The sequence below is a fragment of the Artemia sp. Qi Xiang Cuo genome, chromosome 16, assembly GCF_049724085.1.
Source record: "Artemia sp. Qi Xiang Cuo chromosome 16, ASM4972408v1, whole genome shotgun sequence".
Taxonomy (NCBI): Eukaryota; Metazoa; Arthropoda; class Branchiopoda; order Anostraca; family Artemiidae; genus Artemia; species Artemia sp. Qi Xiang Cuo.
In genome coordinates, this window is record NC_142809.1 from 12308545 (window position 1) to 12380633 (window position 72089).

The 72089-nt window shown below is 36.8% G+C and overlaps 1 protein-coding gene across 1 annotated transcript; it reads left to right on the top strand.

Moving 5' to 3' along the window:
* The first annotated feature begins 4954 nt into the window (after positions 1 to 4954).
* LOC148942575 (uncharacterized) lies at positions 4955 to 39966 on the top strand. Its single transcript, XM_089102063.1, is given in 4 exon segments — positions 4955 to 5026; positions 33892 to 36722; positions 36725 to 39492; positions 39494 to 39966. Coding segments are annotated over 3 exon segments (5868 nt in total). The 5' UTR covers positions 4955 to 5026; positions 33892 to 33907; the 3' UTR covers positions 39779 to 39966.
* Positions 39967 to 72089: the final 32123 nt, after the last annotated feature.

The window sequence follows — 72089 nt, forward strand, 5'->3', positions numbered from 1 at the left end:
TCTTTTGGGAGCCCTGTGGGCCTTTGGAGGTCCGGGGGGGCAGTTGGGGGCCGGGGGGACATTTGGGGACCGGTGAAGGGTCTTTGGGACCCCGTTGGTCCTTTGGGAGCTCGTTGGGGCTTTGGGGGGCCCGGGGTGGGCCTTTGTGGGACAGGGAGGGCGTGTGGGGGTCGGGTGGACCTTTGGGGACCGGGGAGGGCCTTTGGGGCTCGGGTCTGGCCTGTTTGGGGTCGGGGGGCCCTTGGGGACCCGGTTGGTCCTTGGGGAGACCGGTGGCCCTGTGGGGGCGGGGGGACGGCCCTTGGGGGTCCGGGGGGCCAGTTGGGAGCCTGGGGGACCTTTGGGGGCCGACGGAGGGCCTTTGGAAGCCTGGGGAGGGCCTTTGGGTGGCCCGGGGATTGCCTTTGGGGGTCGGGTTGGGCCTTTGGGGGCGCCGGAGGCCCTTTGAGCCGGGGGGGGGCCTTGGGGGGGCCGGGGGAGGGCCTTAGGGGCACAGGGAGGGCCGTTGATGCCCAGGGAGGGACGTTGGGGCCCAGGGAGGGCCTGTGGGGAACCGGGAGGGCAGTTGAGGTTTTGGGGGACATTTGGGGACCGGTGGAGGGCCTTTGGGAGCCCGTGGGTCCTGCGGGAGCTCGTGGGGCCGGTGGGGGGCCCGGGGAGGGCGTGTTGGGGTCTGGGGGGGCCTTGGGGGGCTCCGGTGGCCCTTTGAGAGCTTTGGGGGCCTTTGAGGACCGGTGGGCTTCCTTCGGGGCACAGGGAGGGCAGTTGAGGGCTTGGGGGATATTTGGGGACCGGTGGAGGGCCTTTGGGATCCCGTTGGTCCTTCGGGAGCTCGATGGGCCTTTGGGGGGCCCGGGGATGGCCTTTGGGGGTCTGGGTGGGCCTTTGTGGGCTCCGGTGGCCCTTTGAGAGCTTGGGGGCCTTTGCGGACCGGGGGCTTCGTTCGGGGTTGGGGTGGGGTTTGAGAAGCCTTTGGGGTTGGGGTAGAGGACCTCACAGCACTGTTAAAATACAACTTGTGTATTATAACGACCACACTCAAAACCTCTTCCAAAATCTCTTCAAAAATCACCGTTTAAAATGTCTCTAGCTGTTTCGCCGAAATAGTTCCATAAAATAGCTAAAACGGTTTCGCCAAAATTATCCCTAAACGGAATTTCGCCATGTTCCTTTTGTTTGGCATCTCTGCGGTAATGCATTTCAAATTATTTGGAAACATTTACGTGCGCTAAGATCAAAATGTTTGCTTAGAATCAATTTTCTTGTTAGAAACAACAAATGAATGTTCCTGTCGTGAATACAATCTCTTTAGAACAACAAATTAATTCACCGTCCCTGTCAATCAATCAATCATGACATCATGTGTGATCTAAACCGTGTCTCGGAGACAATTCTGGTCGAACTCCAAAGACATTAATGAACTTGACGTCATCTGTCAGACACTCCCTGGAAACAATTTGATTAATGACTGCCAACTCTAGACTGACAAGAAAGTTGGCTCGGAAACGACAACAACATTGATCCCATTAACCACGTGGTCTCCCAAATGACTGTTCAAAACAACATTGATCTTGATATTTTGCCTTTGAAACAATAACAACATTGGCAGTCGCTAAGAGCGTGCCAAAAACACACCGGATGAAAGAGGTCATTTACCGATTACACAATCAATCTCACTAATGACTCTATGCCCATATAAGGAGTCCTGTCAGGACTGGCACCCCCTCCTCTACTCCATTAAAGAATAAATGAAACCCAGAACGAACAAAAATTAAATAAACAATCATAGCAAAAAAACTCAAGTAATAATATAAATGAATAAATAAATCTTAAAGCGAGTAATGCTTAAATTGAACATTCAAATCAAGCTTAAAACGAAAAACAAATATTATGCTTTTGAAGCATAAATGAAACTCAAAACAAACAGAAATCAAATAAAGAATCAATGCAAACAAGCATACAATAGATACTAATGTAAATGAATAAATAAATCTTAAAACGAGTGAAACATAAATTAAATATGCAAATAAAGCTTGAAACGAAAAAAAATCACTTCAAACAAGAGTTTGATATCGCCTCCTTCTCTCACTGTAATAGTTTAAAACCTACTGCGTCATGGTGCTTTAGTGAAAACTAAATGTGTCTTGAACAGTCTTGGAAAGTATAAACAAAATCAAATTTAATATTTGATATATAATGATATTGGTTGTTGAAAAATCCATCAGTTGAAGAATTTATTTCACTGTAATTGTATTTTCATTTTCAATGCTGTAAGAACTGGAAAAGAAAATATTTGGAAAATAATTCGTTTTCAGTTAAGCGCCAATGACGTAGTAGGCTTTTGGTTTTTATTTTCAGTTAAGGAAGGGGACAATTTTAGGGGTCTTGAACAATTTTATAAAGAACTAATAAATTAAACTGGACATTTGATATATAATGATATTAATTGCTGAAAGCTCATCACTTCAAAATTTAACTGTAGTTTTAATGTTTATTTTCAATATTAAGTACAAAAGAAAATATTTGTAATGTAATTCGTTTTCAGTTAAGCGTCATGACGCAGTAGGCTTTAAACTTTTACAGTGAGAGAAGGGGGCGATACCCAAACTCTTGTTTGTAGTTATTTTTTCATAAATTTAGAAGGGCCTTTACTTTTCTTTGAAAAACTTCTTTTCGGAAAGTTTTTTTTAACTAATTTCGAAAAAAACTTATCACCCTAAAAATTGGCGTCAAATTTAAATGAAAAGTACACCTTTGGGATAAGTATGGTAAAAACCGTGTATACGGGAATTACAATCCCCCACCTTTAAAAACAAGGAAAATCACTTTTTTGCATGGCTAGCACTGATCTGTCTAACGTTTTTTTTTTGCTTTTTCCAAGGATAGCGGCTTACCAAAACATCACAGAGAGAGGTTTTATCGCTGATTTAAAATCTTTTTCACATATATAAGTGTCTTTCTTATAAATTTAATCATCTGCAAGTGCCATATGGTGCTAAAAACGGCACCTTTCGTCATTTCTCAAGGGGTGAGGCTATCGGGCTCTCAGAACATCTTAGACAGATGTGTAATAGCTCTTATAAAAGCTATTACTCATATCTCCGTTCTTCCTACTTCTTAGAAAAGTGTTTAATGGCTCATTTGAAAGCTATTGTTCATACTTTTGTGTGTTTTTTTTTTATCAGTTATCCCACCCGTAAGTGCTATACAGTGTTAAAACGGCACTTTTGGTGTTAATTCTTAAGTGGAAAAGCTTGGAAGTATAAAAGGGTACCATTGTAATAAATACGGTCCCAAACCCTTAACTGGAGGTTCACAAGACCCCTCTCGAATACTCTCCCTCCCAATCCCCTTAGTTAGTTTCTTAAATCGTCAGCTCACCAGCAGGCTACTGCAACATTAGCAGGGCTAGCAGGCTACAACACCATCATAGAAAGATGTTAAATGGCTAATTTAAAAGCTATTGCTCAAATTTACGTGGTCTTTCTATATCGTTAGTTGGGTTTTAAAGGACGTATCTCCATAATTGTAAATTTTCACAACCTTTTTTCAGAAATTTTTAGACAACTTTTTTATTTCCCATCCGATAACCGTAAGCAAAAACGGATTGAAACTAAAATAAATATTAATCGGTTATCAAAGGGGAAACAAAAAAAGTGTGACGATTAAATTTGTACTTTCCTTTTATTCTCTCTATCCTGTATCGAGCTTACTACCCATTCAACGTGTGATAAGCAGGTATACCACTCCCTGAACTGAAACTAACCTCTGAATACAAGTCAAGGTAGCTCCTGAATTTTGTCTACTGACGACTCTGAAATAATTCAAGCAAAGGACTGAATGGTAAAGAAAAATAAAAAAGCGTTACTATATTCAATTAAAATTAAAAGTGTTCTTCATTTATGATTTCCAACCTTTTAAAACTGATTTTGAAAACTTTTCCCTCCCTTTTTTCCCACAGAACAATCGAGCTCCCAAAAAGATTGCAGTAAAATTCAAATAAGAAAAGAAAAAAAAATATTAACTCGCTTTTTCCTTTAAGGTATCCCAGATTACTTTGACTTCATCAAATATCCAAGCAAAAATCAAATCACTAGCACTTAGTTCAGAGGGAAAAATCCTTTTCCACAGGGGCGGAATTTACTATGGGCTAATTGCCCCTCTCAAACTATGGGTTGCCCCTTCCGACTGTATTTCAACCCCTCAGCTCGTCAGATGAAATTTAGTTTCTTCAAAAATTTCTCATAACTAAGGTAATCCTGCATAATTAAAGAATCCACAGAAATGGGTCAGTTTTCACTGTCATTTTCACTTAATTTGGTGAAAGAAATCAAGAATTTCGCCCCAGAATTTTGCCCATGTTACGCTACTGCTTTTACACTAGCCACTGCTCATTTATAACCGCCCCCTGCAAGATTTTTTCTGGCGCCCACTTTCCCTGTTTTTTTTTCTGGTTTGTTCAATATTTTTTAGAATAAATTTGTCAACTTGATCAATTATTGACACCTTTGTCACATTCCCCCCAGATTTTTCATTATTGGCGCCCTTGTCACACTGCCTTCCCCCGAGATTTCACTCTAGATCCACCCCTGACTACTAAAACAAAATCAAAACTATTAATTATGAGCATTTCAATTGCCATAGCTTCAATAAGTAGGTCTGTTATACATAATAATACTAATTCAGTTGGTTTCCCTAGCTTGGGAAAAAGTTCCTCCTCCGTTTTTACTCAAATTGATTTTAATCAATTTCTAATCGTATCACGGACCAATATTTCTCTTTTATTCAAATAATTGTTTATCTAATGATGAACTTATGACCTCTTTGAATAATTTTAGGAGTAATCTTTGCACTATGAATCTTGATTTATTTTTTTTTTTCTACTTGATAAGATAATTTTCACTCAGTATTTCCGTATTACTTCTACGAACATTAGTTGCAAAGAAGCATGGAGTCGGCTAGGTTGCAACATACGTTATTTCATTTTGTTGCAAGTCATCATAATTTATAACTCAATCACTAAAAGGTAGGTCACATTATTTCATCTCTATCATAGGCAGCGCGCTAGCGCTGCCTAAGTAAAGAACGATGTAGGCACAATGTGTTTTCGTTTTTTCTCCATACCCGGGCAATTCCTGAGTTTTCAAAGAAACTTCAAAAAGGGCTCATTCGATTGGAAATTGGAGTGGCTAGTGCCCTTTTTAATAGTCGAAAGTGACTGGAGGGAAACTAGCCCCCCCTCCTCCACGCCCAACATTCCACCAAACACAGTCAATCAAATTTTGAGATAGCCATTTTGTTCAGCGTAGTTGATTTCCGGATAGAAAATATCTTTTTGAGAAGGACACTCCCCCACAACCCTCAGGGCAAGGGTTTTAAGTTATGCCTTGGGGGTATATAAGGTTTCTATAGAAAGCACTGTCGTAGAAACTTTAAAGCAGATTCATTGTATTGGAAATTCAAAGGGCTAGTAACCTTTTTAATAGTCGAAAGTGATTGGAGGGCAACTAGCCCCCCCCCCCCCGCACATCATTCCCCCAAACACATCCAATCAAAATTTTGAGATAGCTATTTGTTCAGCTTAGTTGATTTCCAGATAGAAAATAGGTTTTAGAGGAGGACACTCCCCCACAACCCTCAGGGCAAGGGTTTTAAGTTATGCCCTGGGGGCATATAAGGTTTTTATAGAATGCGTTGTCGTAGAAACTTCAAAAAAGGCTCTTTTGATTAGAAATTCAAAGGGATAGTGCCCTTTTAATAGTCAAAAGGGATTGGAGGGCAACTAGACACCCCCCCCCGCCAATCATTTCCCCAAACACATCCAATCAAAATTTTGAGATAGCCATTTTGTTAAGCGTAGTTGATTACCAGATAGAAAATATGTTTTCAAGGAGGACACTCCCCCAGAGCCCTCAAGGCAAGGGTTTTAAGTTATGCCCTAGGGGCATATAAGGTTTTTAAAGAAGGCGTTGTCGTAGAAACTTCAAAAAAGCTCATTCGATTGGAAATTCAAAGGGCTAGTGCCCTTCTTAATAGTAGAAAGTGATTGGAGGGCAACCCCCCTCTCACGCCCACCTTTTCCCCGAACACTCCCAATCAAAATTTTAAGATGGCCATTTTGTTCAACGTAGTCGAAAATTTTGGAAATTAGGTCTTTGAGGATGACAACCCCCACAGCCACAGAGAAAGTACAGGGCAACTAGCCCCCTGCCCCCACACCCATCATTGCTCCAAACACATCCAATAAAAATTCTGAGATAGCCATTTTGTTCAGCGTAGTTAATTTCCTGATAGAAAACACATTTTTGAGGAGGACACTCCCGCACAACCCTCAGGGCAAGGATTATAAGTTATGCCCTGGGGGTATATAAAGTTTTTATTGAAAGCGTTGTCGTAGAAACTTCAAAAGGGCTCATTCAATTGGAAATTGAAAGGGCTAGTGCCTTTTTTAATAGTTGAAAGTGATTGGATTGCGACTAACACCGCTCTCACGCCAACCATTTTCCCAAACATATCGAATTAAAATTTTGAGATATCCATTTTGTTGAAGATAGTTGAAAGTTCTAGAAATTAGGTCTTTTAGGATGATAACCCCCTCAGAGCCCTCAGTGCAAGGAATGTAAGTTATGCCCTGTGGCATATAAAGTTTTTATTGAAACCGCTGTCGTAGAAACTTCAAAAGAACTCATTCAATTGGAAATTGAAAGGGCTAGTGCCTTTTTTAATAGTTGAAAGTGATTAGATAGGGACTAAAGCCTCTCTTATGCCCACTATTTTCCAAAACACATCAAATAAAGATTTTGAGATATCCATTTTGTTCAACATAGTTGAACGTTATGGAAATTAGGTCTTTTAGCATAATAACTCCCTCAGAGCCTCAGTGCAAGGGTTGTAAGTTATGCCCTGGGGGCATATAAGGTTTATATAGAAAGTTGTTGCATAAGTCATAGGCAGCGCGATCGTGCTACCTAAGTAAAGAACAGGGACTCTCAAGAACGAGACAAGAAACGGGGACTACGTAAAGAGGAGGGCACTCCCTCATATTTCTCAGGGCAAGGCTTTTAAGTTATGGCTTAGGGGCATATAAGAACGATGTTGGCACAATGTAGTATTTATTAATTTTTTCCTTTAGAGCAGGGCCCTTCGTATCGAAGAAATTGTCGTAGAATCCAATCATCCAATCAAAATTTTGAGATAGCCATTTTGTTCAGCGTAGTTGATTTCCAGATAGAAAAATATGTTCTTGAGGACAGTCCACCACAGTCCTCAGGGCACGGATTTTAAGTTATGCCCTGGGGGCATATAAGGTTTTTTATAGAAGGCGTTGTCGTAGAAACTTTAAAAAAGACTCATTTGATTGGAAATTCAAAGGGATTAGTGTCCTTTTAAATAGTTGAAAGTGATTAGAGGGCAACTAACCCGCCTCTCACGCCCATCTTTTCCCCTAACACATCTAATCAAAACTTTGAGATAGCCATTTTATTCAACTTAGTTTTAAGTTCTGGAAATTTGGTCTTTGAGGATGACAACCCCCTCACAGCCTTTTGAAATAGAAATTTTGTTCCAAGCAGCTCAAAGTTTAGTAAATTATACCTTTGGGCAGGACACTCCCCCACAGTCTTCAAGGCACGAGTTATAAGTTATGCCCCGGGGGCATATAAGGTTTCTATTGAAATCTTTGTCGTAGAAACTTGAAAAAGGGCTCATTCGATTGAAAATTCAAAGGGCTAGTGCCCTTTTTAATATTCGAAAGTGATTTGAAGGCAATTAAATCCATCTCACGCCCATCTTTTCTCCAAACACATCCAGTCAATATTTTAGATAGCCATTTTATTCAACGTAGTTGAAAGTTTTGGAAATTAGGTCTTTAAGGATGAAACCCCCTCCCAGCCCCCCCCAGCCCTCAGGGCAAGGGTTGTAAGTTATGCCCCGGGGGCGTATAAGGTTTTTATTGAATGTGTAAAACTTCAAAAGGGCTCATTCAATTGGAAATTGAAAGGGCTAGTGCCTTTTTTATTAGTTGAAAGTGATGGAAGAGCGACTGACAACCCTCAAACGCCCACCATTTTCCCAAACACATCCAATAAAAATTTTGAGATATCTATTTTGTTCAACGTAGTTGAAAGTTCTTGAAATTATGTCTTTTAGGATGATAACGCCTCAGAGCCCTCAGTGCAAGGGTTGTAAGTTATGCCCTGGGGGCATATAAAGTTTATATAGACAGTTGTTATAGAAATTTCAAAAAGGGCTCATTTGATTGGAAATTGAAATTGCCCTTTTTAATAGTCAAAAGTGAATGGAGAGTAATTAATCCCCCTATTATGCCGACAATTTCCCCAAAAACCTTCAATGAAAGTTTAGAGATAGCCACTTTGCTGTACGTAGTTGAAAGTTCTGGAAATTATGTATTTAAGGATTACAAACCCCCCGGAGCCCCAAGGGCGAAGGTTGTAAGTTCTGCCATGGGGGCATAAAAGGTTTTTATAGATCGAGTCGTCGTAAGACTTCAAAAGGGGCTCATTCAATTCGAAATTGAGAGGGCTAGTGCCCTTTGTAATAGTCGAAAGTGATTGGAGGGTAAATAACCCCCCTATAACGCCCACCATCCCTCCAAACACATCCAATCAAAATTTTCAGATAGCCATTTTCTTCAACGTAGTAGAAAGTTCTGGAAATTAGGTCTTTGAGATTGACAACCGCCCCCCCCCCCCATCATTCAGGGCAAGCGTTGTAAGTTATGCCCTGGGGACATATAAGATTTTTATTGAAAGTTTTGTCGTAGAAACTTTAAAAGGGCTCATTTGATTGGAAATTGAAAGGGCTAGGGCCATTTTTAACAGTTGAAAGTGATTGGAGACCACCCCTCTCATGCCCACCATTTCTCCAAACCCATTCAATCAAAATTTTGAGATAACCATGTTCTTTAGCGTAGTTGAAAGTTCTGGAAATTCGGACTTAGAGGATGACAACCATCCTAACAGACCTTAGGGTAAGGGTTGTAATTTATACCCTGGCGGCATATAAGGTGTTTATAGAAAGCGTTGTCGTTTCCAAAAGGGCTCATTCGATTGGAAATCGAAACACCAAGTGCCCTTTTTAAAAGTCAAAAGTGATTGGAAGGCTTGACATTTTTATAGTAAAGATCGAAGTGGGTATAATGTATTATTTTTTGTTGTTATTGTTGTTTAGACCAGGGCGCTTCGTATCGAAGGAGTTGTCGTAGGAACTTCGAAAACGGCTCATTCGATTGAAAATAGAAAGGCCTGATGCCCTTTTTAATAGTCGAAAGTGATTTGAGGGCAACTAATCCCCCTTCCACTCCCACCCGCCTACGCCAACCCTCCCATTTGTGCTCTTAAAATGTAACCAAATCAAAATAGCGTAAGTGTATCCAATCTATCAAAGACAGTAAACAGATTTCTTTGCGAATGGTATCAAGTTTTTCATTTTGAGGTCAACTAGAGGAATTATGAAACTAAATTAAACAGCACTATTTGTGTCCAGATTTTTTAAACGGTGTATGTTGTTAAAAATTGCTGAAAATTTTTCTCCAGCATACAAATAGCAGGCCAAACTATAAAGTCTAAAAAAATGAAAAGATTTAAAGTAATATTTTCTTTTTCCCTGAAAAGACTATGTCAATATAAAACGAACAGAAATTAATTAAAAAAACTTGTTCCACAAAATAAGTTTGTCAAAAAAAAGTGAAGAACTCAAAAGGAAAAGGAAAAAGGAACGTAAAGGAAAGAAAAAGTAAAGAAAGAAACAAAAACTAAGCAAAAATAAAATAAAATAATCTACCACTACCACAAATCAGCATCGAAAAATAAATGAAAAGCAAAACGAACAGAAATTACAATAATTAACCAAGTCAAACTCAAAACGAGCACAAATTAACATAAGTTGGGTCAAAAATTAACATAAGTTGGGTGCAAAACCCCTTTGCCTTCCCAAGACCAGAACAAAATTTCCACTTTACTGAAAAAGTACAAATGAATTTGCATTGTCAGTTTAATATACATATACTGATATTTAGTAATCAAAATTTTAATATAATTTGATTTATTAAAGTTATAAAAGTAAAAACATTTTTATTTTTTCAGTAAAGTGCAAATTTTGTTCTGATCTTGGGAAGGCATAGGGGTTTTGCATCCAACTTATGTTAATTTTTGCTTGTTTTGAGTTTGACTCGGTTAATTATTGTAATTTCTGTTCGTTTTGCTTTTCATTTATTTTTCGATGCTGATTTGTGGTAGTTCACGCTTGGTAGATTATTTTATTTTATTTTTGCTCATTTTTGTTTAACGGAGTTCTTTACTTTTCTTTGAAAAACTTATTTTGTGTAAATTTTTTTTTAATTAATCAAAATGAAAACCACAGATGAAAGCTTTAAACAGTGAAAATCTCAGAGGAGCCGCATGATTTGCTGTGAAACACATACTACAACTATTTTTCAGACTCCCAGTGACATTTTTATGGTGAGAGAGCTCAAAAGTTTTAGATCATTTTAAAATATCTTTACAACAGGGACAAATCCTTTTTTTTTTACAGTGAAAAGACCAAAAAAAATATCTCTGGATATATCGGCCACATATTCAGTCCCTGTCTTCAGAAGATAAGGTGGTTACTTTGGGTTCCGAAGATTTCCCCCCAATAATTTCCTCCGTAGGGGATCCTCCCTAATTTCTCCCCCCCTGATTTCCCCCCTAGGAGATTCCCCCGTCATTCCCCCCGCTGAAAATTCTCCCCTCCCCCCTCTCAGAAACAATCGCCACCGGAGACTACCCTTGCCTCAGAGTTATTTGCATCGGATGACGCTCATGGCTCGAAAATTTTTTCAAAATTCTTCTGTTTCTCGTCGGCCTAAAATATAAGAGTGAGTGGAGTACACTTTTTAGTAGTCCAGTAAATAGCTGGTTATACACTTTTAAAACGCTACACTTTAAAACTAATATCTCTTGCAATAAGCCTCAAGTACTCCAGCGTCCCGACGTTCCCGGTTCCCGTAGTTTCCCATCTGTCGTAGAATTCTGGCATTTAAATCCACATACTTTTCTTAATTGGTTCACTGGATTGTCCCGCATTTGCTTCAATCAAAACCGCCATGTTAAGTGCTTATTCGCGCTTGAGGATGTCCAAGAACTTCAAAAAGCTAGGGTGATGAGCCGAAACTAAAGACTGCAATCTTCTATTATAACCCTCAACATTGTTGTTTGTCCTGGGGAGTTCATCTTTCGCTCTGTCGAACATATTCCAGGCACGGGGCGGAAAGTTGCAAGGTACTCTCCTACTTCCACGTATTCTACCGATGTAGTTATCTTCAAAGTAGGTGACGATCGGCCCAAACAGATTGTCGATTTGAAGTATTCCATTATTTTACTAAACTTTACGTACTTCTGATGTGACATGAAAAAAATGAACTGACCCAGTATGGCACAGCTCGGGAACCCAAATAGCTTTCGAATGGAATAATCCGGGGTGGTTAACCGTTAGGACATATTAATTATGGGATTTCATTAAGAAGACTAAGGGATTAAATTAAGTGATTTCAATTTCAGTCTTAAGGTCTCACGAACCTTGTTGAGCTAGAAGGGTTGGAATCTCCTACGGGAGGAAATTTCCAGGGAGGGGGGAATGTCCTACGGGGGAAATTTCCGGGGGAATCTCCTACGGGAGGGGGGATTTCTGGGAGGGGAAATCTCCTACGGGGAGAAATTTTCGAGGGGGAGGGATCTCCTACGGGGAGAAATTTCCAGGGGGGATTTTCTCGGGGGATAAATCTCCTAGACCCAGCTACTGTATATGTGACCAAAATATTCTCGATTTTGTTGTTGTTGTTTCACTATCAAATACAAAAATTTGTCCCTGTTTAGCTGTTATTTGTGTGCCATGGAAAGGCAGTGTGGTCTTCGAAAATACCTAGATGTCTTTTGTTTGCTATACTGTTATTTTAACCCTTTCGGTCACTGTGCCCTCACTGAGGACATACTCTAAATGCCTCATTTTTAAAAATCCGTTAGATGGTGCCACTATATATTTAGGCTCCATACTCACCGATGTTCAAAACATAAGTGGTACAGTTTTCATCAAAATTACGTCAAATTTCAATTTGTTGTGGTTTTTGAAGTTGAATTTCAATTTTGTGCCAGGAAGTGGACGTATCAGGTATGATTATTCCTGTTCTATTGCAGTTAAGTGAAAATAATCATGTAAACAATTACTCATTTTTTTGTTCTTTACATCCAGAATCATCTATTGGTACTTATTCTTGGCCATAAAATCTACATACAGAGGTCACTGTATTTTTCAAAGTCTTATGTTCTTGTCAGAGGACAGTGACTTGTGCTTCACTTTTCATCTGATTTTGTCTGTTTTTGGTAATATTATTGCTGGAAGATTCTTCCTTTTATTTTGTTGTTTTCTTTGTTCGTTTTTAGTGGTTTATTTTTCTGTGTTTGTACATACTTTCTAGACTTTTTCCTGGTTCATCTGGTATGCGTTCAACAAGAATAGTCCGGTATAAGGATATTGTAAAGGTGTTGAACGAGATAGATTCTGATTTGTCTGAGCTTTCTGACTTGCCAAACTTGGATGATAAATAGGAGGATTAGACTCCAACAAACGTGCGAAACCAGAGTGATGATGCTGAAACGTTATGAAAGTGCTTATGCAAGTGCTTATCAAAGTGCTTATCAAAGTGCTTATGAAAGTGCTTATCAGAAAGTGCTTATGAAAAAGATGCTGTACCCAATGGCACGGCAGCATCAAATCTAAAGACACCTCGACTGATCTGGAAAAGCACTTCTTTCAGAAAAGATATCCTAGATTGTGGAGTAAGTCTACAGCTAATTGGACGAGAAGAGCCTTTGGAATCCTTCAATGAGTATTTTGATTCGAACTTTCATGAATTTGCGGCAGAACAAACTAACTCACACTCTGTTTAAGAAACAGGAACGAGTATCAGTACTACTGCTACAAAAAATAAAAAAAAATCATTAGAATTCACATTGCTATGAATTCCTTCACGTATCCCAGATATCGCTTATATTGGAGCAGCCAAACTTGCGTGTTGCTTATAGCTGACGCCTTAAATTTCAACGGATTTTACGACTTCAAAACTTCTTTCACTTGGTCGATACAAGTGTCAATTATCCCCTAATTGGTTGTAGAAGGTGCGACCTATCCTTGACCAAGTTCTGCAAAAAAATAAGAATATCAGGTCTTCTGAATACATTTCACTTGAGGAGCAAATGGTTCCTTACACTTGAGCCTTCAACATAAAGCAGCATATATGTGGCACACCAGCCCCACGGGGTAAAAGGATCTTCATACTCTGCTAAAGTAACAGCGTAATCCTGACCGTCGATGTCTATTAGGGAAAGAAGAGTATCCTTACTGACGAACAGAAGGGGCTTGGATTAGGCCCAGGTATGGTTCTAGCCTTGGCAAATTGTGTGGATCTCATTCCTTATATGAAACTTTTTTTTAATGAAACTTCTATGAAAATTATATGAAACTTCTTTACAAGTATACCTCTGCTACAAGAACTGGAAAAGAAGGATTCTCACTGAACAGGCACCATTTGAGATCAAAAGTACCAAAGGGTACATGGTGCAAAGCTCGACTCTGATACAAATCCCAAGATAGGAGGAGAGGATTTTGCCATTAATTAGCAAGTGACGTTTTGTGTCTGGTGAAGTTGATGAACAACAGATCAGTCATAATTGCCGTACATATTATAGGAAGTAGGAAAGTAAAGATATGGTGCAAAATCAACGAGACTGAAGTACCGGTAAGGCAACCGAACGCTATTGCAGTGTATAACCAGTCTATGGGCAGAGTCCATAAACTTGACCAAATGGTTTCGTATTATCGAATCTTCATTTAGTCCAGGAAGTGGATACTGCGGCTTGTGTTCCACATGATCGACCGGGGGGTAGTTAAAAGCTGGCTTGAATACACCCAACTTAAAAAGGTTACAGGTCCAAGAACTCTAAGGACTCCCTCAGTTTATGTCTAGAAGTGGCCGAGTCTCTAAAAATGAGTAAAAAGGTGATCCTATAAGAAGTGAGAGCCACGTCCGTTCTACTTGACCAGCCTCGTCCGGATGAGTAAATCAATGACCCTTCTGTTGCTGTGCCGTCCCAAAAGAGGAAGACAAAATTTCGAAGTCTATTCTTTGTCGTAAAAGGTGACATTTTTGCCCATTGACCTGAAAAAAAAAACAACTTCAAAATAGGTACAAAAATGTCCCCCACTTCATGAAAACCCACTTCAGCCACACCAAATGCAAGGTCCCGTTATGCCTGGAGGAAGCCATATACTGCTTTGTAAAATTTCCCACTCCTAAACAAAAACAGTAAAATGATATAAGAATGTATTAAGATGAGATAAGAACGCATTTTGTAGTCTTAATTTTTCAGTCTTGTAGTCTTGGTTCACTTATTTTTGTAGATATAGTATATGAATACATAAATAGTGTCATTTTGTCCTCAGACAAGTACATTCAAAATCGGGCACAACGACAGATGTAAACATTCTGAGAAAAATACAGTATCATCTTGGGGTGTCAGAAGTCATAAAACAGTAGGCTAGTTGTATAATTTTCACCCTTTCCAACTAAGTTTGTGACTGAAAGGGTTAACATTCCATATTTTTACATCCTATTGGGTTATTTTTTTGATTCCTCCTTTTCAGATGATTTGGGTGAGCTTAAAGATGAGCTCAGATGATTGGGTGAGCTTAATTCAATACATTGAATTGAAAGCTTAAAGAAACCTTATGCAAAAATTTAAACATGAAGTTTTTTTTTAAAGTACCTTAACAATTCCGAAAATATAGCAGTAGAATAACATCTTTTATATTAGTCAGTAAAAAAGTAAAAGTAAAAAAGTAAAAGATAAAGTAAATAAAAATTAAAAATTAAAAAGTTGTGATTAAAGTAAAAAGTAAAGTTGAAACTTAAAACGAACAATAAGTGCTGTTTTACGGTTTATCGAAATATTTTCGAAAAACTGTTGTGAATACACAGGCTCGGGATATCTCCTTTTGTTTGTAGAATTATGAAAGCTTGTGCTTAAATGAAAAAAAAAGAGTATAAAGAGGAAAAAAACCCTTAAAAGGCTCACAGAAAATAGAGGACTAATTTATAAAGCTATTAATAGTCTTTTACTAGTCAAAAATTAAAAAAATTCTACTATGCAACTTTAAATATTTTAGAAAATATAAGTATGCTTAGTTTTCAGTGAAGTGCAATTTTTTTCAAAATTCTAAAAACCGAGGGATGTATAACAAGAAAGTTGCTTTAATTAGCTTCTCCAAAACATGTTCAAGTTTCAATTTTGCTATTTATTTTCATTAAAAAAAATTGTTTTCTTAGCGATAATTTTGCTTCTTCTTAAATTTCAAAAATATTGAAAATGAAGCTTATAGAAAAATGTTTCTTCAAACTTAGGCAAAGACAGTCGCATTCACCTTCTGTATTCTAAAATAGTAGCGGCACATAGCCACAGTTTCAGCTACAACTAGCTACTGCTGTGAGCAGGTGATGTTGCAGTTAGAAGTAGTTAAAGTTGCTTGCAGTGGCAGTGGCAGTTTCAGGTTGTTCCAATAGCAGTTTCTAGTAGTTGCAATTGCAAGTAGTCAATATAACTTCATCAAGTGTTTGTAGTCGCAGCCATTATTAGCTGTAGGTAGTTGCAGACCCAAATAGCTGTTGCAGTCAAAGTTGCAAACACCTTCTCTATTCTAAAGTAGAAGTAGAAAATAGACACATATACAGTTAAAAGATGTCACTGTTGGAAGCAGCTAATATCACAATTACGATAAGCCACAATCGCATATAGCCAAAGTCGCAGTTCTAAGTTATGGCAGAAGCAGTTACAAGTAGTCGCAGTCGTAAGCAGTCAAAGTCAGTGCGTCATATCTTCGTAGTTACCGTCGCTAGTAGTTTCAGATGCAGTCGTAAGTGGCTGCTGACCTAAGTAGTTGTTGCAGTCGAAGTCACATGTAGTCACGTTCAAGGTTTCCAGTAGTCATAGTCGCACCGACAGGCAGTTGGAGTGACAAACAGTCGCCGTTTCTCGCAGTCAAAAGTGGGCACAAGTGTTAGTAGAGGTAGGACTTTTTGTTAGAAGTGCCATTCACTCAGATTAAATTCCTTGTAGTCCAGTAAAACTACGAAAAGGCCAAGTAAAAAAAGGCCAAACCTCCACATTTGAGCAACAGAAATGTTTTTGGCATCAAAATATTCAAAAGAATTTGCTAAATAAGTTATTCAAAATCGGTCAAAAGCAGCCCCGCAGAAATACCCTTTTTCAGGGAAAAGAGCTGGAAAAAAAGGAGGGGGGATTCTTGAATAAAAAATTGTGGCATATTTTCTTAATTGGAAAGTCATTTCCTATTCATTCAAGCTCGATGAGACTGAAAATGAAATTGGAAATAAAAAATAGTTTTACTTTGTACCCTATTTCCACCTTAGAAGATGTCAAAAGGAGTAAAAATACCATTTTGACATTATAGAATATAATTCATAATTGTAAAAATATTTAATTAGAAGGTCGTTTTCTATTAATTCAAGTCCAGGGAGAAAGAAAATGACATCAGAATTGGAAAATTTCATCATTTAGTACCCTATTTCCACCCTAAGCAAGATCAGAGGGGGATGAAATCAAATAAAAATTCTGACTTTCTTCCCCTTCTGACCTTGCTTTGATGGGGTATGAAAAAATTGGGTACTAAGGGGTGAAATTTTCTAATTATGATGTCATTTTAGATATCCCTCCCCCAGGAGACGACGAAGTAATAGGAGACAAGAGAATATTGTAGAAATTTTAGTTCGAGATCTCCTCCCCCTTTCCCCTCTTTTCCTTGAAAAAATGGATATTTTTGCATAGCCGATTTTGGATATATTTCTAAGCAAATTTTTCTGAATAGTTTGGTGACAAAAAAAAAAATTTGTTTCCCAAATGCCAGGTCAAAACTGTATTTTTACTCAACTACTGTTATTTATCGTGATTAATTTAAAAAAAACTTTCCAAAATAAACAGTTTTTCAAAGAAAAGTTAAGGCCATTTTAAACTTAAGCTCAGCAAATACAATTACCTTTTAAAATTCAAACTTAAAATGACCAGAAATTACTATTAAAGAATAAATGAAACTCAAAACGAACAGAAATTAAATAAACAATCATAGCAAAAAAATACAACAAGTAATGATATAAATGAATAAATAAATCTTAAAGCGAGTAATGCTTAGATTGAATATGAAAATCAAGCTTAAGACGAAAAAAATATTTTCCTATTGACGTACAAATGAAACTTAAAACGAACAGAAATTAAATCTTAAAACGAGTGAAACTTAAATTGAATATGCAAATTAAGCTTGAAACAATCAAAAATCACCACAAACAAGAGTTTGGGTATGACCTCCCTCTCTCACTGTAAAATTCTAAAACCTACTGCGTCTTAGCGCTTTACTGAAAAGCAATTTTGTGACAAATATTTTCTTTTGTACTTATCTCTGAAATTGAACATTAAAATTATAGTAACATTTTGAACTGATGAGCTTTCAGCAATTAATATCATTATACATCAAATATCCAGTTTAATTTATTAGCCCTTTTAAAGTTGTTAAAGACGAATATAGTTTCCCTATAAACAAGTGATTGGATACTGCCTCCTTTCCTAACTGTAAATAAAAACCAAAAGCCTACTTCGTCTTTGGGGATTAAATGAAAACGGATTGTATTACAAATACTTTATTGTCCAGTTCTTACAGCATTGAAAATAAAAATACAATTACAGCGAAATAAATTCTTGAACTGATGGATCTTTCAACAATTATTATCATTATACATCAAATATTCAATTTGATGTTGTTAATACTTTCCAAGACTGTTCAAGACACATATAGTTTTCAGTAAAGCGCCAATGACGCAGTAGGTTTTAGACTTTTACAGTGAGAGAAGGAGGTCATATCCAAACTCTTGTTTGTGGTGGTGATATTTGATTGTTTCAAGCTTAATTTGCATATTCAATTTAAGTTTCAGTCGTTTTAAGATTTTTTTTATTAATTTACATTAATATCTATTGTATATTTGTTTGCGTTGATTGTTTATTTAATTTCTGTTCGTTTTAAGTTTCATTTGTGCGTCAATAGGAAAATATTTTTTTCGTATTAAGCTTGATTTTCATATTCAATCTAAGCATTACTCGCTTTAAAGTCTATTTATTCATTTATATCATTACTTGTTGTATGTTTTTGCTATGATTGTTTATTTAATTACTGTTCGTTTTGGGTTTCATTTATTTTTTAATAGTAATTTCTGGTCGTTTTGATTTTGAATTTTAAAACGTATTTGTATTTGCTGAGCTGAAGTTTAAAACAGCCTTAACTTTTCGTTGAAAAACTTATTTTTTCGGAAAGTTTTTTTTAATTAATTTTTGTTCGTTTTTTATTTCAAAAAATTTCAAGTGTTTAAAAATTTCTCATTTCAAAATCAAACTTAAAAAAAAACAAATATTTATCAAAGTATCAAAACTGGTATCAAAGTAACAATATCAAATTAAGAAATGGGTTTGTGTCAACCTCGGAGTTTTTATTATCTGATGTTTGAACTATTTCTAACAAAATTGCTATCTCAAAATTTTTATTGGATGTGTTTGGGGAAAAAGGGCGTGGGGGGACTAATTAGTCTTCGGTCTCTTTTGACTCTTTAAAAGTGAACTAGAACTTTCTATTTTCAATCAAATGAGCCCTCTCTGAAGTTTATACGAGTATCCCTTCTATAAAAACCCTATAAATCCCCAGAGCATAACTTACAACGCCTGTCCCTAGGCCCTGGGAGATTGTGTCGACCCTGGAGTTTCAATATCTGATGGTTGAACTATTTTTAACAAAATGGTCACCTGAAATTCTTATAGGATGGGCTTATCCATCCAATACGTCCAAAGGCGTGGAGGGTGGGAGGGGCTAGTTGCCCTCTAACCTTTTTCACTCCGAGAAGATGAACTATATCTTTTAATTTCCATCCAATTGAGCCTTCTTTGAGGTTTACACGAGTATATCTTCGGTAAGAATCATATATGCCCCCAGAGCAAAACTTACAACACCTTCCCGATCCCTGGGGGCGGGGGTTGTGTCGTCACAGGAGTTTTTCTTATCCGACATTTGAACTATTTTTAACGAAATGAACAAACATAAAGCAGTTTTGTTATATGATCTTTGAACTATTTTTAACAAAATGGCTACCTCAAATTTTTTATCAGATGTATTTTGGGGAAAAGGGCTTGGGGGGCCAGTTGCCCTCTGATCACTTTTGACTCCTAAAAAGGGTTGGATTTCAATATCCAATCAAATGAGCCCTCTTGGAAGTTTATACGAGCATCCCTTTCATACGAACAATATATGCCCCAGGGCATAGCTTACAACGCCTGCCCCCGGGCCCTGGGGTGTTGTGACGAAACCTGAGTTTTGTAATCTGGCTTTTGAGAAATTTTTAACTTAATGCCTAACTCAAAATTTTTACTGGATACATTTGGGGAAAGGGGCGTGGGAGGCTAGTTGCCTTCCAATATCTTTTGACTCGAAAACACTTAACTAGAACTTTCAATTTCCAATCAAATTGGCCATCTCTGAGTTTTTTACGAGCATCCCTTCAATAAGAACCATATATTCCCCAAGGGCATAACTTACAACACCTGCCCTCGGGCCCTGGGGGCTGTGTTGACCCCCGATCTTTCGTTATACGGTCTTTGAACTATTAAAAAACAAGATATCTCAAAGTTCTTACCGGATGGGTTTGGGGAAAAAAGGGCGTGGAGGGGCGGGCTAAGTGCCCTCCTATCTCTTTGACTCTTAAAAAGTGAACTACAACTTTCAAATTCCAATCAAATGATACCTCTCTAAAGTTAATACGAGCATCCCTTCCATAAGAACCCATTTATGCCCCCAGGGTATTACTTATAACGCCTGCCCCCGGGCCCTGGTGGGTTGTGTCAACACCGAAATTTTTATTATGTGATCTTTGAACTATTTTTAACAAAATATCTATCTTAAAATTTTTATTTGATGCATTTGAAACAATAGGGTCTAGGGGTGAGGGAAGCTTGCTACCCTCCAACATCTTTTGAAGCTTAAAAAGTTAATTAGAACTTTCAATTTCCAATCAAATGAGCCCTCTCTGAAGTTTATACGACAATGTTGTCTATAAAAAAACCTTATATGCCCCCAGGGCATAACTTACAACCCTTGCCCTGAGGGCTGTGGGGGAGTTGTCATCATGAAAGACCTAATTTCCAGAACTTAAAACTACGTTTAAGAAAACGGCTGTCTCAAAATTTTTATTTGATATGCTTGGGGAAAAGGTGCGCGTGAGGAGGGGGTTAGTTAACCTCAAATCACTTTCGACTATCAAAAAGGGACTAGCCCTTTCAATTTTCAATCGAATGAGCCTTTTTTGAAGTTTCTACGACACCACCTTCTATAAAAACCTTATATACCCCCAGAGTATAACTTAGAACCCTTGCCTTGAGGGTTGTGGGGGAGTTTCCTCCTCAAAAACATATTTTCTATCTGAAAATCAACTACGCTGAACAAAATTACTATCTCACAATTTGATTGGATGTGCTTAGGGGAATGATGGGCGTGGGGGGGGCTAGTTGCCCTCCAATCACTTTTGACTATTAAAAAGGGCAGTACCCCTTTGAATTTCCAATCGAATGAGCCATTCTTGAAGTTTCTACGACAACACCTTTTATAGAAACCTTACATGCCCCCAGGGCATAACTTAAAACCCTTACCCTAAGGGTTGTGGGGGAGTATCCTCCTCAAAAACATATTTTCTATGTGGAAATCAACTACGCTGAGCAAAATGAATATCTCAAAATGTTGATTGGATGTGTTTGGGGGAATGATGGGCGGGGGGGAGGGGGGCTAGTTGCCCTCCAATCACTTTCGACTATTAAAAAGGGCACTAGCCCTTTGAATTTCTAATCGAATAAGCCTTTTTTGAAGTTCCTACAACAACGCCTTCTATAAAACCTTATATGCCCACAGAGCATAACTTAAAATCCGTGCCCTGAGTGTCGTGGTGGAGTTTCCTTATCAAAAATATATATGCTATCGGGAAATCCATCAAGTGGATCTAAATGGTTATCTACAAATTTTGATTGGATGTGTCTGGGGGGAATGATGGGCGCTGGGGGGCTATATGCCCTCCAATTAATTTTGATTATCAAAAAGAGCACTAGCCCTTTGAATTTCCAATCGAATGAGCCTTTTTTGAAGTTACTACGACAACGCCTTCTATAAAAACCATATATGTCCCCGGGGCAAAACTTAAAACCCTTGCCCTGAGGGTTGTGGGGAAGTGTCCTAATTAAAAACATATTTTCTACCTGGAAATCAACTACGCTGAACAAAATGGCTATCTCAAAATTTTGATTGGATGTGTTCAGAGAAATGATGGGCTGGGGGGGCCTAGTTGCCCTCCAATCACTTTTGACTATTAAAAAGAGCACTAGCCCTTTGAATTTCCAGTCAAATGACCCTGTTTTGAAGTTTCTACGACAAAGCCTTCTATAAAAACCTTATATGCCCCCAGGGCATAACTTAAAACTCTTGCCCTGAGGGTTGTGGGGGAGTGTCCTCCTAAAAAATATATTTTCTATCTGGAAATCAACTACGCTGAACAAAATGGCTATATAAAAATTTTGATTGGATGTGTTTGGGGGAATGATGGGCGTGGGTGGGCTAGCTGCCCTCCAATCATTTTCGACTATAAAAAAGGGCACTAGAACTTCCGATTTCCAATCGAATGAGCCCCCTTTGAAGTTTCAACGACGACCCCTTCCGTATGAAGTGCCTCTGGGGAAAAAATAAATAAATAATAATAAAACATTAGAGCCGTATGTCCTTTGCTATAGGCAACGCTACAGCATTGCCTCTGATATTAACTGAAAATCACGATATATGATGCTTCCACGAGTTCTTCAAAGCCCTTCGGGAATAAAATTATAGGGGTTTGAGGAGTCTTACGAGTCTTTGAGATCGATATCATAGCGGCTACAACTCAGTTCGTAATTGAAGTAAAAATAGTGTAGGTTAGTTTAACTACGTTTCCATAGTTAAAGTCTGACAGGGGGGGGGGGGGTATTGATATGCTTTGTTTTTGGTCTTAGTTTTAGAGGATTTTTGAAGGATTTACCTTGGGAAGAATTTTCTATGGAGGGGGAATTTCAGGTGAATAAAATTTCCTATGAGGGAGCGCGGGATTTTCAGACGTCATTTGCAAAAACAATCTTATATCAAATCTAAGAAAAGTTTTGTTTGTTTTTTCAACTGAAAGTAAGGAGCAACATTAAACCTTAAAACGGATGGAAGTTATTTCACATGAGAGAGGCTGGCTCATACTCTGCCTGTCACCCGTTACACTTAAATTTTCTAATCCAATGAACAAAATTCTTATTTCAATTCACCGGGATTTTTATTTCAGCAGTCGTGTTGCAATAGAAGAGGGGGTTGAAAACATAATTTTTATGATATTTGATAATCAATCTAACCAACTGGCGTATCTGAAAAACAATCCCTCTTAAAGAATTGGGGAAAAAAGTCAAACTTTAGCGTAATGATCAATGAATTGAAGGGAGACCCCCCCCCCTCACTCACGAAGTAATTTGTGTTCGTTTTAAGTATTAATATTAATCCTTAATTTCAGTTGAAAAAACTTGTTTTTTAAAATTAATTAACGCATTTTTACGTCTAAATTTTCAGAAAATTCTTAAATGGATAGTACCAAAAATATTTGGTATAAAATATAGAATGATATAGAATATAGAATACCTATTGTCATTAAAATATAGAATATTTCTATGTTATACAATGACTTTCATTCTATATTTTATACACAATATTTTTGGTACTATCCATTTAAGAATTTTCCAAAATATACCAAAAATATTTGGTATAAAATATAGAAGGAAATTCATTGTAAAATATTTCTATGTTATACAATGAATTTCATTCTATATTTTATACCAAATATTTTTGGTACCTTTTTTATCGTGTTGAGTTTAATGTCTATAAAAACATAAAACACAAAATTTTACAGAGCTAAAATACCAGCGGTATGAAAAAGAAAAAATTCTTTCGTTTTTCGTTTCTTGCAAAGAGTTTTTTTTTTCTTATCTTAGCGTACCACATCCCTAAATTTAGTGCATCAGAGAATCCAACTTTAAGGGTTTCTTGCTCCTATTTGCAAAAATATGGAATTATAGTTTTTTTTCTCAGATGAAGGATTGCAAAAAAATTCTAATGATTGTGCATTGTCAGTTAAATATACATATGCTGATATTTATTCCTTAAAATCTAAATAAATTTTTGATTTTAAAAATTATAGAAGTGAAAACATTTAAAAGAATTTTTTCCAGTATAGTTCAGTTCAGTTCATTTTATTTAACATCAAAATACATTTAACAAATATGCCAATACCCACCCCAAGAAAGATACCAAAAAGCACTTGCGACTGGGCTGGTACATACAACTCATTTACTAATTAATGATTAACTATAAAAAAAAACAAAAAAACACTAAAAAACACCAAAAAAAAAAATCAATCTCTCATCAATTCATTTAATAATAATAATAATAATAATAATAAAGATAAAAAAAAAAAAAAAAAAAAAAAAAAAAAAAAAAAAACTATAAACCTTGACCTAACAAATATTTTTCAATTTATTTTTAAATAACCCCAGGTGCTCAGCCACCCGAATACTCTCCGGAATAGAGTTCCAAATATTAAGTCCTGAAAATGTAGTATGGAAGCCGGCCCTGGTTCCACTTCTATTCGGAACAATGAAAGCACTAGCATGACGAGTTTCATAATGGTGCAAAGAACTATTATCATTAAAATACTCAAGAAACACCTCTGAACCAACATCATTCCAGCATTGATAAGCAAAAATTCCTATTTGGTAGTCTCGTAGCTGTCCTACATTCAGCACTTGCAACTTGTTGAAGCAAGCTGAAGTGTTATTTACACCTTCAACATACCCACCAATAAGACGCATCGCTCTATTTTGAAGAGTCTGAACACGTTTAAAATCCACATAAAAATTACTTGCCCATAACATACAGCCTTACGAAGCATATGGGTGGATCAAAGCATGGTATAACAGCAATAAAACTCTCTGAGGTAAGAAATTTTTAAAACGACGAATCACTCCAAGGCCACGGGCAACCTTTGTGGCAACAACATCACTGTGGCGTTTCCACGAAAAATTACAATCAATGTAAAAACCTAAGTACCGGATTTCTTGAAGTTGAACTACAGGCTTAATATTAAACAGAATTCTACCATCAATATCACTGGAATTGCCTACTCTAGAATATACAATAAAATTAGTCTTTGTAACATTAACTGATAACAATCTCAAACTAGTAAAAACATGGAAATTTCTCAGAACACAATTCACTTTCAACACAAGACTATCCAAACAACGACAGAAAACGTAAATGCAGTGTCATCAGCGAATGACGTTAAGCAACAATCTGGAATACAAAACCTCCTGCTATCCACATAAACCAGATACAGAAGTGGACCAAGGACCGAGCCCTGTGGCACACCACACGACACTTGATAAGGGGAAGAAAAAGCATCATCAATCATCACTTTAATAGACATACCACACAAATAACTTTCAAACCACTTCAAACTCACTTTTTTGACACCTAAGCATTCTAATCAATGCAATAAAATTTTAAAATCCACCGTATCAAAGGCTTTCCTAAAATCAAAAAAATACTGTTAGGGGGATTTCACCATTTAAAAAATAATTATTTAAAAAATATACAAGATAAATGGCAGCATGACTAGTGGAATAACCTTTTCGAAACCCGAATTGGGTATCACTGAGTAGGCTATGTTTCGTGACATGGTCATATAGACGGCGATGAATCACTTTTTCCAAAATTTTTGACAATAAAGGCAGTATCGATATTGGTCTCCAGTTACCGGCATCTGACCTGGCACCCCCTTTATAAAGTGGGATAACTTTAGCTTGCTTCAACGCTTCTGGACAGGTCCCCGTTTCCATAGATAAATTATTAATATGGAGAATACATGGTAGTATATACATTAACACAGCTTTAAAAGTTCTCAGATTCACGCCATCTATCCCAGCAGAATTCGATTTTATATTTTTCACTATTTTAATCACTTCATCACTTGTGCACTTTTCAAACTGGAACTCAACAGTATCTCCACGAGAGTCCACGAATTCCTCGCTAAGAAAATTTTCCCTGTCACACCTTACACTCTCTTGAACAGACGAGCCAACCTGAGAATAAAACTGGCCAAAATGATTCGCGACTACATTTTTATCACTCACATAACTTCCGTTTATATCAATGCAAGGCGACTGACTACTTTTCTGATTTCCCATAAACTCATTAATAACCTGCCATGTGGCTTTGGTATCTCTTTTACTATCAGAAAACTTTTCTTCATAATACTTCTTCTTTGCTTGCCTTCTCATACTGTTCACCTTATTTCTCACTCGCTTGAACTCTGCAAAATCTGCGTCATCCTGACTTTTAAGATATTGCTCATATAACAAGTTCCTTTTTTTATCATGTCTATTATTGCCTCCGTAATCCACGCCTTGCGGGGATCGTCCCTCTTTTGTTTGGTCAAGCGCAAGGGGCATGTTTTCTCATAAATCGGTTGGAAAATATACATGAACTGATGGTACGCTAGAGAAGATTCACCAGGAATCCTCAGAACTGAGTCCCACATGATACAGCTCAACTCCTCGGCAAAGCTATTCCGATTTTGTTTTTTCAGCTCACGTGTCAGTATTTTTTTTAGCTGGATACTTCGTTTTCTAAGACACGTCACATGAGCAATTACCGGAAGATGATCTGAGCCTGGATGTACTATCACATCTGAATAGCTTTGACTCAAAGAATTAAGTCCCACGAAGACGTTATCAATTAAGTTCGCAGAGTGAGTAGAGATTCGGGTAGGTACAAAAGTTAAAGGGTCAAGTTCACTTGAAACCATATAATTAAAAAAATCAAAATTATCAACTGAAAGGTCTAAAAGATTATAGTTAAAATCACCCATACAAAAAAAATTCATGCTTGTAGACGAAACCAACCTCATAAACTCATCAAAACCTGCTACAAACTCATCCAGCCGAGCACTGGGCGGCTTATATACCACACTAATTAAAACTTTCCTTTTTTCAATTTCTAATTCCAAACAAAAACTTTCAATCTTACCTTCTATCCATACAACCAAATCCTCCCTCACCATATACTTCATATTTTTCTTAATCAAAAATCCCAGGCCTCCTCGGTTCATAGTTGATCGGTTCCTTACCTCAAAATCATATCCTGGAAAAGAAAAAGCCGAAAGAGAATGGTCAGAACTCAAAAAAGTTTCACAAATAGCCATTATATCAAATTGTGAAGAAGATATCTCAATCATCTGCAGAACATCAAAATACCCCTTCGTAAGGTGGCAATTCCTCGTGCAAAGACACAGTGACATGTCTCCACCAATTTGCGACGGCAATATATAAGAACTCTCACGAAGAGGCTTTGAATTAATAATAGGCAAATCATCACTTCCAATTTGAGCCTCTAAATGATCTTCAATACGGAGCGGATTACGTATAAATCTATTCAATAAAGAAAAATCATTCAACATAAATAAGGAAATAAAATAATTTATCTTAATCTAAAAAAAAAAAAGAGAAAAAAAGAAAGAAAAAAACAAATAAAACAAACAAAAAACACAAATAATCAACATTTACTAAAACACTAAAGAGTGTCAACAAGTGAGCAGATTCGTGTTGGGTAGCTATCACCCTGCTCACGTTTGTAAACACGGCCACGATCAGACCACACGTTTTTTACACCATATCTGTTTCTCGCACCTTCAAAAATCGCTTTTTTCATTTTTGTAAGATATTCAGTGACGAATTCACCTGATTTTTCCAGCTTTGATTTCGCTCTGAAAACATTATACGCCGTATCTTTAGTTGCAAATTTAACGAGAACTGGCGCAACAGTCGTAAGTGTCTGGATATTCCAGGCAGCGTTCGGAAGTCTAATACGGTTCACAGACAACAACTGTTCTTTCTGCACATTTACACCCATTCCCTTCACTATATCAAGAACATTAGCACCCAGGTCGTTTCTGGGGTCGTGCTTCACCCTGAAAAAAAACAAAGAATCAAGCAAACGCTCGTGTTCGTAATAGTCCAGCTTTTCCTCAATAGTAGCCACTCAAAGCTCTAATGACTGAATCTGGCTATTCAGCGATGAAAACAGTTTTTCTATTTTCTCAAACTTTACGTTGTATTCTAGCGTGATCGAACCATATATGTCCGAAACAATCAGTTCAGGGTTCAGAGCGGCTTGTTGCGATGAGCCTGCTACTCCTGTCACGGAAACAACTTTTTCCTGAACTTTTTTCTCTATTTCTTTAACTAGGCCAAATTTAAGCTTTGTAACTTCATCTTATGCTAAAGTAAGCTGATTTCGGATTGCAGATGTTTCGCTCGAAGCAGTTAAATCAGCACCCGTGCCTTTTGCAGTTTTTTTTTTCAGAAACTGATAGTAAAGATCAGGAGAAGATTCACACTCACGGAAAGCATGATTTACGCCCTTAGCCGTTTTTTTCGAAGCTTCCACATAATTTCCACTATATGAAAGAAGATTCGCTTCTACCACGGTCTGAAAGTCATGGGACCCGTAGCAAAAAACAATGAATTTGGGCGCAGACTCTTTTTGGTTAGTTATGCTAAAAATCCGGACTGGCCAGAGGGGATATCCCTTGAACTGAGCTACCGCCAAATCTCCCTTCTGAAACTGTACCATGATGACAATAATTATTCAAAAGCTCGAAAGTTGACTTATCTTTAGTAAACAGGATCTTCCAAAACTAATATGTTAAAAATTAAGCAGTAAAGGAAAACTTACTCGCAAGGGGGGCAATTAAATCCCCCCGCTTTCCAACCATATCTTGCAAAAATCACGTCCGCCAATGCTATAATTATGAAGTGATATCCAATTAAAAAGTCACTTGTAACTTTAATCCTTTACAGCATTGTGACACTTCCGTAATCACTGAGTTAATTAAAGTACAAATCATTTTTCTAAATTTAAAGTAAAGTACAAATCATATTTTTGCTTTTAGAAAGCGTAGGGGCATTGAACCCTACTCATATAAATTTCTGCTCGTTTTGAGTTTGACTCTTTCATTTATTTTAATTTTTGTTCGTTTTGGGTTTCATTTATCTATTGATACTAATTTGTGGTAGTTGTATGCTTGGTAGATTATTTGATTCTATTTTTGTTCATTTTTGGTTTAGTAAAATTCTTTACTTTTTTTAAAAACCTTATTTTGTGAAAAAAGTGTTTTTTAATTATTTTCTGTTCGTTTTATATTGACATAGTCTTTTTCAAGGAAAAAGAAAATCTTTCCGGTTTTCCTTTAAGAATTTATAGTTTGGTCTCTTATTTATATGCTGGTGAAACCTTTTCAACAATTTTTACCAGCATAAACTCTTTTGAAAATCCTGACAGAAATAGTAGTTTTTAATTTAGTCATAAAGATCCTCTAGGTGACCTGATTAATGAAATTCAATACGATTCCCAAGAAATTATATCTATGCTCTTTCAAAGCCCGGATACAATTAAATTCTTTTGATTTAGTAAAATTAGTTAAGAGCAGAAGTAGTAATAGAAGTAGCCCCAAAAATCTGACCTTAATACCCTCAGTCGCTCTTGGTATATTGCTGAGATGTGTTATTGGCAACAAGCATACAAACAGTGTGTTTTGATTTAATTTTAAATCAACATTTGGTTTTTAAGCATAATGGGCAAATTACATAACTGTGGGGGGTTGACCTACCCAATAACTCTAGAGATATAGCTACTAGACCATTCGGATATGCTGAACAAAATGGCTGTCTTAAAATTTCGATTGTTAGTGTCTGGAAAATTAGACCTAAAGAGGAGGGCTGATTGCCCTCCAATCATTTTTGACTCTTAAGATGGCACTACAACTTCTAATTTTCATTCAAATTAGCTTCTTTAAAATACAAATGGTATTACTAACTACGATAGAGCATTGCTGCCTATGTTCTTATATGCCCTTTTAACACCTAAATGCATATGGTTTTTTCGTTTAATTGAAACTCCTCCTAAACGTTCCTTAAAAGTTTCGACTTAATGCCATTAGTATCGTTAGTTACAGTAACCGTAGAAGCAGCATTAAATGAATACACACATTGTTTTCTGGCTAGCTCCAAATCCACAACCTATGAAGGTATGAAGGTAAAATTTTCAGAGAGCATTTCTTTTGTACGGATTACAACCTGCCATCTGTATGCAGATTGCCACAAGGGCATGTCAAAAATGTCTTACGAACAGTGTTGTGTGCGGAATCAAAACATACGATCCCTTTTTCGGGAAATCTTGAACTAGCTAAAAGAAAACACTTGTATTACGATGCTACTGCTTATGCGGCCGCCGCTACTGCTACTATTGCTGAAGATATTACTACTGCTGATGCTACTAAAGTTAAGACTACTACTACTAACTGTACTCCTAGTACTACAACTAATTTTACTGGTGCTACTACTACAACTAATAAACCTAAGGGCATTAAAACCAAAATCTTGGGCAATATTGTAACTGTATTGAAATAAATCGAAACACAATATGCCCATATAGGTTGTCAAGGGGGCGTATCAGCAATGCTTCAGGATTGGTTGATGGTATTAGTGTTAAAAGTTTTATCATGTGTTGAAGGGGATGTCGAAAAAAGGTGCTATTTGCATACTGCTACTAATGCTTCTACTGCTACTACAACTATAGCTACACATAATTACTGAATCTTTCAACAATTCTGAAAAGATTGATGTCTCAAAACTTTTTTTTAGATGTTTATTCTGGGAAATGACGGGCGAGAGGAGGGGGAGGTTTCTCTCAAATCACTTTGACTCTTAAAAAGGGCACTATAACTTTCAATTTAAAATTAAATGGGACCCATCTGAATTTAATACAACTACTCATTCCATAAAAAAAATTATATACCCCCAGGGCATAGCTTAAAGCCCTTACCCCAGGGCTTTAGGAGGTTGTGCCAACCCTGGAAGCATTGGTACATGTTCTTTGGACTATTTAAACAAAATTGCCATTGCACAATTTCAATCAGATGCATTCGGTGAAAAGAGGGGTAGTTGGGGGGGGGGGTGCTACTTGATCCCCAGCAATATTGACTCTTAAAACGGAAGTACAACTTCCAATTTCGACCAAATGAGTCACCTCTAAAGCTTATACAACCATCCCTTGCATAAGAACCTTAAATGCCACAGGGGCAAAACTTACAGTTCTCGTCCTCAAGCTCTGGTGGTTTGTATCAAGCTCAAAAACCTTGTTATATCATGTTTGGACTAATTTGGATAAAAGGACTGTCTCAAAATATCTATTGGATACAAAAACAATAAGGGAATTTTTTCAAATTTTTTTTGAAACAATAAGGGAATTTTTTTTATACAAGACAGTGGTACCAGAACTGGTACACCAAGCTACGTGGAAAAAGAAGAGGAAAGTAATGAACTTAGTAAAAAGTGAAAAGTAAAAAAAGAAGTGGAAAGTAATAACTTGAATGATGGGGAAAATGAACTTTGGGGACTTTCTAGATCGCCATAATACATATGACCGAAATTTACAGTTTACCTTTGAAATCGAAAATGCAAATAAATCACTGTTTCTGAATTTATTAATTATTCGTAGCATTGATAAACTAGATTTTACAATTTACAGAAAACCCACACAAAATAACAGATACCTACATTTTAAATCCAATCACCCCCCCCCCCATAAGTTAAAAGAGCTGTTGTTACATCTCTTGTCGATCGTGCCCTAAACATTTGCTCGGAATCTCATATCACAGAGGAACTAAATTTTATTAGGGACATACTTTTTGGAAACAGTTATCCTATTGTCTCTATTAACAATAAAATTAGCCGAAGATTGGCAAGACACTCCCATAAAATCAAGGGTCTTTTACCATGTGAAGTTCCCGCCAAGCCCTCAAATATAATTTACCGTCCATATATTCCAAAAGTCACTACAAGTTTAAAAAAAATTGCACACAAAATAATTTTTATGTAGTATTTACCAATAATTTTAAAATTATGAATCTCCTAAACTCTGGTAAAGATAATAAACCCAGTTACTCACCAAAGAGGGGTTTGTCAAATACATAGTGACTGTGGCCATTTTTATGTTGGTAGAACCCATCAAAATTTAGAAAAGCGCCTACAACAACACAAAGACGACAAAACTAAAGCTTTAAATTCTAATACTTCAAATATTTTTATTGATTCTGCTTTAAGCGGTCATATCTATGACAATCCTAGCCATAAAATGCTTTTTGAAGAAACTTGGCTTATTAGCAATGATTTTGGCATAAAACAGGTTGCTCGAGAGGCAATTGAAATTAAAATCAAAATAAATATTAATACTTCTTTAAATAGAGATTTGGGGGAATATTCGCCTAATGCCTTATATACAAATTTAATTAGAAATGATTTAAATAATTATATTAAATAACTAGTAAACAGTTCCACTCAACCTCTTATGGATAGACCTTCTAGGCGGGCTGACAAGAAGGCATGATTAGCTTTAAGAGCTTGTCTTTAAGTGTTTTTTATTTCATTGGAATGAATTGTCTTTTTCCACTTCCCTTGGTGTACCAGTCCTGGTTGAATTTCCTTGAAGTAATGATGCTAGGGCTGTTTTGAAAATTAAAAAAGAAAAAATTCTGTTTTAATGCTCGAATTTTAATGTGATTTTCTTTTATATTGTTTTTTTCTTCTTTTGTTTTACTGAGGACGGCTATTGAATATATGGTCAAAATATTCATTTAAAGATGCGTTCCACTGTCTTGTGGGAAAATTTCCCTGTTGTTCTACTTATTGTTTATGATAGAAAGGCAGTGAGTTCTTCGTCGCTATTTATTGGATACATCTCAGGAAAACACGACGTGTTTCTGTCTGTGTGTGTTTGGGTGTGAGTGGGGGTTTACTCTTAGAAAGGGCACTAGTACTTATCATTACCAACTCAATGAGTCCCCTCCAAAGCATATTACGACCACCCATTTTATAAGAGCCTTTATATGACCAAAGGACATTACTTACAACCCTTTCCCTGTGAGCTGTAAGGGGGGGGGGTTGTTTCGCTCACAGACAGGATTTCCGAAACCTTCAACTACGATGAATAAAATTGTTATCTCCAATTTTGATTAGAGGTGTTATGGCAAATTGCAAGCGTAGAGGGCGAGGGGACTGTTTGCTCTCAAATCACTTTGACTCTTAAAAAGGGCACTATAACATCCAATTTCATATCAAATAAGCCCCATCGGATGTTTTTACGACCACCCATTCAATAAAAACTTTATATACCCTCATAAATAACTTACAACCCTATCCCCAGGGTGTTAGGGTGTTTTGTCACCTCAAGAGACTTTATTATATGTTCTTTGGACTATTTTGTCCAAAAAAAAATTGCTATCTCATAATTTCAATCTGACGTGTTTGGTGAATTTAGTGGTCGTAGAAGAGGGCGGGAGTTAAATGCCGTCCATCACTTTTGAAACTTAAAAAGGAACTAGAACTTCCAATTTTCAACCAAATGAGCCTCTTCTAAAGTGAAGACAACCATACCTTCCATAAAAACCTTAAATACCCCTTGGGCATAACTTAAAACGTTGTCCCTATTTTCTGGGGTTTGTTTGAACCCCAAAAGCCGTGTTATATGATATTTATGCTATTTGAATAGAATGGCTATTACAAAATTTCTATTAGATGCATTTTGAGACAATACGACTCGTGTAAGGGGAGAGGAAGAGGTAGCTGCCCTCTGATCCCTTTGGCTCTTAAAAAGATCACTAGAACGTATGATTACCAATCCAATGAGCCCCAACCGAGGCTTATATGACCACGCTTTCTATAAAGAACCTTATATGCCTCCAGGGCATAACTTGCAACCCTTGCCCTAAGGGTTGGGGGGATTATTTAGCCTCAAAGACATAATTTCTAGACTTTTTCAAATACGGTGAAAAAAATGGCTATCTCAAAATTTTGATTGAAAGTGTTTGAGGAAATGATGGGTGGCAGGGGTCATTCACCTTCTGATCATTTTTGACTAAAACAAAAGGCACTAGTCCTCTCAATTTCCAATCGAATGAGCCCTTTTTGAAGCTTTTACGACAAAACTTTATTCGTGCCCTGGTCTAAAAAAAAAAAATTAATAATAATAATACATTGTGCCAACATCGTTCTTTACTTAGGCAGCGCTATTTTTCTGCCTAAGTACTGCGTATTTTTGTGTAATTCTACACATGAATCCGTAGAGTAAAAAAAAATCGACAAAAATGTATATCAGAATTCTAGCCAGTTACCAAACACTATTACCTAAATAGCCTTCGGTTGGCCTTCAAAGCGATTAAAATCAAATGAAGGCTTATTCGATGCATAAGGGGGACTGCCCCTCCATAGCCTCTCACTCTCTAAGCTAATTGGGCGGGTATGCTCATTCCTAAAGATGAACCTGCTTCCACAAGTTGAACGGTTAATGTAAACTTTTCGCTTTAAGCTTCATCTTGCTATGTTTATTTATGATAGGCCTTAGAATTTATGCAGTGTGGGGTATAATAGTTAATCAGCCATCATTGAGGGATGCCAGTGGAAGATTCTGTAGGTGGAAGTAGTGTGCCTAAGACATCAAAAATACGGGCTGCATCCATACCCAAATTTCCTAGATTGACTCCCAGACTGTGATTTGTTGAATATGTGTTTTATTTTACAGGTCCTTTAAGAAGAAAATGAATGACTATAATACTTTCGAAAGAGAAGCAACAGTTCTTCTTCATGGAAGTCCAATCAACCGTTTATCTGTGGTGGATTTTTTGAATCGTTTTTCAAGAGATATTGAACTCATATCTGGTCCTCAATCTGCAACACAAGATGCGCTATCGAATATGTCTGAAGACGAAATAAAACAGATACTGGAAGAAGTTGTTTCAGAGCTAAGAGAAACATCAACAGTTGTCAATGCAAAAACCAGTTTAACAGATCATTCTTTTGTCTCGCGTCTTAGTTCTGGTCTTGCTCGATACGGTGTATTATATGGTGTTGATGACTCCAATCTGTTGCCAAAAGCAAAAGCTCCTTTGATAGATATTCCAATGGAGATTGAAATTCTTGGAAAATCAAAACCAACTTTATCGAAATCTTTCCTTTCTAGAAATCTTGAACAGTCAAAAAATCAAGTAACTAAATCTATAGAGAATGGATGGGTTAGCGACATTGGCATTAATTTACCCTTTTTTTCCACCGATATTCAGTTTGTCGACAAAATATCCAAGAGTGAATTTTCCTCAAGCAGAGCTACACTAGAAAGCAGTCATTTTAATGAGCTTCGAATTTATCCAGTAGGAGCATTCAGAATTCCTTCTAATCAGATAATACTAAGCAGTGAGACCACTGCTGTATTAAAGAGAATGACAACAGTCTCGGAAGCAGAAAGCTTTCTTCGCACTTTTGGGTCCCATTATCCCAATGATGTTCATCATTATGGAGGTATAGTGCATTTTTCATGTGAATTAAGAGCTAGCGGTTGTGAGACTATTTCTGAAGTAATATCCAATGCCAAAAAAGACTTTGAAGCATCTTTATCATTTTGGTCGGGATTTGGAAAGAAATCTAAAGCAAAAGTCAGCTACCAAAAACAAAATTTATATCAACAAAAAAGTAGCTCATCACATTTTCGATCCAGTAGAGAGATGTATTTAGTTGTTTATGGACCACAAGCCGTTCATAGCGTTCCATTGTTTTGTGGGTTGATGAGGAAATTCCCTGAGGATGCAGTCATTATAGATAGAGGAGACTTGAAAAACCTTGCTCCGGTGTGGACTCTTCTCGGCAGTGAATTTCAGAGTCAAGCTGAGCTGATTAGAAATACTTGGATGAATATGACTAAAGATGCAAAATCCAAAGAAATACAAGACCTTCGTTGTCATTATGATGCTATATATAGTGAAGTACTAAGAAGAAATATGCTGCCGCTTCGGGAACTCAGGAGGCTACAAGACAGAAACCCTTCACTTAAACAAAGTATTGCACAAGGCCAACAAGATGCAGACCAGAAGAGCAAATTTGAACCTGTGACTCTTATTACAGGTATTGAAACAGAATCAACGAAGTACCTTAATCTAGGTGGACCCAGTAGAGAACATACGCAAGTAATACCAAAGCCAATGCTTACAGAAGACGAAGTGGTGAGTGCCTTCATCGTGGACTCTCCCCCTGATATGACTACTGCTTCTTACAGACTACTTCACCGTCTGGGATTAAGTTATTATGATTCATCTGAAGAAAGATCAGAAGATTGTTCGGAGTCTGAGGAAGACTTCTACTTTGAAATAAAACCAACAGTAAAAAAGAAAAAGTATGATATTCCCAAGCTTCTTACAATGTTTTCTCTCCGAGATACTGTAAATGTTATGCAACTGCTTCTTGAATCAAGATTTGCAATTCCAATATGTTGTAAAGACACAATAGAATTAATTAGGATAACCCAAAGGTTGGAAGAGGGTATATTCCTCGGAGAAGACAAAAAGCTTCCACGAGTCGCCATAGTAAGTCAAGTGAAAAGCTTTGACAGTTTCACTGTAAAGATTATGGAAGATCTTTTCAGTTTAAAAACCTCTTTTGATGATTTCAAAACATCAAGTATAGAGGTTGGGCAAGGCTTTGTTTGCTTTGAAAACCAGAAACTAAAAAAAAAGAAAGAAAACTCTGAACAAGAAGGCAAAAAGAATTCTTGTGTCGTGATACACATTCGAGGTGAATTTGAACCATACTGGAAATTCTTGACCGATTTTATTGATTATTTAGTGGTTGAGGATGAATTTATCTCTGAAACAAATAAGCTTTCTCATTTTATGAGCAAATATTCTCATGAAACACGCTTGCCCCAATTCATTACAGTATGGATTCCTAACTTACCAAATTCTAGTTCTAATCACAGTCCCTTTTTTCTTATTGAAGGTTCCTTACATTATTTCGTTGAAATACAGCGAGGTCGCCAATTAGGATGTGTATTTCGTAAAGTTGGAAGCCATGAACACTCAATGCATTCAATATTCCCTCTTGAGGGCTCTATAAGCCATAGTATCAAAAATTTACGAAAGATGTTTGTCGCTGTTTCAACTATGGATGACTTGGAAACCTATAGGACAAACGTCCTGTTATTGCAAAAAAGTTTTGCTAAGGAAGGTAAATTACAGGAAAAACTAAATGACATCCAGCATTCAGAGGACAATGATAACTATAAACAAATCCAGGAACAGATAATTGAAGAAAAAAGGATTCGTTCTAGCTTTGGTATTAAAAATGATCCCCTAATTAGATGTTTCTTAAAAAGTTTTGAAATAAATAATATTGACCATATTCTGCTTCGTATTCGAGTCCTTAGTGATGCCATTGCCATAAATATAAAAAATTCTAAAATTGTTACTCATCTAAATGAAGTAGTGAATCAAAAAACAGAAAACTTCAGTGAAATTACAAAAGAATCAAAAAATGAAATGGATCCAAGAATCCAATCTGCTAAGAAAGAGCTGTCGAGTGCAAAAAAAAACGAAATCTAGCTTTTCTTTCGATCCGTCACTTATGGAGAGAAACCTCATTATTTTATTCATCTGGAACAAATAGAGATTTTGAGCATTTACCACAAATGGCAGCTTCTTGCTTGATAGCTGGTGAAACCTTAGAGCTATATGATGGAGATGCAAATATGATAAATTTTGATTGGATTACTGCTATTTTTAAAAATTTGACGTCTTTGCTTCCAAACAAAAAGATTTTCGTATTATCTGTACTTGGAGAGCAAAGCAGTGGAAAATCAACATTGTTGAATACAATGTTTGGTATTCAACTCGCAACCAGTATTGGTCAGTGTACCAGGGGTCTTACCATGACCCTAGTAAAGACAGTAAACAGGCCAGAATATGATTATGTTTTTATATTTGATTCTGAGGGTGTCCGCTCTCCAGAACATACAGGTATTTATGGCTGTGTAAAACGGGATAATAAAATTGCAACTCTTTCTGTTTTGCCATCAGATGCAGTGATTTTAGTTATTAAAGGTGAAAATGACAATGCTTTGAAAGACATTTTGCCTCTTGTTGCATTGGCCTATAAAGGCTCTAAGTTAGCAGAAGAAAGAGGGGGTATGCTTAGCTGCAAAATTTTTGCTGCTTATAATCAGATAAAGTGTGATGAAGAAAACGAGCATATGCTCCAGAATATTTTTTCCCAACTATCAACAACGGTCATTGAATCTTTTAAAACAATTGACTCTCTAAAGGATTTGAATGTTCATACATCAATTAGCTTCCCAAAGATGTTTTCTTGTAAAGAGGATATACAGGTGTTTGGATGCAATACAAAAGGAGACCAACCAAGCGATGTACCAAATGAGGGCTTCAGTTTGCAGATTGTTAATTTTCGGGAGCATATTCATAAGCAAGTTGTCAGTCAGGTAGGATGGAGTGCCCGAAATATCGAAAGCCTTGAGAGATATCTATCTTTAGTTTGGAATTGCTTGAACGAGTCTAATTTTGAATTATCTTTCCAATCAGTTATTGAAAGACACAATTTCACTGAACTAGAAAGTAAGTTTGAAAAACTAAGAGATCTATATTATGAAACATACGAGAAGGAATATGAGAAAATAAAAGACAAATGTAAGGAAGAGCATTCTTGCAATGAAGACAGACACGACATCGACACTAAAATCAACAAGATTCTAGAAGATCTAAAAGTGAAGATGAGGCCACATGCCGAGAATTTTAAGGAAGAAATGATAAAACTGTTTGAGGGGAAACAACAGGGGAAACAAAAGTGGAAACATGAATATTTACAATTAGTTGAAAACACAATTGATAATATAACAAAAGAATGGGATCAAAAGCTGAATGTGGTCCTCAACAATCAGCTTAATTTTGATAAAATGGTGAAAGAATACCGAGAAAAAATGAAAGACAAAATAATAGGACATTTTAAAGCGAAGAGTATAAATGAAAACTCAAAGAAAGAGTTAACCGCTATTTTTGACAAATTCTTTTTTAATACCCTAGATGAAATTAAAGAAAAAAACCCACCCATAGACGTCAAAGAATCAGTTAAGAAGGAGTATTTCAATATTCAAAAGATTCAAATTTTAGGAATTGATCTTTTGGATGAAAATCAGCCTTCACTCTGGCATCCACTGTTGAATATAGCCAAGGACCCAGAAAATGAAATTGTTAAATGGATATCTCAGAGCAACAATGATGAAAACGAAATCAAGAAGATTGTTGCTTCTGAAATTACAAAGATCACAAGAGGAACAAAATACTTCTCTAAAAATGCTGTTCATGACACGGTGGAGGCGATAGAGCAGTCTCTTAGGGAGCATAACAGAAAATTTAGCAAGAGCGAAACAAGAAAAATTCATAGAACTGCTTATGATCTACTCATATATATACTTGTAAGTATTCAAAGCAAATGGGAGCAAGAAAATTCTGTCTATCAGCGATTCTGTTCAAAGAAAGAAGAAATGCAAGAATATTGTCTTGACATTGCAAGTGGCTTAGAGGAAGTGGATATAATGGCATCAAGGCTTAACGACTTTTTTAAGAAACAAACTATTAAGGGTTTCCAAAGTGAAGTCAAAGAGAGGGTCATGGCTGACTTAAAAAAGCAATGGTGGCCGAAATCACCGGAAAATGTACAAGGTCATATGGACTTGTATTTGATTGAAGAGGTGGAGCCCAAAGGTATTAAAGAAGTATTGAACCTTTTAGGATCCCCTCATAAATTAAAAACGCTTACAACTAGCAGACTAATCCACTTTGAAATTGATAAGATTCTTAAAGACTTTAAGCTTAACACCTTCCAGAATGACCTTGAACAATATTGGAGAGATACGTATCAAAAAGCCGAAAAATGTCCAGAATCGGGACTTAAGTTATTTAAGTTCAAAGACCTCTATAGGTGTTTTAAAGACTTTAAGAGTACATACATTGCTGACGAGTTAAAAAAAGAAATGTACACGTTTGGCTGGACAAATTTGGAAGAAATGATTACTAAATTTGAAGTGAGACACATTAACGCCATCATGGAGGCGTTATCTGTCTCTAAAATCTTTAACAAAGAATCTATCAATAAGGAAATTTTGTCACAACTTCAAAATTCTTATAAGTTTAAAGCGGCATTTTGCATATCATGTCAAACGCCGTGTCCTCTGTGTCGAAGTCCCTGCTTTGATGAATTCTCTCACACGGGCCGTCATGACACCTCTCATCAACCAATTGGTCTAACTGGTTGGCGTGACCTCAACACAAAGAAACTTCGAGCCTACGGCGTGCAACACAGTTCCCATTGATCGTTATTATATTCTTCCGAGTAAAGAAAAAGTGAAATATGTTGATTTCTCCAAACACTTCAATACATGGCATCAGCCTAACAGGAATAAGCCGGTTTCTGAATATCGTGAATATTTAATCCGAAGGTACAACAAAGAGATTGCCAAGCACTATTCAGTATATCCTACTGACCAGCTACATAAACATGAAAGTCTTAATATTGTTAAATACAATATCAAAAGAAATGTTGATTTCCACAAAGATTTTCCCGACAAGACCTGACTCGAAAGCTGATTTTGTGTTTTTGAAAAGATAAAATATCAGTTTATTCCTGCTTGTTTACTTAATTTAATTAAAAATAAATGTGATCAATAGTTAAAAAGTTTGTAGTAAAATTTGAAAAGTTTGAAATAACGGACACAATTGTAATAATATTTGTTATTTGTCACAATAAACATCTCGGTTAGTTCTTGTTCAAAACTAAAACTCTTAATTTGTATTAAAACAAATCAAGTTGATTTTGAGAGAAAACAATTTACTTTCTATAGCCTGGAGCTGCCAAAAATTGTGTGTGGCAGCCTTGAATGTAACTTGTAACTGCAAAATTCCGATGATGTGGAAAGTTCTCGACGTAATGGCAGAGAAAAAAGAAAGCTCAGAAAGACTAAATTGTATATTTGACGATAGGAAAGAAACTGCATTTTCTTAGATATTTTTTAAATCCAATTTTTAAGCGACATGATCGTTGAGATACTGGATATAAGGGATAAGTATGAGATTAACAGTGCTAAAGGATCCTATATCAATCTCTAGACTCTTTTCCCAGTGGCACTTAATTTCAAAATTTTGGTTTTATAAACTTCGGACTGGGCTAATTCAGTTGAAAATCAAAATTTCTGGTGTCCTTTTTAAGAGTCAAAAGTGATTGAAGGAGAACCATGCTGGGTTTGTGCTGGGTTTCATTGTTGGGTTTTCAAATATATAATTCTGGGTGTGTTCAAAAAGGCTAAGGGTAAAACCTTGTAGTTTCAGGGAATGTTGAGGGGGGATATTTAGCTAAATCAAAAGATACTATGTGCACCAAGTTAATCAAAAAGGTAGGTCTGCAATATCTCAAGAACTGGTAGGGGCATTAAGTTGAAAACTCTCGAGGCATGTTGAGGGAATTGTTGGAAAGAGGTTAAACAGAAATCAGTCTCCATCCAATACTCTTTTTAGTTACACTCCCCCTGAAGAATTTTAATTAAGATTTTGAAATAGTCTTTTGGGTTCAGAGTTATAATGTCAAATAATTATTCCTCCGGGGAGGACATAGCCCCAAGTTCCTGGGGAAAGTGTTGTAAGCCTTATATTTAGCCCGTTCCTTATTGATAAGGTTTGGTTATTGGAAAAACGGGGCAAGTTTGATCCTGAGTCTCCGAAAACACTAAGAATATAAATAAGATGTATATAATATAGATTTCGAGCAAAATCAATGCACATTATAGCCTATGTAGGAAGGTTGTCAAAAGGGAACAACCGAAATATTGAAAAAACGGCTAAAGGCATTAAGTTGAAACTTTAAAGGTATGTTGAGAAAAATGTTGAAAAAGGAACAGCTGGCAAATAGCCTCCCTTCCTCCCCTTGCCCTCTTAGAGGCCCCTCTTAATATTAATATAAATCTTAAAAAAAAAATATATTCAAAATAGTCAAAGGTCTAACAATTACGCCTCTAGAGATGATATGCCCCCACGGCCCCTGAGGCTAAGAATGTAAATTATGCAGTTTTTCCTTTTTTTACATACAGAATTTATCATTTGGAAAGAGGAGAATGTTAGATCCTGAATTTGCCCGGAAAAGCTAAGGATATTGAATTGAAACTTTGGGGAATTTTGAGGGGTAAGTTGAGCTAAATCAAAAGAAGCAATTTTAATCCATGTTCTGGAAACAGCGTATGTGCAATATATTCGAAAATTTTAAGGGCATTACCTTAAAACTTTGAGGGCCACTACTACTACTACTAATACTAGTACTACTGCATAAACCCCCTTAGTACTTGTTGAAATTAATAAATAGCTATTGTTAAAAATATTCAAAAACTCGAACAATTATGCCTCCAGGGATGCCATGCTCCCATTGCCCCTGGGACAACAAATGTAAATTATGCAGATTGTCAATTTTTACATGCATCATTGGGAAAGGGGAAATTGTTAGATCCTAGGTTTGTCCGAAAAAGCTATGAATATTCAGGTGAAATTTTATGGAATGTTCAGGGGTAAGTTGAACTAAATCCAAAAGAAACTATTTCAATCCAAGTTATGAAAAAGTGTATCTGCAATATTTTAGGAACTGGTAAGGGTATTAACTTGAAACTTTGAAGGTGACTACTACAACAAACCACTACTATTATTACTACTGCTAATACTAATTCTACTGCAGATACAAATGTGACTGGCTGCAACAGAGACTATGACTACTTCTAATGGTGACAACTTGTAGCTGTGACTGTGACTGCTTCCAACTGCTGCTACATCTACTTATGAATACTTACAAGGAATGCTGAGGGGTGTTGAACAAATCAAAACACACTATGTGCATGCTGATTTCGAAAGAGCGAATCAGCAACATCTCAAGGACAGCTGAAGTCACTAATTTAAAATTTCAGGGTATGCTGAAAAGTCCTTGGAGGAAAAAGTGCCCCCTTGTCCTTTTTAGAACCCTCTTAACACTCGTCGAAACTAAGAAATAGCCACTATTTGCATTAGTCAAAAGTTCTAATAACTATGGATCTAGTAATTGTTAAGTCCACCAGAATCCGGAAGAAAAGTTTGTAAATTATGTACTTTGCTGATTGTCAAACAGTTCGTCGTAACGAACTATAAGTAAGGAGCGACTAGGCTCAATAGTAACCGAAACTCTAAAAATAGAACTTTTATATCACTAGATATATTTACAAAAATCAGCTTATTATGCTGATTCCAAATACATAAAATTCATCAAGTTTAGTTTTACCCATCAAAGGTTACGAGCCGGAAAAATGTGCCTGATTTTCGAAACAGAAGGGGAAACAGCCCCTAGAATTCAAGCAATCTTCATAAGAATCACGCCATCATATTCAGAGTACTAGAGGACACATATTTAGAAGCCTCAATCTCCTATATACAAAAATCTGGAATTTTGCAATTTTTCCCAGAAGACAGATCACGGATGTGTGTTTATTTGTTTTCGGTTGTTTTTTTTTCCAGGGATGATCGTATTTAAATAATGGTCCTAGAAGATCTAGAGAGGTTGCCTTCGAATGAAAATTAAAAATTTTGGTGCCCTTTTTAAGTGACCAAAAAGATTCAAGAGCAACTGGCCCCTCTCCTACGCCCATTTGTTCCTAAAGTTATCTGATCAACATTTTAAGATGGTGATTTTGTTCAGTATAGTTGAAAGATCAAATATCTATATCATTAGGTGTAAAACAACCCCCCAAAGTCCGTGGGCAGAGACCTTTGAGTCATAAAATTTGCCCATTGTTTACGTATAGTATTTGTTATTGGGTAGTTTAGAGACATTTTTCGCGGGGGGAGGATTTTATGTTTGGTGTGGATTTCTATAAGGAGAATCTTCCGTCGGGATGAAAATCTCACGGGGGTGAATTTTGCAGGAGAAATGCTACACTGGGAGGATTTGACAGTATTACTATACGAAATTCTTAATGATTTTTTTGAATGAATAAAGGTTTATTTATTCATCTATGTTTGTACCTGTTGTATTTATACTTACTATGATTTTTTAGTTTAATTTCTGATCATTTACAGTTTCATCTATTATTTAATTGTAATTTCTGGTCGTTTTGAGTTTGGATTATACAGAAATGCATTTCTGCTGGTATTAAATTTAATATGGCTCTTTGCTTTTTATTGACAAACTTATTTTTCAGAAAGTTTTTTATTAATAGTAGAAAAAACAGACGCTTGTGCTGAGACCTGGTAGCAGTTATTGCTCTCTTTTTCTCGCTTTTCAGATTCACATATTCGTAGGCTATTTCTGGAAGACATAAATATAAATAGAAAACATAAACTGAAAACATAAATGAAAACTACTAACCTACTTATGAATGAACTTATGACTGATACTTATGAAAACTACTTATGACTGAAAATTACCTCTCCGAGTCGAAAAACTTACAAAATGGCATTCATAGTTTTGCTTCAAAAAGCACAATTATATTCGAAACAAAATTTGAACTATTGCCACAAAACTCAATAAAGTCTAGCATGTGCTACATGTTACTGGATCACCATGCAATTTAACCTATTACTGGGAGAGAGAAGTTTTGTAACTCACAGGACGCGTAGACACGCGAGTGGGCCCTGTTAAGCGTACATTTGAGGGGCCTTCTTCCTCTTCCACCTGCATTTATGGCCCCATGTGAGGGTGCAAGAGTTTCTATTAGGGACCCCCAGGGGCAAGCTCACCCTTGGTCCATGCCTCCTGTGGAGGTGCCCTACATATCTGTAGGGCGTTACCCTATCGCAACCTGGAGACATGCTGAGTGGCCTAGGGGAGGCCCCTAAAGAGCAGTAGACTCATAAAGCCTAATTTTTTATTCACAGAAAAATTTCTATGGCAATTTCATATTGGCTCAAATTAGCACTCGCTAAATCTCAGCATTAGCACAATCTTATTTACTGGGCCTTTTGCAAAAGCAGTGGTCAAATGTATTCTTTGACCCACACCTGCCAGTGTGTCATAGTTGATTAATAACTTTAATCTATTGACAGAAAAAAAAATTAAGCTTTTGAATAGTCAAATTAAATTTTGTAGCGTTATTGAAACTATTTAGAGTTCAAACAAAAAACACTGGATTTGTCAAATTGAAGCTTAGCGGTTTTACAGTTATAAGATTTATCCAGCCTCTTCCGGCTCACTGGAATGTGGCAAAAAATGGGTGATCTGGCAAAAGTAGGCTATGGTGGTTTCTAAAATTAACATGTACATTCCCAAAGTTTATTTGATCATGTTGATCTTTACTAAGTAAGCTGAATCATATTCCAAAGTTACCCTGCCTCCCTTTCTGGTCCCAGTTCCTTTGATGGGATGAATCCTAAACAAAATTTTTATACAACCGTTTAAAATCAAAACATTTAAAGAGCTCAAAAATGCACCTCACGGACTGCCTGACTCGTACAGCCACAAGAGCACCAAATCTTGCAAATAGTTCATTTCAAGAAAGAGGGTTCAGCGATACATCAGAGGCAGCACAATAGCGCTGCCTAAGAAAAAGAGGGATAAAGTTTCAGTGCATAATCTCTTTTACTCCTCAGGCCAATTCGTAAGGAAGGATTTGTCACAGAAACTCTGGAGGGCCTCGTTCAATAAGCAATTTAAAGTTTTATTGCCACTTTTAAGAGCCAAAAGCTATTGCATGATAACAAACCCCTTTCACACTCCTATTAGCTGCCACAAAAAAACACCCAGTAAAAAATTTTAGATAGGCATCTCGTCCAAAAGAGTTAAGGGCCTAATAATTATATCTCCGGGGATTAAAAGGACACCTTTTGAGGCAAGAGTTGTATGTTATATAAGTTGCCTGTTGTTTAAATATAGGTTTTGTTATTATGAGAGAAGGGGGAGGGGCATTTTTCCTCCTGAGTCTTCAAAAATGTTAAGAGTGTTAGGGCAAAACTTTCAGGTCATGTTAAGGGGGATGTTAAACCAAATCAACAGAGACTATGTGTATCCAGTTTGTGAAAAGGGCCAATCGGCAACATCTCAGGAATGGTTAATAGTATTAAATTGAAACTTTCAGGAAATATTAAGGAAGATGTTGAACTAAATCAAAAGACAATATTTGGATCCAGATGGCGAAAATGACGTATTTGCAATATCTCAGAAATTGTCAAGGGTAATAGGTTATACCTTTTAGGACATGTTGAAGGGGGTGTTGAACCAAAGACTATGTACATCCAAGGTTGTCTAAAAGGTGTATCTGTGATATTCTAGGTACGGCAAAGGAAATTAAACCCAAGACGCGCAGAAATAATATCAAATCGTAATTCAAGCGTAAAACGAACACAAATCACTATCAATAAATGTATGAAACCAAAACCAACAGAACTTACAATAAATAATCAAATCCGACTTAAAACGAACAAATTCTACCACAAATGAGTAGCGAACGACCCCTATTAATTTTAGAAAAAAAGTTGTCATGTAACGCTTTGTCGAAATCAAGTTCATACATAGATTCTTAGTCCGTCTATGACAATGAAACTGGAAGGTTTCATTTCCAACCAAAATTACGGCAATAAAATGTATCTCTTAAGCCATTTATCACAGTCATTTAAGAAGTGTCTCATTTTATTGATATCTTTGCATAATTCTTTTGTTTTACTGAACAGTGTCTGCACTGACATAACTACCACGATAGCACTGACACATCTTCCAGACTGATATAACTAACATAAATGACCGAAAAACAATCCTAACTGACTGACCCATATAACTGACATTCTGATATAATTGACAGCACTGACTTTATTACTTACTGAACAGTTTCTGGAGTGACATAAATATTTTATTAGCAGTGCTACTAGCACTGACAGAACGACCTCGTTATGTCACTGCTACCAAAATGTCTGCAGATTTTCGTTCGTCAACATTCAATAAGACCCACCTAGCTTGTCGTGATTCTCCGCGTCACTGAATCATTACGTCATATAATTGAATCATTACGTCACTGAATCATTACGTCAGATGTGCCTTTATGTTACATCTTTCGTGACCTATTTGGGAATTATTATATCAGATTCTTAACAATAGCTAATCTATTTATGAGTTATTTTCTTCTCTGCTTGTTGTTTGTTTATTTTCCCTTTGTTTGGGATTATGCTCTTTTGGCCGAAATAATATACTGAACTGAGCTAATGGTCGATTTCATTCTGTTTTTACAAGATGCACCTAATTTCTATACGAGTTGCAGTCCAACGGTGGAGAGCTTTTTGGAACTCACGTTTCGTTGACTGAACAATTATGAAAATAAAACCCGAGCGAGGACGATCAAAATTGGCCCAAATCCAAAACTTATAACGGCGCTTGGTATCTTGCAATTCATCACCCTCTTTCCAACAATGTTTCAGTGTCCCAATTTTTACCCTACTTGATAATACAGATACAGCAGAGTCGACCTTTAGAGCAAGTGGCACCTCATCTGGAAAACAATCAGAATATAGGAGGTTCTCTTTCAGTGAAGTAGATAGAATGTGGAAAGGGATTTTAATTTTCATCAGCAAAGGATCAAGCGTTTACCGAAAGGACAAAATATTTATGTGATCCCAGATACTGTTGTAAATCAACAGGGTTCTGTTTCATTTTGTGAAGGGAAGATGTAAATGTTGAACTGGGGGTTTAGATGATCATTTGACAGGATGTCATCTGAAACGGTAATAGTGGTAGATTGAAGTTCTGGATGATCAGCCAGGACAAAATCGAGGTTTGAGGTTGACCAGGAATTATCATAGGCAGCGCAATAGCGCTGCCTAAGTAAACAACTATATTGGCACAATTTATAAATTTTTTTCTCCATACCCGGGTACTTCGTATCGAAGGAGTTGTCGTAGAAACTTCGAAAAGGGCTCATTCGATTGGAAATTGAAATGGCTAGTGCCTTTTTTAATAGTTGAAAATTATTGGAGGGCAACTGGCCCCCCCCCACGCCCATCATTCCCCTAAACACCGCCAATCAAAATTTTGAGACAGCCATTTTGTTCAGCGTAGTTGATTTCCAGATAGAAAATATGTTTTTGAGGAGGGTACTCCCCAACAACCCTCTGGGCAAAGGTTTTAAGTTATGCCCTGAGCTCATATAAGAATGATGTTGGCAAAATGTATTATTTATTATTTTTTTCCTTTAGAGCAGGGCACTTCGTACCCAAGAAGTTGTCGTAGAAACTTCGAAAAGGGCTCATTCAATTGAAAATTGGAATGTCTTGTGCCATTTTAAATATTAAAAAATTATTGGAAGGCGTTCGGGTATTTACAGCTGGCACCAAATGTTAGGTTATTTAGCCACCAGTGTTATACCGGTAAGCTACAATGCCACAATATTGGCGTGGTAATGTACGGGTATCACCACTTATTGGAGGGGAAAGCCCCGGCCCCAAATTATAATGTGATGCCCGCGTCTACCACACCGGTTCTGCAAATATCGGGTTTGGTACTACCCTATTTACAGTATACCCTGTCCCAGGGTATGATAACGCGATCAAGTGGTCAAATAGCCACTTTCTAAAGTCAAATATACCCGCCTTTGGGTTACCACTGGAATTCGCTCACTCTCTCCTTGGAGGTAAAAAACCCCCCTGTCAATATATAAATGAGGGTATCTCTTAACTCTATTCCTACTCTGCCTGAGTTCCGGGAAAATTAGTAGACAGTCTTTAGAAAATAACTTACTTGTATTTTTCCAACGGTCATTTATAATTAACACAAAAATATGTTCCCCCGAGCGGGGTATAAATGTAGACTAACTAAAAAGTAATATTCTGTAAAGCAACTGTTCATAAGGGTGGACCTTCGCTTGGCCCAGCCAATCCTCCCAATCCCCATTCAAAACCAATTCTACTTTCTTAGCTTTATGATTCAATGACTCAAACCAGGAAGTCCAAAATATAATTTAGTTCAAAGCTTACTTATTGTAAACAACTATAGCTTAGCAACGAGACTTTTAAATGGTCATTGAAAATTATACTATAGGCAAATCTAAGCAAATGTAATTACGGGACGAAAACAGGTCATTTATCTGACAAGAAAAGAAACAGGGGGTGGAACCCCAACACCTCCACCCGTAAGATAAATGACCGCCCACGCGCTACCTTGGTCCACCCTTACGAACATAAACCCATAACTTCAACTTTACAAAATCCATTTGCCTTCTCTCTTCCACCAGTGTCTGTGCTACTACTTCCACCACTTGGCTCTGGATCGGTCGTCATCAACACGTCTCTACTGTAGGACCACCATGGTCTAAATCGTATAGCATCTGCATTAGGTTTTGAAAGTTGAAGTCCCCAAGATTCGTAGACAATGATTGTGCGCAGCACAATCAAAAACAAAAAAAAATTCTCTCTCTCACGAATTTACATTTGAGAGGAGCAGAGAATCAGTTTCTGGCGCATGTGATGATGCCAGCCATCATGAAAAATTGGCTGCACTAGCCTCTTAAGTTCCATCTGTGGAAATAACCCCACATCTCAATAAAAAAGTAAATTGCCCCTTGGCATAATTTCGAATAATCTAAGGCCGAAAATGCAAAGGCCTGTGAAAACGATAAGGGTACTGGGAATGAAGTAAAATTTTGAGCGAGCCATGAATTGCCTTTTTTCTGGGTTCCCTCTCCAGGGATAATCAAATGCAGAATATGCGCTAATGCTAATTGAAGATAAAATTTGGATACATCTCCCACTGAATAAAATTTGCCAAAAATAATTGTCGGTTCCCATGAAGAGTAAAAACTATGAATAGGGCTACTGGACAAAGGTTTGGGTGAAATGTAAAGTGACTGGGAGAGAGTAGCCCCCAAGGACTCCAGATCAGAGATGCAAAATCTCGGTAAAGGGATCACAACTTGTCCGCCAGTTGAGCATTGAGGAAAAAGGCTATCTTTTGCGACTTCCCGCAGGGGATCTTCCCCAAGGGATTCCTCCCCCTCATAAAGGATCGACATATCTTTTGAGTTGATAATACTAACCTCAGATTCTTTTCCAAGTTTTTCCAATCCGACTCGACATTCAATATCTCCCAACTTTCCCCCAACCCGTTGTAGATCATTCATCTCTATTTTGTAACCATCTTTTTTTATTTCCCGTGGGTCTTGGACCTCTTTTTCGCCCCTATTGTTTATGTTATCGAGGCACAGCCCGTCTGACATTTTTTTGTTTTTCGCCATTTTAAGCTGACTCTCCGAAGTTTATCCCTTTTTTGCATTTCTTTGTTCTTTTTCACTTCTATCAATTTTTTCATTCGCTCTAAATCAAACCTTAGTCTTATATATGAATCATAATCCAATTTCCATCATATCTTACTGCATATACCCCTAGCAGCCTCGTGTCGAATCTCCTTTCTCTCTCTTACTTCACTTCGATTTTACCGCAGAAGTAAATATTTCGTTATCAAATGGGAACTGAACTACGAAATTTGGTTATTCATATTGTACTAAATTTCCCGAACTTTGCGAGGAAAAGTGCGTACAATAAATTTTGTCTCTTTTTTCTCTGGTACAATCAGTGCTTCATTTTGGCAACCATTTTTCGGCGTCTCACACTCGTTAAAAGTATTCTCAAGTTTTCCATTTTCTGGAAATTTAGATTTCCGATTTCCGATATCTCCAAAGTCTCCTCCTACTAAAACATCCACTGCTAGCAGAGGTACTAAGCCTACTTTTATCGTTTTGTTCTGGACCGTACCGTCCTTCTTTGCAATTTCTATTCTTACCCAAGCAGACGGGCATGGGTGCTTATCTCCATAATAACATAATGTTGTAATATTATTTTTATGCTCTATTTCCTTCTTTTTAATTAGGTCCATTCGCACAAAAGTTTGCTCACTCCTTGAGTCAATTACCATTTCTGTAAATTTTCCGTTTAATTTTCCTTCTATTTCATGTGATTTCACGAACTCGTCAGTGTTTTCTTCATTATGGGCTATAGCCCAATTTGTTTTTTTATAGGTTAAATTCTCATCTCTATTATGGCAATTTTTAGAAAAAGCCTCCGAGGAATCAAATTTTGCCAGATTGTCACCATTTTGAGTATCAAGCATTTTTTTTCCGACAGGGCGGCGCTGCCTCCCAATTTATTTTATAGGCCGGTCCACCTCCCCCGGTAGTCAACGAAGTTGTATATTTCCTCGTAAAAGTGTTTAATGTTTGGTAATTTTCATTTTCTCGCAATTGATCACTAGACAAATTATTATGGCTATCCGACGGCCTATAAGTAACTTGTGATAAAACGTCACTTTGCGAATTTCCCCAACGAGTTTTCCTTAGTTTTTGCAACATCCTGGTAGTATTTTTTATCGGCCTCCCTATGGGCCTGTCTTTATTCCTTTCTTCCCCTTTTATCTTTCTCTGTTTGTTTCCTATCTTCCTCCTCTTTTTGCTCTCTGGCTTTTCTTTCAGCCTTTAAACGTTCTTGTCTTTCCTCCTCTATTTTCTCTTCTACTATTTTATGTAAAGTAGAGGTGTATACTTTTCGCGGTTTGGAATTTTCTTAATTAATAGAAAAACCCTGTCCATAATTTCCATCTGAAATTTGTCAACCCTCTTTTTTAACTCTTCGTAGGGTTGAAAATTTTCTCTAAGTGCTGTTGTGTACGCCTCGTAAGCAATGTACACCTCGTAAAACACCCTATCCAATTCCTTATATAGATCCTCAATAATCTGTTGACGTCTAAGAGGAATCTTTTCATCCTCCATCCCTTCTCTTAAAAAGTAAATATGACTCTGAATCATTTCAACAATTGCCGACCGTTTTTTTCCTTTTCCTTAACAATTTTTTCATATATTTGTAATTGCTTTTTATTAGCCTCCGTAAGGATTTTGAAAGCAATATCTTCTGCCTTACTAGCTTCATTCAATTCTACTAGTTTTCACAAAATCTCCTTATGGGTATGATTAATGCCTTTAGACGTGATTCTTGTTAGAAGATCTTGGTTGCTAAATATCTTTGGACGACTATTTAATCTTGAGCTAGCGTTTTTAAGGTGAGTTGGTCTCCATACATCCGGAAACCATTAATTTTTGAGATGATCTCTCTCAAAAGCCTCCAACAGGGCCTTTTTACCTCTTTCTGCTTCATTTCTACGTTTCGTTTTTTCCTCGTCTCTTTCTTTATAGGCTACTCTAGTCCTTTCGTACTCTTTTCTATCCTTTCTAATTTTATCTTTCTAAGCCTGCATTTTTCTCTTATATTCTCGGTGCTCTATCTTAAAAGCCTCGATTTTAGCCTTTCTTTCTATTTTCCTACTTTTTCTACGGGCTTCACTCGCCCTTCTCGGTCTTGAGGAAATCTTATCTCTGTCCGATATTATTTCAAAATTCCGTTAGCTTCAAAATACTTCTTCACTCTAAATGAAAATTCTCTCACCCATGTAACTTCCGGTCTCTCGCGAAAAATTGCTGCGTGTCAATTAGCCTTATATTTTTGCACACTGCTTAGTTGCGCGATAAATTGATTCGTAAATTTTTCAATTATGATCTAACAAGGAACAGCCCATAATAGATCTTCATAATTCTATTAATTGATTCCGTATTTTTTTTCTCTTTATATGTAATCACAACACGCTACTCTCTAGGTTCAATTAACTTGTCTCTTCGAAAACGCAGAATTCTTTTACTATCAGGTTTACTGATAGGACCTTTTCTTGCTGCCACCAAATGTTCGGGTATTTACCACTGGCACCAAATGTTAGGGTATTTAGCCACCAATGTTATACCGGTAAGCTACAATGCCCCAATATTGGCGTGGTAATGTACGGGTGTCACCACTTATTGGAGGGGAAAGCCCTGGTCCTAAATTATAATGTGATGCCCGCGTCTACCACACCGGTTCTGCAAATATAGGGTTTGATACTACCCTATTTACAGTATATCCTGTTCCAGGGTATGATAACGCGATCGAGTGGTCAAATGGCCATTTTCTAAAGCCAAATGTACCCGCCCTCTGGTTACCACTAGAAATCCCTAACTCTCTCCTTGGAGGTAACAAACCCCCTGTCAATATAATAATGACGGTATTTCGTAACTCTATTCCTACCCTGCCTGGGTTCCGGTAAAATTAGTAGACAGTTTGTAGAAAATACCTTACTTGTATTCTTCCAACGGTCACTTATAATAACAAAAAAATATGTTTCCCCGAACGGGGTCTAAATGCAGACTAACTCAAAAATAATATTCTTTAAAGTAACTGTTCATAGGTTCACTTGGCCCAGCCAATTCTCTCAATCCCCATTCAAAACCAATTCTACTTTCTATGCTTTATTATTCAATGACTCAAACCAGGATGTCCAAAATAGAATTTAGTTCAAAGCTTACTTATTGTAAACAACTATAGCTTAGCAACGAGACTTTTAAATTTTCATTGAAAATTATAACATAGGCAAATCTAAGCAAATGTAATTACGGAACAAAACCAGGTCATTTATCTGAAAAGAAAAGAAACAGGGGGCGGAACCCCAATAGAAGGCAACTAACACCCCTTCCACTCCCACCATTTCCCTAAACACATCCAATCAAAATCTTACGATAGCTATTTTGTTCAGCGTAGTTGATTTCCAGATATAAATTATGTTTTAGAGGAGGACACTCCCCCACAGCTTTAAGGGCAAGGGTTGTAAGTTATGCCCTGAGGGCATATAAGGTTTTTGTAGAAGGTGATGTCGCAGAAACTTCAAAAAAGGCTCGTTCGATTGGAATTTAAAAGGCCTAGTGTTGTTTTTAGTAGTTAAAAGTGATTTGAGGGCAACTAACCCCCCTCTCACGCCCACCTTTTCCACAAACACATCCAATCAAAATTTTGAGATAGCCATTTTGTTCAACATAGTTTTAAGTTCTGTAAATTACATCTTTGAGGATGACAACCCCCTCAAAGCCCTCAGGGCAAGGGTTTTAATTTATGCCCTATGGGTATAAAATTTTTTTATAGAACGCGTTGTTGTAGAAACTTCAAAAGGGCTCATTCGATTAGAAATTGAGATGACTAGTGCCCTTTTTAATATTCGAAAGTAGTTGGAAGGTAATTAACACCCCTTCCATGCCCACATTTCCCCAAACACATCCAATCAAAATTTTGAGATAGCCATTTTGTTCCATGCAGTTTAAAGTCCAGGAAAACTATACCCTTGATCAGGACACTCCCCCCAGAGTTTTCAGGGCAAGGGTTATGAGTTATGCCCTGGGGGCATATAAGTTTTTATTGAAATCTTTGTCCTAGAAACTTGAAAAAGGGCTCATTCGATTCGAAATTCAAAGGTCTAGTGCCCTTTTTAATAGTCGAAAGTGATTTGAGGGCAACTAGCCCAACTAGAAATTTTTGTTCATCGTTGTTGATTTCCAGATAGAAATTATGTTTTCGAGGAGGGCAATCCCCCACAGCCCTCAGGGCAAGAATTGTAAGTTATGCCCTGGGGGCATACAAGGTTTTTATAGAACGCATTGTCGTAGAAACTTCAAAAGGGCTCATTAGCTTGAACATTAAAATGGCTAGTGCCCTTTTTAATAGTCGAAAGAGATTGGTAGGCAGCTAACACCCCTTCCAACCCCACCATTTTCCCAAACATATCCAATCAAAATTTTGAGATAGCCATTTTGTTCAACGCAGTTTAAAGTTAAGGAACTTATAACGTTGAGCAGGACACCCCCCCCCCCAGTCTTTTGGACAAGGTTTATAAGTTATTTCCTGGGGCCATCTAAGGTTTTTATTGAAATCTCTGTCGTATAAACTTTTAAAAAGGGGCTCATTGGATTGAAAATTCAAAGGACTAGGGCCCTTTTTAATAGTCGAAAGTGATTGGAAGGCTTGACATTTTTATAGCAAAGATCGATGTGGGTATAATGTATTATTTTTTCGTTGTTGTTGTTGTTTAGACCACGGCACTTTGTATCCTGGGATTTGTCGTGGGAACTTCGAAAAGGGCTCATTCAATTGAAAATAGAAGGGGCTGATGCCATTGTTAATGGTCAAAAGGGATTGGAGGGCAACTAATCCCCCTCCCACGCCCACCCTGCCATTAGCTGATTATGTTTAAAAACTAAATTTTTTCTTAAGATTAAAAATGCACTGTGTTAATGCTAACTCCCAGTAAGGCATCTCTGCAGTATCCCAAGAACGACTGAGGATATTATGTTCAGACTTTCGGGGCTACTTCTGCACTTAAGATTTAACCAAATCAAAGTAGCCTAAGTATATCTAATCTATCAAAGAAAGTAGATAGATTTTTTGGCGAACGATGTCAAGTTTTCCATTTCAGGTCAACTAGAAGAGGTATGAAAATAAATTAAACACTGCTATTTGTGTCCAGATTTTTAAAAGGGTGTATTTTATTAAAAATTGCTGAGAATTTTTCTGCAGCATACAAATAGCAGGCCAAACTATAAAGTCTTAAAAACAGATTTAAAGCGTTATTTTCTTTTCCCCTAAAAAGACTATGTCAATATATAACGAACAGAAATTAATTAAAAAAAAAAATTTCCACAAAATAAGTTTTTCAAAAAAAAGTAAACTCCATTAACAAAAAATGAGCAACAATAAAATCAAATAATCTACCAAGCGTGAAACTACCACAAATCAGCATCGATAAATAAATGAAACCCAAAACGAATAGAAATTACAATAAATAACCGAGTCAAACTCAAAAACGAGCAGAAATTAACATAAGTTGGGCTCAAAACCCCTATGCCTTTCCAAGGCTAGAACAAAATTTATACTTTACTCAAAAAAATACAGATGAATGTGCATTGTAAGTTTAATAAACATATACTGATATTTAGTAATCAAAATGTTAATATTGTTTGATTTATTAAAGTTATAAAAGTAAAAACATTTATATTTTTTTCAGTAAAGTGCAAATCTTTTTCTGGAAACACTTTGTCCGAAAATTGCCACATTTTGTCCGAAAACACTTTACGACGAACATTTTCCCAGGTTTTTAGTTTTTTTTTTGTGCCCGAAGCCTAAAGACAAGCAATGTGTTTTCATAAAAAAAAACTAAACTTTCCAACAGAGACGTTTTGAAAAAAAAGAAAAGAGCCATATCAAACTTGAGATGGGTAGAAATAAAGTCTATAATAATTCGAACTCAAAACGACCAGAATTTACCATCAAAGAATAATGAAACCCAAAACGAACAGAAATGAAAATAAATGATCATATCAAACATAAAGATAACAGCCATTGATAAAAATGAACAAATAAATAAATCTTAAAACAAGGATATTACTGTCAAATATTAAACTGAATCAAATTAAATGAATCAATTAAATGAATCACTGAATCAATATTCAGATCAAATTAAAAACCAACAAAAATTACTATGCACAGGAATTTTTACTTAAAAGTTCTTAGGTTTGTTACGTAATTTGTATTTATTTGACAACTATGTGTATTTTGAACAGTGTCCTTAAATTTTTAATTATCGACAAAAAAGAAATCACAACAATAATTAAGACAACCGGAAAGAGCAAATGAAAGTTAAATCTTTAATATATAATGCCATCAATTCCAGAAAATCTCAGCAATTCAACTGAATTTTTTTTGTTTTTCACTGTTATAGATATAAAAAATTTTAAATATTTGTTTTGAGTTTTATTCTGCTCTTCTTTTAAAAACTTTATCAGAGTTTTAAAAATAAATAATTTCAGTTTGTTTTAGATTGTCAGTTTGTATTGGTTATACTTATAACGAATATTTTTCCAATTTTTGTGCTTCCAATTTTTTCAGGTCTTTAGCTTAAGAATTAAAATATTCGATTATAATTTAAATTCTTAAGTTGAAAAGATGATCTGTGCAATGGCTTTGGTTGGATTCAATATAATTATTTTATAAATTTTGCTCAATTTCAAATTAAGGTCTGGAACTGTTCTTGAACTACGATACGGATTTTTTAGTAGTTAGAGATTATAAACTTAAAAGAATCCTTTTGTAAGAATGGTCAAACTATAATATATGAATGAAAATGGAATATGAGAATGAATATGTATTAGAAAAATCACTCAGCTTTCTTCATTTCTGACTCTCTTATTTGTCACTTTGTCGTGAGTATTTGGTTGGTTTGGTATAAAAAAACATCAATGTGATAATCTGGATGAGCTCAATATCTATCTCGACATTTTCTGAAAGTTCAAACCTAATAACTTATCCACTGAGAGTTTTATATTAATAATTTTAGCTATTCTTGAGATAATTCAGTGACACCCATTGACAACTGGGATGAACATATGGTCTTTAAGTGAAACATCTTCCTCGACATTCTCTGACTGTCTCAATTTGATAAACTTCCCAAACAGTTGGTGAAATATTGAAAATAATGCTTTTTTGACAACCTGGACACATATGTGATTTTTTTTTCTTTATTTTTAACAAATTCCTTAGTATTTCCTGAAAGCTTACACTTAATACTCGTAGACGGTTCTTAGAATAATTATTTGAAAAAAAACTACGTTTTCTAAAGAGTTAAAGAGGCTGAGTCACAAGTTCGAACCTTAAAACGTACAGGAATTAGGAGGTACAGTTTGGGGCTGTCGCCCCCCAAATCCACCGCTTTTGCAGCCTCTTTTGTTAAAGTTTTTTAAGTCCTGTAGCCTGCAATCAGTTGGTCATACCAAGTTCATCACATTATAGCTTGTTATCGGTTAGGGAAAAATCTCCTGTAAAAAATCCAGCAAATAGGTTCAGTACTGTTTCTAATCAAAGAGATGCAATAGGATATTTTTACGGTCAAAAATTCAAGCAGACTTCGTTCGTGTTGCAAAGCATTTCTTTGCAAGGGAAAAAGCGGGTTTTGAGGGGGGCGGGAAACCCCCAAAATAAAAACCTTAACAAAAGAAGCTGCAAAAGCACGGGGTTTGAGGGTTGAAAGCCCCCCAACTGTACCTCCTAATCCCTGTACGTTTTAAGGTTCGAACTTGTGACTCAGCCTCTTTAACTCTTTAGAAAACGTAGTTTTTTTCAAATAATTTCTGCACGTTTTTGTACAGTTTATTACCAATTATTGCTCGACTAACTGTTAGCTTATCGTGTCAGGAGTTAAAGATCGGGGGCTGCCGCCCCCCAAACCCCCAGCTTTTGAAGATTCTTGTGTTAAGGCTTTTAATTCCTGAATACCCAAATCAAATGCACAGTAAAATTTTTCTTTTTTCAACTTTTCTTTGAGCATGCGGGTATACGGCATGTTATCAAAGCAGTGGAGACTTACCTGTAAGGATAGCTGAAACCTGACTGTGATATTCTTCTAGAGACGCCTGTTGAGCCGAAGGATTTAATAGATTGGATTTGAAAAAGAAACTGAGTTTCTTTTTTAAACTTTAAACTTAAGAGATACTACTTTAAATTCAATATATAAAAATTTACTCTGACGGGGAATCGAACCCGGGTCTTCCGCATGACAGACAGGAATAGTGAGCACTTTACTATCAGATACTATTGGTAAATTATTTTTAGTCTTTGCAATCTATTTTCGACGCAAGCAAATACAAAGTAAGATTTTCGTTTTTTGACAAAAAAAACTTCTGGGAAAGAGCTGGAATTTTTGCAAGGTTGCAGTCGTTCTTGTCAGGTTAAGAGGACTATTTTGATCTAATTTAGTAATGAAATACTATGCTTTTAGAAATATCAAAAATTAACATGGGCTCGTATAGGAAAACGAGGTTTTTCGTAAATGTAAATTCAGGGTATAATTTTTTTGGTCTGAAAATATCAAAAGGCCCTAACAAGTCGAATTCCGCTTCGAATGAGTCTTCATTCACCCGGATCTGTTGCCAACTGTGGCCTGTAGGCGTGCCTGATAAAAAAAACTTGATATTTGTTTTTTGGAAAACAGGGAAGGAGTGATCAGATTGAGCTGAAATCTTGAGGATAAGCTTCCAGGCCCTTGGAAAGCTCATCCTCTAAATTTCAGCCCGATCGAACAACGTTAAAGGGGGGCTGTGGTGGGAAAAATTAACATGGGCTTTTATAGGAAAACGAGGTTTTTCGTAAATGTAAATTCGGGGGATAATTTTTTCGGTCTGAAAATATCAAAAGGCCCTAACAGGTCGAATTCCGGTTCGAATGAGTTCTCATTCACCCGGATCCGTTGCCATCTTCGGCCTATAGGCATGGCTGACAAAAAAAAATTAATGAGCATTAACTGGCTATATTTGGTTTTTGGAAAACAGGGAAGAAGTGATCGGATAGAGCTGAAAATTTGAAGATAAACTCCCAAGCCCTAGGACACCTTATCCTCTAAATGTCAGTCCGATCGGACAACGTTAAAGGGAGGCTGTGGTGGGAGGGTCGAAACTTCCGGCCAACTTTCCCCCATGAAGATAAAGTCGGAGAGGGGTGAAATTTTGCATGTTTCTTAGTTTGAGCTTAGGCTACAAAATGCGATCACCGCCGTCTCTCTGCGACCGCTAGGACCGGAAATCGCTTAACATTGTTGTGTGTCACCTCTTTAAAAAGGCACAAGTGTGCCTCCTAGATTAAACAAAAAAACAAATTTTCATACTTGAAAGTAAGGAGTGATATTAAAACTTAAAACGAACATAAGTTATACCATATATGAAAGGGGTTGTCCCCTCTTCAACACTTTGCTTTTTACGCTTATGTTTGACTCTGTCGCAACTCTACTTTTTAAAACAATAGAACCTTTAGCATAAAGAGCAAAATGTTGAGGAGGGGACTGCCCCTTTCATATACGGAATAGTTTCTGTTCGTTTTAAGTTTTAATGTCACTCCTTACTTTCAGTTAAAAACAAATTCTTTTTTTTTAATTTAATTTCTGAACGTTTTTCAACTAACGCAGCTTCCAATTTGGCTCACCTTACATGAAAAATTAAAACAAAATTTGTACATTAATTTTCGTAGATTTATTTTGGATATTAAGGGCTGGTCCCTCCTCAATTACTTACTCCTTAAAGCTGTTAGCACTTGCTATTATAATTAAAAGCTTCCTATTATAATTAAACGGCCCCCGTGTTTCAACTTTAGTAAACAGTCAAAATTTAGCGTAAAGAGTCAGGTACTGAAGAGGCGGCAACCCTTCATAGATGGAATAATTTTTGTTCGTTTTTCAAATAATGCCGGTAAATCTGGCTCACCCTTTATGAAATATACCCCTCTCCCTCATGGAAAACTCCTCTGGAAATTTTATCCAACGTAAAGTACATCCCCACCCCGTCAAATTTCCTCCAGATAGTTCCATCCTCGCTGAGAACTCGTCTCCCTGTAAAATTGCTTGCAGACGATTCACCCTGGAAAATCCTCCTTGGCCTTTTTCATTTGATTAAGATTTAAACTTCTATTCGGTTTTTCAATCACACAAGAAATGCCCCTTTCCGTGGAAATTATTTCCCAGAAAACAAAACACGCGGAAAAAGCCCCTGGATAATTTCCCCGAAACATATTCACATACACAATTTTGAAAGAGAATCTATGCCAATTAAAAAGAATTTCGTATAGTAATTCTGTCAAAGCCCCCCAGTGTAACATTTACCCTGCAATATTCACTCCCTAGAAATTTCCCTGCTCAAGGAAGATTTTTCCGATAGAAATCCACCCCAAAAACACCCCCTCTCCCCAAAAATAACAAATGGCTGTACACTTCCCAATAACAAATACTATACGTAAACAATGGGCGAACTTCATAGCTTACAGGCCTCTTCCCACGGACAGTGGGGGTCATTTTAGAGCTTAAGATACAATTATTGGGTCTTTGAATTATGATGAAGAAAATTGCAATCTTAAAATTTTAATCGAATGATTTTGGAGAGAAAAGGGATGGAAAAGGGGAGTAGTAAGGCATCTAGTACCACTGGTAGTGATTGCGTAATATGCCTTACCAGGGCCACTCACCTATTACTATGAACGGTACATTGGTTTAGCAGTCGGGTATTTAATGAGGTAACACGCATTTTTTTGGGGTCAAGCGGTGATATAGCGGTGGTTAGTCTATATGGAGTAACTTGATTACTTTTTTTTAAACTTGGCTACGTATGATATACTCGAGCAAAAACCCTATAAGATGTCCACAAACTACATTCCATTCTTCATTACGTTTTAAGACATTGATTATAGTACATTACATTTTATTAACTTTGAAAACAATAGATTCCTCAATTTTCAATGTGAGTAAAATTTCATTCTATATCTAGTATTTTGGTTAGGTTAGGTTATGTATTTAATATAATGCGCTCATGGTGGCGCCCCCTCTATAATTCCTATGTTTTGTAACTAGATCAATGTGAAAGCAAACTTTATTACTTGTAACAAAAGGGCAAGCTTCAAATATATATTTAGATCTTGTTGGGGTATAATTTAGCGATTTTTAAGGAAAATATCTCCATCGCTTCCAGTAAATTCTTAAACTTTGTTGCTAGATAAATTTGAAAGGTCCCCTTTTTACATTCCGTTTCCTTAATTTTACAGCTTTGTCCTTCCCACGTGGTCACATGCTATAGTGTCATTCAATTTATGTGTAGCCCTTAACAGGGCTGTTGGTTAACTTGGGGTAGGGCCAAAGTTAGATTCACTTAAGCCTTTGGCGGTTTTTCAGTCTTCTTGGACAGAAGGACTGCTTGAGTGTTGGGCTCAATGCCTCCTTGGGCAATGGGAACCCCCGATCGGAGCTTCTTCAGGTCTTAGTCGTGTCGAAGGTTACGCTGATGGTGAAGCTGACTTGTTTTGATGGATTAATATGAACTTGAAAGTAAATCTTTGTTACTAGGTTAATGTAAAATGGAAATTCCTCTGAAATATAACAATTCTTAAACTTTATTTAGATTTTCTTGGGTAAGATTTCTTACTAAAGGTGGAGTTAAGAAACCCCGTCGCCCCCCGCCCCCCTCCATTGGGGATAAAATAATTTTGGAACAAATAATTTTGGAAATTAGAATTTTTAATTTTTCTGCTCTATTTAAGAGATTTCAGACATTTCAATTCTTCTGATAGCAAACTTTATTGCTTGTAACAAAAGGGCAAGCTTCAAATATATATTCAGATTTTGTTGGGGTATAATTTAGCGATTTTTAAGGAAAATATCTCCATCGCTTCCAGTAAATTCTTAAACTTTGTTACTAGATAAATGTGAAAGGCCCCCTTTTTACATTCCGTTTCCTTAATTTTACAGCTTTGTCCTTCCCACGTGGTCACATTCTATAGTGTCATTCAATTAATTTGTAGCCCTTAAAAGAGCTGTTGGTTAATTTGGGGTAGGGCCAAAGTTAGATTCACTTAAGCCTTTGCCGCTTTTTCAGTCTTCTTGGGTAGAAGGACTGCTTGAATGTTGGGCAATGGTAACCCCCTACCAGAGCTTCTTCAGTTCTTCGTCGTTTCTAATGGCAAGCTGAAGGTGACGAGTTATGATGTTACTAGATTAATATGAAATGGGAAGTAAATCTTTGTTACTAGGTTAATGTAAAATGGAAATTCCTCTGAAATATAAGAATTCCTAAACTTTATTTAGATTTTCTTGGGTAAGAATTCTTACTAAAGGTGGAGGGAAAAAACCCCGCCGCCCCCCTCCCCCAACCATTGTGGTTAAAATAATTGTTGAATAAATAATTATGAAAATTAGAATTTTTACTTTTTCTGCTCTATTTAATAGATTTAAGAAATTTAAATTCTTCTTACAGAAGCATAATTTTCTTTTTCAAACATTCTACCTCTGTTTCAAGATCTTGATTCCGGATTCGCTTTTTATTTTGTAATTTCGAGCAGCTTCCATATTTCTTTCTTTTGAACTTTTCAAACATTCTGAGGATTTTTTTTTCATGCTAAATTTTGCCTTTTTTAAGGAAGAGAATTCTTGCAATTATCCCCCTCTGTAAAAGAAACCAACGAAACCACTTTCATGCAAGCCGCAAAGCCATCCATCATCAAATAAGCTGGTAGAATTACACATTCTTTGGACCAGCCAATGGCCGAGAACCTTTTGATGACAGGGCTCTCTCACGCCACTGTTTGCTCTACGTAACCTGGGAGGACATTAAAAAGAGAGTGGGCTGCTTCGTATAATGCCTCAGTCTAGCCTATTCAAGATCGTGAGGTTGAACCCTTTCATGTTTTGCCAGGGACCTTAGGTGTAGAAGCCCAGTCGGAATTTGTAAGTATATATATTTTTTTTCTTTCTGTATTTTCAAAAATAAGGTATATTTTATCAAGCGCATAATTTTGATGAGTAAAACTTAAATTTGTTTCTAAACTATTCTATAATAATAATAATCCTATTTCATTTTCTTTCATTAACCAAATTAGCAGTATACCAAATAATTTTTATAACACTGAAGTAGCTTATCTTACATTTATATAGAACCTTACCTGTAACTTCTCTTTTAGCAAAGATGCTTTTCTTATGAAATAATCCAATTATTCGTTTAAAAAAAATAACTATATATAAAAAAAAACGATTCGATATTTCACAGTTGGCAATCGTTCTTAAACTGGTCTATGTTTTTGCACTAAGCTTTCGCACGCATCCGGGCTCTTATCAAAATGTCCCATCAGTATACCTGAATTTTTAATCCTCTCGAGAGATATAATTTGAATTTTAAGTGTTCCGTGCAAAGTGAGCTTTAAATAACAGGATGTCTACCTTCGATAAGCAATTAATACAGGAAAAAAGGTTTTTTAATAATTTCCAAATATGTCTTCACAATGATGTCAAGAAACATTATTTGGGTGAACCCATTTCAAGCAATTATTTTCGTTGAAATAGTTAGGGGGCATTTTAAAAGATGCTTTCGAGAAAGAATGTGAGGCTGTTCTATTTGAACAGTGTTGTGAAGTCCGATATCCCAACTCGAAAGGACATCGATCCTCCTACCTCGAAGAAAGCTCCCGGTTCCCAAGGGTCCTCCCAGGGGGGCTCTAAAAAGGACCATCCAACATTTTAATTGTACTTTAATTGTTGATATGGATGGAGAAAAAAAGTTCTTCTCTCTTACAATCATTTATTTAGCCCAGGTCAACTACATCCACAACTTCAAACAAATCCGTTGCCAAAAGACATAGGAAAATTCGGATTATTGAGAAAGTAACACCACCAACCGCCGACGTATGGGATTCGTGTCCAATAACCGAAGCTGAGGAGCAAGTGTTCATACAGCATACTGGGTCGGTTGAACGATGGTCGAATTTCATTGAGAGTTATATTGAAGAGGGTCAAGCACTAGAATTGGACCCATATTTCGCATTTTTATTCTAAATATTTTTGGAATAAAACCATTAGTTTTTTTATCATTCTCTCGTTCTAACTTACCCACTAAGATTAAGACTACATTTTCCTGACTAAAACAATATATATTTTTTAACATGTTCAGTTGTCATAATGAAAGACATATGGCAATTTAACTTTTTTTCTTCTTCTTCTTTTAATTGTTCGGGTGGTGGTGGGACAATGACTATGATAAATTGACATAGTTTTTTAACTATATAAAAAAATAATGGTTATTTTATATAAAAAAATAAAACTTTTTTTCTACAGATTAAATATATAGCACCACCACCGACACCATTGAGTGATGAAGCAAGTGTATTTACAGGACCAATTCTGTCACCACCAACGGAGTTCAGTGATGAACCTACACTAGTTCTAGAGGATTTGAAGTGGCATAGGGGGTCCCTAATGATGTTTTTGGGGAAATGGCTAGCCTAGATGACTTAAGCTGTGATATTGACATGCTTGAGGATCCGGAGTGGACAGATAGTTTTATGCGTGAACATTTAGGTGATGCTACTAGTGCATCTGAACCGGATCCTCAAAAGGAAATTCGATCACAGTACAATACAGTCTGGCTTGACCAATTGTCCCCAAACACCTTGGACTATGTACTAGGGGACCCCATGCCACATCCCCCCAATGTGATTGAACAGACTGGGAGTGGTGGTGTTATTGACAGTTCCCTGTCACCCTCCTCCACCATTCCAATTAATGACATAGATAGTAGTAGTAATAAAACAGCAACAGTATCCCCTCTTCCGGATTTTTTTTCTGTCCTACTCTGCCTTGAACCACACATTAGTCTACAGAGCCAAATTCGGTGACCCCTTCAATTCTCTAGTCTCGGGGAATATAATAACAGATCCCCTGGCCATTACACATTCATATACTGATAAGATTCGAGCCATTCTTGAACAACAAATGTGGACGTAGGGAGTGGGGGTCAGTTTAAAAGCATCAATAGCACTAAAAATATTTTTTTAAATGAAGGTGCGGGTGAGATGTATTCGAAATACTTGCACACAGAGATGTTGGCAATTCACCTGCATTTATCAAATTATGGGGTGGTTTTTATAAATTGGGCTGATATTATACAAAGTACGTGGGAAAATTAAAACGAGGGGGGTAGTGGATCTGTGGTTTTATTTATTGAAATTTTAAATTTTAATATATGTAGGTTTAAAAAGTATTTCATTGTAAGCGGGGAGCAGGGGGGAAGGAGGGCAAGTGAATAAAAATATCAGTCAGATTTAAAGGGTGCGAAGGGAATACAACGAATCTGTTTCAATACGAGACTGCAGTGTTTCAAGTATGCATGTTTAATTGTAGCATACAGACCATTTAAAAAAGATGCCATAAAGAAAAAGTTGGATAAAATGGTAGTAAATGGTTGGGAGGGTTAGAAGTTCCCCAGAGTAAATTTTAATTGTTTAAATGGTCAATTTCCCGTGACACTAAAAGGAATAGATATTTTTGAGCGGGCTAATGCACATTTAAAGATTGGTGTCATGGTTTTATAGTATGAAACAGAATTTGAAGAGGGTCAGCGTTCCGATAAGAAGGGTGTATTATTTCCAGTGCGGGCTCCTTCAATTGAATCAGTAGAACATTGGGTGTGGCTTCTATGCACCCCACCCACAGACTCCGATTCAATTGGTCATTTCAATCCGATTACGGATATTAGTAGGGTTCTGAGTGAGGGTAAACATCGGAATGTACGTTATTACTGTCCAACATGCCTCTCAAGATTTTGGACTGATTTAAAGTTAAAGCATCACATGAAACACTATAAACGTCATGGATACCAGGCTGTGGAGACGGTAAGCGGAGATAGAGCGATCTTACGTTTTAAAAATTTCCAAAACACGTTCCTGCAGAGCAATAAGGTCACTTTGGACTGCGAGGCTAAGCTGACAGACGTGTGCGATCCGTCAAGTTCAAATCGTGTTAAAATACATGAAGCCATAGGGGTCTCTTACGCTCACGCGCAACGAGATTCCAATAATACCATGCAAGTGTTGGATGTAGTTGAGATGTTGAGTGACGGTGAAGACTGCATGAGCTCGGCATTGGTCAGTCTAATCAAAACATTGAACGGTGCAATTTCGCGCCTTCGTTACACAAACAATCCTACGCTCCTATCACCAGATGCCAGATGGGCAATTAAAAATCGGAACCGATGGTTGGTGTTCCAGGGGGACCTTGATGATCGTGAAGGGACTGGGGGGGAGGAGGAAGGTGATCGACCATGATCAATTGTGGCAGAAAATTACACCGGGAGGGAGTAACTTGAGAGGGGTAGCACACCAGTCATGCAATTTAAACGTTAGACAACAATATTTCGTACCTGTTTTTATACACAATTCCAATTACGACTTAAAGTTTGTTCTTCCGGCGTTGGCCCACATTGCCAAGGGTGGAGTTGTAGATGACGCATGGATAGATTGTTTCTTTTTCATATAATATCATACCCAAATCATCGGAGAAGCTACTGCTGCTAGAATTCATGTGGAAAACAGTTGACAAGGGTAACACGTTTCTGAATAAAATCCGTTTTCTAGACTCTTTCAGCTTCTTCCCCAAATTTTTAATTCAATTGATTCAGGTACAGAAAAGTGACAATTTTGATAGCTTCCCCCTCCTCAAACAGCGCTTCCCCAATGATGAAATGTAAGATTTATTAACGTGTAAGGTTATATATCCATATGATTATTACAACTCTGACTCAAGGCTAGATGAGGTGTCACTACCGCCCATTGAAGCTTTTTACAATTTTCTTACTGAGAGTGAGTGCACCACTAGCGACGACGAATTTGCTAAGAGGGTTTGGGTAGAGGGCGGATGTAAAAATGGGTGGGATTATTGTAAGCTTTACTTGGCCAGTGACGTACTCACTCTTCTGGATATTGTGTGCAAAAATACGGATAAAATCTATGGAGAATTTGGGTTGGATTTAGGTTATTATTTTTCCACTCCCCATTTGGTGATGTAATTTATACTTAAAATCAGAAAAGAATAAATAGGTACGATCACCTATATGGATAAGCATCTGTTTTAAGAGAGATCAATCAGGGTTGGGTTTGTTTTTCAAGGGGATTGTATCATGAAAACTGATCCGAGTGGAGAGCACATCGATCAAAAGTCGGACACAGTTTTTTTGGATATGAATTCTCTTTACCCATCGGCAATGTCTCACTACTGTTTGCCGTGTGGCAATTATAAAAGGCTTAACAATCCGTGTGCTTCGAATTTCCCTGACATTGCCAGTGTTGAGGAGAATGGGGCACAGGGATGGTTTTGTGAAATTGACGGTGAAATACCCATGGAAATCCATGACTCGGTAAAAGACTTTGTTTTTTTATGCATAAATAGACCGGTGGGTAGGGACTCTCTGAGCTCCTACAATTTATCTTTAGTAGAGGACGGGAGCATGCACTGGGTACCATCAAAACAAAAACTAATTGCAGACCTCAACCCGAAAAAGAATATCGTTGTTCATCACGTGCTATTGAAATGGATTGTGTCCAATGGTTTCAAGGTCACAAAGATTCATAGAGCCCTCCAATTTTATCAAAAGCCTTACATGAAAACGTTTATTGACACCTTTGTCAGTAAGCGTTCACAAGCGAAAACGAAAGTTGAAAAAGAAGTCTATAAACTTATTTTGAGCCCAGCTTTCGGTAAAATGTGCTAGAGCGTACGACACATAAGTCGATGTGACATTGTAACCAAACCCAAAGATTGTGCTCGAATCATTGCGGATCCAAACTTCACATCGTTCACAATCATAGACTCTAATATGGTGCTCCTACATCGCAAGAAAAGAAACATTGTATTAAATAAAAATATTGCAGGCGGGCGTGCAATAACTGAAATATCCAAGAAACACATGTTGTCATTTTATTACAATGTATGTAAGGTACAATGGCCGATTGAGGGACAAGTTCAAGTGTATTACGGGGACCCTGATTCACTCCTGTTAAAAGTCAAAACTGAAAATCTATTGAATGATTTGGAAAATGGCGAGTACATTAGCTCACGAATGGACTACACTAAGTGGGACGAATCCCTCTACTCAGAGCTAGTGAAACACCAGGCCCCAAATCAATTATTAATGCTAAAATCTGAAACGGGTAGCGATCTGATATGCAGTGGTGCGTTTCCTGGTCCGAAGGTATACTGTGTGGAAACGCACGGCAAGGATATCAAACAAGTTTGCAAGGGGGTACCTACACACATTGTAAAAAATAGTTTCGACATGAGTGTGTATAGAAACTGTGTGGAACGTAGTTTAGTGCCAAGGGCGAAAGTCATGGCGATTCGCTCTTTACAATTTAAAATATAAACAGTTAGAGTTGATAAAAACGCCATGTCGGCTATATGGGAAAATGTCTTTTTAGTTGAGGATGGTGTTAAGTTACTATCACATGTTAATTATTTAATTTCAGACCTAGTTGAATGTATAGATTACAGAAAACAACTCGGTATAGAAAAATTAACTTAAATTCATTAAAAAAAAGTATAAATTGAGTGGGAGGTTTTTTTTGGGTAATTAGGTTTTTTTTAATTCTTTTTTTTCTTTATCACAATCAATTTTCAATGTGTGTGTGTGTGTTTGTGTGTGTGTATGTGTGTGTGTGCGTGTGTGTGTGTGTGCAAGGTAGATCAATTTCCAGTATTTAATGCCGGCCCGGGCCCGCCACAGCGGACCCCCTAGCACCCGGCGCTTCCTGGCCCGCCCTCGGCCCCCGCATTGGCCCTCCCCGGGGGGAGGGGGACCCCAAAATTTAAAAATGCTGTAAATAATAGTGATATTTCAAGTGTTTTATTCAATAAATGTTGTATTTTTTTATAAATAAACAAAAAAAGTGTATTTATTCAAGTGTTTTCTCTAGTGGTTATGTAAATGTTGTATTTTTTATTATAAATAAATTAAAAAAGTGTATTTTTTTCATGTTTAATGTGCCTTTTTTAAATGTAGTATTTTTTTTAAAAGTATTGTTATCTTTAAAAAAAGTAAAAGTAAAAAAGTAAAAAGTAAAAAGTAAAAGTAAAAGTATTATTATTATTATTCTTGAACGGAGTAGTAGTAATAGGGAAATTATTTAGTCATTAGACAGCCATAGTCTACAGTTAGTTGTCTAGGTGAACTGTTGAAGGGAACATTTATCAATTTAAAACACCATTCAGATCGTTTCTGCGTGGACCGTCAATGTTCGGGCAAAACAACACTCTTAACTAAAATAGTTAAAAATTGCGATAAAATGTTTGTGGAAAAGCCGAAAAAAATCTACTATTGTTACAGTATTTGGCAGGAGTCACATGATAAAATAAAAGCAATTGCCACGACGGGATTGGTGCAGATACAATTCATACAGGGACTTGATGTTTTCAGCAGTATTGAACCAAACTCTTGGCTGATCATTGATGATCTGGCTTAATCTATTGAACAATAGTCCCAGGAAATGCTTCAGCTGTTCACTGTTCGCTCTCACCATGAACAGATTTCCGTTACTCTGGTTCTACACAATCTCTTTCATCAGAGCAAATGTATGCGAAAACTTGCATTGAACTACACCTACTATATCATCTACAGAATTGTTCGTGATTCTAGCTCGCTAATAACTCTCAATAAACAAATATACCCGGGAGCCCCCAAATTTCTGCTCTCAGCATACAATCAGGCAACTAATAAACCCTATGGCTACATCCTATTGGATCTTAATAAAAATACACCCGAGGATCTGCGTATAGTCACAGATATTTTTGACAATGAAATTACAGTAAATCTCCCTGTGAACACAAAAAAGACCCATTAGTTGCTATCATGACACTGAAGAAACTACATGAAAATAGACATTTGTTTTCAGTTCTAAGCACTTAAAAACCTCCGCTTAGGAAAGCAATACTCAAACACGGTATTGACAATGATTTCATTAATCTAATATCCGAACTTTGTTTAAATTTGATTGAGGGTAATTTTCAAGTGCCAGAAGTAGTTAAGCAACAGGCAAAGCAACATCGTTCCACTGTACGTACATTGGCCTCTAAAAAGAAAGGAAAGAATTTTAAAAGGAAACGACTTCTTCAGGCGGGCGGTAGCTTTTTCACACTTTTACTGCCAATAATTGCAGGACTTGTAAACAGTTTTCTCTAAAGAGAGAGAATGGCAAAACCCTATAAATTGACTCCAATAGAATTCGCTCTCTCACCCGTCGAACACTTTGAGAACAATCTGAGTAAATTCCTTGACAATAAAAATATTGAGGATGATAAAAAACTGCTTTTACTTCAAGATGCACTTCGCCGAGTGGACATACACAAGTCCTATTGGTTGAAGCCCACTGCTGCTGCTGCTGCTGATTCCAAAAAAGAGTCATCTCCTCAAGAGTCTACTGCTGCTGGAACACAATTAAAGATGTAGTATTTGTATTAATTTTTATTTAAATTTGTAAATATAAGGCCCAAAAAATATCTTGAAAAAAGTAAACGACTCCTAACCTATCTCTTGGAAAATGATCAAGATCATATTCAAGTTGAGAGCAATTGGAAAGGGATTATAATTCGGGGCAAGAGCTATAATCTACTTGATTTAATCTATGATATGGTTACAAATCGTAAAGGACTTTGACAGTCATCTATACAACTTTCTGAATACATTAAACTTCCCCAAAAGTCTTATTGGCAATAGAAAAATTCTAAAAAAAAATAAATGAAAATGCATCATCACCATCATCATCAACAACATTGACACCATTAAAAAATGAAATTGAAGAAGAAGAAGATTTTAAACCAATTTTGGAAAATACTAGCACACCGCTGATAGCTAGGCAAAAGTGAAGATGTATCCAGTCAAAGTCACCACCACAACCCCTACCACCACCAACAGTCCGTATACAAATGGGTAGCGGACTTTACATAACGTGCTTACGATCAAAACGGTTGAATTTATGAATTCTGCTAATGAAGATATCGGTGAGATGGGCAGTTTAAGATCCCCCACCACTCTTTCCAAAGTCACTGATGTTCACGCTAAAAGAGTGCAAGACTATCTACAAAATGAATCCAGTTACACTCTGCATAGAAATCATAGACTTCGTGCCAATCAATATTGAAAAACTAAAGCCTTTTACCCATTGCATATAATGCAAGCAGATCTCCTGACTCTAGCTGAGCTTCAAAGACGTCACAATACACCGTACAAGTACATTCTACTTGCAATCAGTGTTTATAGTCGTTATGCATATGCAATTCCATTGCAATCAAAGAGAGGTGTTGAAAATGCCTTTGAAAGTATTCTCGAACAGGATTCATATTAAAAAATTCAAACGGATCGCGTTAGTGAATTTGTTAATCCCCATGTTGCAAAAATACTAGAAAAATATAGTAAACTGCTCTATCATAGTTATAGTCCTGTAAAGGCTGCAATGTCCTAATGATTGATAATAACTATTTGACTTTTAATTTCAACATATTGTACATTGAAAAATACATCGGCTTTTATACATGATTTAGATAAAATAATGTTGATCTATAATCAACGACCTCATCGATCATTGTCCGACTCTACCCCAACGGAAGTTCATCATTCTGATCATAATACAATTGACACCTTTCTTAAATAGTGTTCCAATGAATCGGTTGTCAAGAAGAAGAAGAAAAATAAATTCAATGTTGGTGATACTGTTCGAATTAATAGAACAACTAATGTTTTTGAAAAGGGGAATTACTTGTGGTCCATGGAACTTTTTAAAGTGGCAAAAATCCTAGACACTAAACCCATAACTTATCGCCTGCGTGATACCAAAGATGAAGAGATTCTCGGTGGCTTTTATGACTCTGAATTGCAAAAAGTTAAAAATGCTAGTGAAATCTATCAAATTGAAAAGATATTAAAGACACGTACTCACAGGGGTAAGAAACAGTTACTTGTTCGGTGGCTAGGATACAACTCTGATTTTGATTCTTGGATCGGTGTTGAAGATATTGACAATGCCCCATGATTTCTATGTAACATTCATGTCCAACGTTTCCGATCTTCTCTACAATGACTTGAATACGACAAGTGGTTTTTGGACAAAACTTTCCCCCACCATCAAATTTGCCGGTGCATATGAAGTGGCTCTTGTCGACTGTATTCTCAAAAATACCTATGACATCCTGAGAAAGGATAGTGTGTATGATATAAAAGTTATACCATTCGATTGGACTATGAATGGGTTGGTTAATGTCGACTATGAATGGGTTGAAGCACTTAAATCTAGTGACTATCCACATGTCAAATTGAAATATATTGAATATGATAATATAGGGGATTTTTGTCGTACAATCCATAGAAAAATCTCATATCGCAGGAATGGCACATTCCATTTTAATTAGTCATTGGAATATGATAGGATTTACATTAGCTCACCTGTTGACACTGAAACAATTATTCTCAATGATAATCTGAGACATGTTCTTGGCTTTAAACAGAAAATGATCAATGGGAAAAATGCTGGTACCGTTTACGGGATGGATCAAGTTTTTTTGCTGATTATCCACCTGGTTTTGCCTCGGACTCTTGCATATTTCTCTATGCATCCTTTGTGGAAACATCGAGAGTCGGTAATTCAAATGTCCCCCTTATACGTGTTCTTGAACGAAAAACAA